The 68920-nt window shown below is 46.1% G+C and overlaps 2 protein-coding genes across 3 annotated transcripts in view; both read right to left on the reverse strand.

The window, feature by feature from the left end:
- Nucleotides 1-27570: 27570 nt before the first annotated feature.
- On the reverse strand, nucleotides 27571-47123 carry Oat (ornithine aminotransferase). 2 transcript variants are annotated; one of them, XM_036207497.1, is made up of 10 exons: nucleotides 47044-47123; nucleotides 40886-41118; nucleotides 37811-38035; nucleotides 37485-37580; nucleotides 34406-34533; nucleotides 32703-32825; nucleotides 31869-31997; nucleotides 30932-31045; nucleotides 29669-29813; nucleotides 27571-28460 (listed from the first exon to the last, which is right to left on the reverse strand). In XM_036207497.1, exons 2-10 carry the CDS (start codon nucleotides 41082-41084, stop codon nucleotides 28300-28302), a joined length of 1320 nt encoding a protein of 439 aa, XP_036063390.1. In that variant the 5' UTR covers nucleotides 41085-41118; nucleotides 47044-47123; the 3' UTR covers nucleotides 27571-28299. The 2 variants fall into 2 exon arrangements, with proteins under 2 accessions (XP_036063390.1, XP_036063391.1); XM_036207498.1 differs by lacking the exon at nucleotides 47044-47123 and adding an exon at nucleotides 46393-46461.
- Nucleotides 47124-65513: 18390 nt separating this feature from the next.
- The window catches only part of Nkx1-2 (NK1 homeobox 2), a 3548-nt gene continuing 141 nt past the window's right edge, over nucleotides 65514-68920 (reverse strand). The window contains exons 1-2 of the mRNA XM_036167035.1: nucleotides 68848-68920; nucleotides 65514-67388 (exon numbers count right to left, since the gene is read on the reverse strand). The exon at nucleotides 68848-68920 is cut by the window's right edge and continues 141 nt beyond it. Coding sequence (XP_036022928.1) covers nucleotides 66676-67388; nucleotides 68848-68920 — 786 coding nt within the window. The 3' untranslated portion in view covers nucleotides 65514-66675. The remainder of the gene's footprint in view (nucleotides 67389-68847) is intronic.

The following is a 68920-nucleotide window of genomic DNA, read 5'->3' on the forward strand; positions in this document are numbered from 1 at the left end:
GGCATGCTGTGTTGAATGTGTGTGCCCTGAGGGTGTTTGATGTCACAGCTGTGTGTGTATCGTAGGAGAGGATTTCATATCCATCGCACTCCTCCTGTGTGTAAGTTAATAAGGAGCCATGAGAAGGGTACTCAGCCACCCCTATTTAAGACAAAGAGCAGCAGGAAATGCAGGCCGTGGCTCAGGGATTTAGAAAACTTAACAGTTTCTTATTATTTTAAAGTATATTCACATACTAGAAATTGAAGCAGATTTACTTACATCTGTGAAGACCAATCTCAAAAATATAATAACAGGGCTGAAGATGTATGTTAGTTAATAGAATGTTTGCCTCGCTTGCAGGAAGCCCTGGGTTCGATTCCTAGCACCTCATAAATCAGCTGTTGTAGTGCATGCCTGTAATCCCAGCAGGAAGTGGAGACAGGGGGATCAGAACTGCAAAGTCATCCTCAGCTACACCTTAAATGCAAAGCCAGCCTGGGGCACAGGAGACACTGCCTTAAAAATAATAATAATAAAATAGTAATCATGTTCTGGAGAATAAAGGAAGAGCAGGATAAGATTACAGTCTGATCCTATTTATGCAGATTTTAAGCACATACAAAATAGCACTAGATCTTTTTTCCAAGGAGCTGCTTATTTTAAAATAAATGTATGATCTATTGAAAGGAGATTGGAAGAAAAAAGATTAATGTGCAAGACTGGGTGTAGAGTTATTCCGGAGAGGGAAAGGAGGAAGGAGATATTATGCAAGCACAAATGAAAACATCACCTGGTGCAGCTGCCCGGGAGTGAGCAGACCCTCACCTGGCTTGCTGACTCTGTTTGAGGCCTGAATGGGCCTCACAGATGGTGGTTCAGCACCGCCCATGCATATGAGAACCCAACCCGAGGCCATTTCCCACCATGGAAAACTGGGTTCTGGGAAGAGCAGAGGAAGTCTCAGACAGATCTAAAGGCCAGGTAAGCACAGCAGGGCCTCACCCAGCATAACTTCCTGCCCTCCCCTCCAGTCAGGTACCCACAGACTCCTTCACCTCTGCCCACCGTCATCCCTACACTGCCCCGTAGCCTGTACTCTCAGGCCCAGACACACACACACACACACACACACACACACACACACACACACACACACACTTACCCTCAGCAGAAGGGTCCTTCACCCAAGCAAGACGGTAGGAGCCCAGATGAGATCACATAAGGAGGAGAATGGTGGCAAGGTCTGGACTACATGATCTCAGCCATGTCCCACCCTTACCCTACCCCAGCCACTTCTCAGCAAAGCTCTTGAAAGGGCCTGGCATACACTCAGAGACCTCAGAGTCAAGAGTCTGGAGAAGAGTCCCGTATGTGGCCCAGGTGATATGACAGCCTCCATCTCAGTTGCTGTGTGTATCATTGCTGAGTGTTATTTCCTGCTCATGGATGTTCATCCTGAGGATCACTGGCCAATAGAAAGGAATGATGGATGGCCTTCTAGCCCAGGGGTTCCCTAGGGAAATTAATAGGGAGGGGAGGACATCTACCCTCCTTCCTGGCTGCAGTCATATGCCAGAAAACTAAGTGCTTCAGGACCTGAGGGACAGGGACACTAACAGGGGTGGCACTTGTTTACCTTCCCTGCAGTGACAGTCTGTACAGCGAAGACCCCAGACAGTGAGAGCACATTTCCAAGCTGAGGAAGACCCTGGGAAGTCTATGGAGGGAGGGAGAGAAGGAGAAGGGACTCGGGGGGAAGAAAGGAAGGACCATGAGCCGAGCAGCCAGATAGCCCAGGTCTCGCAGGCATGCCAGTCAGGCAAAGGAGCGGGAAAGCCGCTTCACGACGGTACACCGCGTTTCTTACAGTGTAAGCTTCATGAAAATACAGAGCCAAGCATCTCCAGGAATCTCCCAGGCAAATAAAGTGTATCCTTTTTAAACAGCACTCTTGTTTAACCATTTTAGGACAAAACCACATTGTGAAATGAGCTCATGCCCACTTTGGTTTTATTCCCACTTGGAATCCTGGTCATTTCTCGAAGGGTCCTCCTCTGTGATTGCAGAGGCTCCCCAAGGGCCTTTTCTACTCTAGAACTACTCCTCCTTCCGTGAACCCTGGCCTCCAAAACCTGTCTGCAGCCTGAGCCACTGTTCCCAAGCTCTATGCAGGGCTAATGCTCACCTGCTCCCAGGCACACCCAGCCATTGGGTCCCAGAGCAGCCCTGGACGGTCTTACTACAGAGGAGTGAATGGCTGAGTCCCTGGAGCCCATATGAGGCCCACGCTACTCTCTCTAGCTCTTACAATAGCTCTGAGGGGTGAACTCCTCAGGGCTTTGTTATTATTTACTCACTGCAGTAAGGAAATAGTCTCAGACAGGGACAAGGTCCCAAAGTCACCCAGATGGTCTCCTCTTCATTCAAGCCTAAGGTAACAGTTTATGCTCTTTCCCAGGTGTGTACCACCTTCTCATCGGGGCTAAGGTCTAACTCCAAGAGGAGGGCTGAGTACCAGCCCACCCACCACCCTGCCAGGCCTCCAGAACACACTCCTTCTGGCATACCCATCCTCTAGGCTGGGTGTGTCAGAAGTCCAACACATCCCCAGCTTCCCAGGCTCTGCTTTTATCAAAGTCACCTCTCACCCCAGGAATCAGGACCAGGATCTAAGGATGCCACAAGGAAGATAGCAACCAGAAAAGCAGCACCTGGTGGGAGAATCTAAGGGTGTTACCAGTAGACACGGGCATGGAGGAGACCAACGGAAGAGGGGTGGGGATATTAGACAACGTCAGTCAGAAGTCCTGGCCCACCCTAGGGATAGATAGACAGCTGCTCGACTCCAAGCAGAGCTAGCCCAGGCCAAGATGCATCCTCACACAGGCCAGAGCACAGAGTCCTCATGAGAAGCTTACTAAATGCTTACCCTGGGTCACAGGAAGTCTGTAAGCTGAGCCATATTAGGCCCTAGCTTGTATTGGGACAGACTTAATGGCCTGGGCCATAGTCGCCACCAACATAAAGTGTTCTTGTTCCCCAGTGACTTTAACAAGGTATTTATGGGCCGGAGACAACACTAGGCATATGGGGCTGGCTGCTCAGACAATCAAGGCAAAGAGCTGGGTCAGCACAAGGGCCCAGTGATAAAGGCTGTTAAGACAGGCAGGACTGAGGAGCCATTCACCTCACTGCACACTGTGCGGGGACACCCCTCCCTGGTCCTGCTAACCACAGCCAGACAGGCTCACCCTTGGGGGACCCTTCACCTTCCTGGGGGTGGGGGCATCCCCACCAGATACCTATTCCCAGGAAGCCCACCATCCACACCAGGGCCAACGGCTTCTTTGCTGTTTGTTGTTGGAGGCACGGTCTTCCTGTGCTGCCCAGACTGGCCTGGAACTCCCAGATTGTGGCAATCCTCCGCTACCTCCCAAGGAGCTGGGACTGCACATGTGCCTGACGCCATCACCAATTTCTAAAACAAAGACCTAAAACCTTTGGGACAGGGACTCTGCACCATTCCTCCAGAACCACCAAAGACCACAGGAACATCTTTAGCTCCCTGGACAACCCCACTACCCTGTCATCCCATGCCCTTCACTACATATAAAGTATTTTGTGGGCCACTCTTGCTAATCAAAATGGCCTGAGGACAATGTGGCTGAGATGAGGTCTCATGTTAACATGACCCCAGACAAAGCAGAGTCACCAGTGTGTGCATTCATCTGTCTCGGGTGGCTGTGAGATTTCCATGGTTTTCTTGTGTATAGAGATATTGCGGACTAACACAAATAATACCTCAGGGTAACAGACACACTTCAATAATTGCATCTGGGCCTCCCTCGCATGGGGTAAGGGGAGCAATTTATAGGTAAATGCCTTATCACCAACCCCATACCACAGCTAAAGAAGCAGGCTCTGAAAGACACCAAGGCCACACATGAAGAGCCCAAGATTGCAGCTGGGCAAAGGGAATTGCCAGACTCACTCCCACCACATACACTCACACACACACACACACACACACACACACACACACACACACACACCCCTCAGTTCAGCTGTACCTGGCACCATCAAAGAGGTCATCTTCAAAGTGGCAGTATGAGCCAGGCCTAGAACAATGAGTGGGGTTTGGCTAAGCAAGGGGAGCAAAGAGAACTTGGAACATGCATAGAGGCCGGAGCATGGCAGGGCCAGGGTACCAAGGTTATGGTCACATCTTTGGAGTCAACTGAAACAGCAACAAACCCCACATCCCTCACAAATACCTCTAACACGGTTATGTCCAGAATTCTGAGTCAGGCTGGTTAGGAATCTGGCAATAGTGTTATCTGAGGCTGCAGGGAGGGCCAGGTCTGAAGAATAGGTTCCATTTGTCACCAATGATCTTGGGTGGGAGCCTGAGGACAAATAAGCTTGCTTGAGCTGATAGAGACGGCTGTGGATTTCAAATGAAGACACATGGCACCATTCTCGGCTCAGACAACCACCTTGACACATGGAGCAATTGACCTTCCCTCTGAGGATCTGTGTAAAGTGGGTTCCCAAGCGCCTTTCTCTCTTCCTCATTGCAGGGGCAGGATTGGAGACGCCATGCCAGCAGACTGCTTTGCTGGCTGAGGGAACTGGGTTGTGGTCCATCATGATCCTGATCCCCAGAGCTGAGATTATGTCCTCTTGAGTGATGGACCCTTCATCTTCACAGATGTGATGAAGATAAGGATCTGGAATTAAGGAGGGGGGGGGCGAGCGGAGGGAACTTATCCTACATGATCCCAAGGACTCGATGGATCAGCTAAGGTCCTGTAGGAGGGTGGCAAGGAAACCAGAGGACAGAGGCAGAGGGAAGTGTAAGATGCCTTGAAGATAGAGGAGGGACCATCGATGAAGAGCTGTGCAGCCTCTGGGGTGGGAGAGCCAGGGAACAGGTTTTCCTCAAAGCCCCCAGGAGCAGAGACCCCTCAGGAGGAGGGGGTCAGTCTGCTAACACCTTGATGTTCACCTATTAGACCGACTTTGGAACTTTGACCTCTGGAGCTGTAAGATAGTAACCTGGGTTCTGTCAGGTCACCACATCCGTGGCAACTTGTCACAGCAGCCGCAGAAAACAGCGGTTCCAGCATCTGGCTCAGTGGGGAGCCTCCCAGCAAAAACTCTCAATTCTGCAGATCTCATAGAAGCGTTTCTTTTCATTAGAGAAAAATGAAGCTGAATTCTGCTCTTTGCATGTAGCAAACAAGTTTCAAATAACTCCATTTTACTTCTTGGGGAGGCTCTAAAAACAAGCAAATGACCTGAAAATACACAATTACTTAAACAGCACCAGGCTCTTCCTGGAGAAGAACTTGAGGGTGTGTTCTGACAAAGGCAGCCAGCAGCCCAGTCACCAGTCAGCCTGTCAGAGCCATCTCAGGATGGCACAGTTGAAGGAGCCTTGTAGCCAAGCCGAGTGGCCAAAGGCTTCAGGCTTCAAAGGGGTTAGGTGCTCAAAGCTTTGGGGCAGGCAGCATCTCAAAAGCTGTAAATGCATCAAAGCGTCTTTGCATAATAGGGTGTGGTCTTGTTTTATTAATTAGCCCCGTGTGAAGGTACAGGAGGTGAGAGGAGGTGAAACTGAGGGGGAGCAGCTGGCCAAACCTCCCCTCTCCCAGAGATGGACTGAGTTAACAATCCCTCACGGGAGAAGACATTGGTGCTAGAATAATACATGTGCTCCCTTCAGCTCTGGTTGGAGCAAACAGACTGACAAGCAGACCCTCTACAGACCCAACCCCCACAGCCCATCACATCCCTCCAGTGAAACCCCTCAGAGCCAAGGGAGATCCTGAACAGAAAGGCATGGTTCTATTCCCTGCTATGAGAAGACAAGAGAGTCATAGCCCATCTCTGGACCTCCATTCCGCAAGCCGTGGCCAGAGACAGTTGGAGTGGGGGACCAGCCTGAAGGTCTGTACTCCATGGTCCAGATGCCCCAGACTCAGCTCTGCCCCGATGTCTAGCTGCTGTCCCTTCCCACCTCTTCCTCTTCCTGGAGTTGTTAGGGTATGCACCTGAAGCCTTAACAAGCTAGGCTCATCCACCCATCCATCCTCAGTGGGCCAATTAAAGAGACAAGATACAGTGAAGAGAAACAAAGCAGTCCAACACCCACCAAGTCCATCTTTGAGGTACTGACTTGAGGTGAGGGTTTAATTAGAGGCCAAGAGGTGTGCAAAACTAAGCAGTCTTGGTCAAGATGGGGGCCTTGCCCATCGCTGACCCTTCATTATCTGGGCTCCAGTCTCTTCTGAAAGGTGGCCTGGCAGGTACCCATGTGAAACCTCTTACCAGGAGACAAGTTCCCCTCTGGCTGACTCCAGGCTTCGGTCCTTTCTTTCCTCCAGTATGGAACTCCTGGGCAAAGTCCAGTTCCTCAGGGCTCATTGTATCACTCCTCTGACAGCTGAAGTGGGGGCACAGGTGTTTCTCCTAGAACATCTTTGTGCCTGCCAGGACACTGACACCCCAAGATGAGACTCAGCGCAATTCAGAGCCCTTGCCAGCTCATTTCCTCAGCAGCTGAGCAAAGGAAGCTTGGTCCTCACCTGCCGGTGAGGCTTTTCATCTCAAAGCCCACCCCTCAGTGACATACTTCCTAAGGCTGCACTACCTAGAGCTTCCCAAACAGTGCCACCAACTGGGGAACAAGTATTTAAATGGCCAGTATTATGGGGACATTTCTCAAACTATCACACGTGTCTTGGAAAGCCAACAGCCTGTCCCATTACAGAAGACGAAGATGCCTCTCGGCCTTTCTTTCAGCCAGGGACACAGATGTTTGATAAAGGATCTGCCAATCAGATGCATTCAGGAGCCAGTGACAGAGTCTAGGCCTTTGTGAAGGCCAGGCAGGGGGAGACTAGGGGCAGCAAAGCTACCCATATGTCAGTTCTAGAAGCTTCCAGGGCTGAGTTCAGCCACGGTGTCCAATACCAAGTAAAGCCAATGCCACCATCCATGAGGTGCCAATACCCACCAAAGGCCCCAATGTGTCACCTCAGGTCCTGCAGCAACTTTGAACATCCTTGCTGCAGAGTCTCCAAAAGCTCACTCTCAATCTGTCCTGTGAGCCCGGGAACCAGCTGCCTTCCCTAATGCAGTTCTGTTCTGCTTTAATGAACAGAGTTAACCTCAGCGGCTCGCACCTGAGCTTCTTGATTGGCATGCAGTCTAGAGCACACAGTACCTTGGTCGCAGCCCCTCCGGCTCCAGGATTGTTAGGAGACTTTAGTGTAGGTCCTGAACAGACCTCTGAGAGTGACCCATTCCAGGCTAGCTCTCCTCCTGTCCATGAACAGAATAAAAGAGTGATTTAGAAGGTAAGTTTCGGTGGTCACACGCGGCTTGGGATCCTGGCTCCTCTCTACACTTGTGCTCTTGGGTGAATTGTTAACTCTTCTCCTTATTACAACTGAATACCTGACATAAGAAACTTAAGGAAGAAACGTGGAAAGGGTTGCCTCACAGTGTGAGGGGATTCAGTCTACCATGGTGGGGAAGGCATAGAAACAAGACTTTGAAGTGGCTGGTCACACTTCCTTAGCAGAAAGGAAGCAGAGAGATGCTTGCTAGTGCTCAGCTCAATGTCTTCTTTATATTCAGCCTGGGACTCCAGTTTATAGGATGGTGTCAGCCATATTAAGAGTGGGTCTTGCCAGGCATGATGGAACATGCCTTTAATCCCAGCACTCAGGAGGCAGAGACAGGTGGATCTCTGTGAGTCCAAGGCCATCCTGGTCTACAACATGAATTCCAGGACAGCCAGGGCTACACAGAGAAACTGTATCTGGGGGCTGGGGGGAGAGTAGGTCTTCCAGGCTGAAGAGATGGCTCAGTGGTAAAAAGCACTGGCTGCTCTTCTAGAAGACCTGAGTTCAACTCCCAGCAACCACATGGTGTTCACAATCATCTGTAATGCGATCTGATGTCCTTTTCTGGCATGTAGGCATACATGCAGACAGAGCACTCATATGCATAATAAATAAAGCTTTTTTTTAAAAAGAGTGGGTTTTCCTACTTCAATTAACCCCATTTATAAAACCCCTCACAGTCATGCCTAAAGGTTTGCTTCCTAAATTATCTCAGTCTCTGTCAAGCTGACAATCACTATTAACCATCATACCTAGCCTCTCTGAGCTCTATCCATTAAATCACCCACGGTGGTAAAGCCTGCCTTTCCTGGGTCAAGTTCACTTGTGACTTATTGAGAGATAGGCACAGGTCTCCAGGGGGCTTTTCAGCTTTCCCAGGTTCTTTCTAGATAAAAAGAACTGTCTAGGGCTGGTGAGGTGGCTCAGCAGGTAAAGGTGCTTGCCACCAAGCCTTACAACCCAAGTTTGACTCCAGGACCCACATGGTGGAAGAAGAAAAGGAATTCTTCAAAGTTAGACTCTGACTTTTACACACACATGTACACACACACACACACACACACACACACACACGCACAATAATTTTTTATCATTAAGACTGTCTGTTCTAGCTGGTTTTGCTAAGAAGGCTGAGATGCATGCCACTGTAGGCAGCATGTTGGCCATGGCATGAAGAATACCTCTCGCGATCGATCATGAAGAGAGGGACAAAGGATGTAGATCTCAATCTCCAAATGTCAACTAGGAAATGGGATTCAGACAACACTATCTGGCTCCTGGATCCATCTGGGCCTGAAACTAAGCCTACTACTGAACTTGTCTGCTATAGGAGCCAATCAGCCTTCTTTTCATCTAAAGCTGGTTGAAATTGGGCTTTTTCATCTCGATGAAGTCCCTGGGTTGGGTTAAATAATAAAGTGTAGAGAATGTGCTGAGCATGGATCCCGAGACAGCCTGCAGAATCTTTTTTCAGGATACTTAAGGATACAGTTAGGTTCCAGGGAGCTAGTCCCAACAGCCTGCTGAGACTGCATCCCAGTGCTGGAAGCTTAGGTGTGGTCTGGGGCCCTGACCACATACAATTTTTTATTCTGCTTAACATTCTGCTGTGGAAAATTTCCCATGTCATCAATAGTCTTTAAAAGCCTGATTTGTAATGTGCAATAAGTCCAAAAGGAGACTGACTCTTCAATTTTAAAAATTGCCATCTTCCGATCATTTGACATTGAAATTATTTTCCATTTTCCACTTCGCAAGTTATACCAGAAAAGCCTGTTTGCACCCAAACCCTGACTGCAGCACAGATTGTTTTCCTGGGGTAAGTTTCTACTTGTAGAATGGCTGACTGTGGACATTTGGAGCTTTGAAACCCGTTGAGATGGCCAGCCTTTGATTGGTGTGCCCTTTTCGCCACCCCCGTTCCTCACTAACAGATTCTCGGAGGCTGAAATTCTTCCACCGCCACCATCAATTCAGCACTATGAGCCCAGAGCTGTGGTAAGCATTCTATGCACCTTTCCTGGTTATAACAACCCAATCGCCCAGGTGGGATTATTGCCCAACTTTGGAGATGAAGAAATGAGCTCAAATGAGGCTTGCAGCTTGCCAAAAGCAACAAATATAGAGAAGGTAAGGCAAGATGTGCTTAGATTTGCCTGACTGGACCTTATACAATTATACCATGAAACCTATAAAGAAAAGAACAATCACAGGCCGGCAAGTTTGCTCAGGAGATAAATGCATTTGTGCACAGACCAGATGACCCGAGTTCACTCCCCTCCCTGCACCCCACAAGGTGGCAGGAAAATCTTGAGAGATGTCCTTGACTTGCACTCACACATCAGTCACACACACACACACACACACACACACACACACACACACACACACACACACCATAAAGAAAATCTTTTAAGAGGGAAAAAGAGCCAGCCAGATGACTCCGCAGGTAAAGGCACCTGCTGTCAAGCCTAATGACCTGAATTTGACCCTTGGGATTCACATGACCGAGAGAACTGACTCTAGCAAGCTGTCCCATGACTTCCACATGCAAATGCTGAGGTGCAAATACCCCCTGATAAAATAAATAAATGTGGGCTGGAGAGATGGCTCAGAGGTTAGAAGCACCGGTTGTTCTTCCAGAGGTCCTGAGTTCAAATCCCAGCAACCACATGGTGGCTCACAACCTTCAGTAATGAGATCTAGTGCCCTCTTGCAGCCTGCAGGGATACATGCAAGCAGAACACTGTATATGTAATAAATAAATCTTATAAATTAATAAATGTAATTTTAAATCTTTTTTAATGTAAAAATTAGAAAAGAACAATTGTTTCTTACTAGAAGTCTTACCTCAAAATATCGATTGCCCCAATCAATGTACAGCCTAAGTAATTTGGGTTAGAGATCATGCAGGTATCCCTTATGAACATCAGGGCTTAATTGCACCAGAACCCTTCCTAAGCAAAGTGCAGTTTCCTGTGTGGAGGAAGAAGCCCCATGAGCACAACATCGGGCGCTAGCCTGGGGCACTAACTTCTCACTTGGGAACTGACTTACTGTTGCCTCCAGAGGCCAGAGGCCAGGGTCTGCATCAGGTCTGCTCCTCAGTGAATTCGAGGGGGCACTAAACAACAAGGCAGAGTCGCCGAGCTCCCATCAGAACAGAAGGAGAGGGAAAGGGGCCACTGCGCATTTGGTAACTCTAGGAGTAGGAGCATTTCACAAACCTCAGATCAAGACATTGGTTCCACGGCCCCAGGGGGGTCTGGGAATTTAGCGGGCCTTGGCTTACTGTTCTGTAGCCTAGCATATTGGAATGCCACTCCCCTCACCTCCTGAGCAGACCCTCAAGGCACCTTCCAGCTGTATCCTTTGAGCACATCTCATGCACTGCTGTCCCTGGTCTGCTCTCCAGCTGTCCCCGGCAGGCATAATCTCCCAGAGGCCCCTTCCCCTACCCTACTGATACCCAGCAGTCAGCCAGGAAACAACTAGACACTAGACCAGGTATGTCCATGGCCAGTGCTAATAAATTCTAGGGAGCCTCTGAGGTGGGAGGAAGAGGCCGAGTAGCATGGCCCATGATCTTTAGTAAATGGAATGCCCCATCTTATTCGCCTATGACAATAGTGTGATCTAGAAACACTTTTTCTCCTGGTCCCATTGGAGACGCTGGGTTTCTAGAGTTCATCCCACCCTTCTTGACCTTGTCTTCTCCTGAAGACAATGTTGACAAAATCATCATATCTTTGTATCATTTCCTCCCAAATGACAACATGCAAGCCTGACAGTGAGGTAAGGATGAGGTTAAGGACTTGGGGAAAGGTTGGCATTTCCCAGCATTCATTGCTGCAGGATTTGGAACATAAACATTGCTTGCTACCAACCAGCCTACTTTCAGCAATTGGGGAGCAGAAGTCAAGGTCCATTTAAATCTCCTCCCCTCATGCCAGTGTAGACAAAACCCTGTGGAATCTCAGGGACTGGGGTTCCCCTTTCTGCCCTTCACCTTCTGTCCTTTATCCTGTGTGATATTACAGAGTCTTAAACTTTAAAAAAAAAAAAAAAAAGAACTTTTCTAAGCCGGGCGTTGGTGGCACACGCCTTTAATCCCAGCACTCAGGAGGCAGAGCCAGGCAGATCTCTGTGAATTCGAGGCCAGCCTGGGCTACCAAGTGAGTTCCAGGAAAGGCACAAAGCTATAAAGAGAAACCCTGTCTCGAAAAACCAAAAAAAAAAAAAAAAAAGGAACTTTTCTAAAATTCTACTTCAAAGAGCTGGTGAGTGTTTAACCAACCCCCAGGCATAGCTCCTTGGACAGAGGGGTGGCATTCCCAGCCCTCTGTAGAGATGGCCCCAAGAAGCTGACCTAAAATTTCTCTCATGCATGTAAATTTCCTAGAAAGGCTTTGAAAGGTGGCTCAGGCCAGCTCTTCGATGGCACATTCAGGGTCTCTGGGGGTCAGTGAAGGGGCTTTCCCTGCCAGCTGGACTCTCTCCCTCTCGGATTTCAGGCTTGTCTCTAAGGCAGCCTGGGCAGCGTCCCCAGTACTACGGCATGTTCAGGGATGGAGATCAGATGAGGCACTTCCGCCTCTAACCCCCACCATCGCTCCCTTGTCTTCCTCATTCTCTTGAATCAGATCCATGTTGCTGCCTGGAGGTCCACAGCTGCCTGAGAACCTGAGGTTGAGGACGTGGAGAAGAGTGGTGGTCTAAAAAGATGGGGTATACCACTTCCCTGGGGTGTTCCTTCCCTGAGTGATGAGGCAGTTCACAAGAGCAGGAGAGAATGGCCTCGCAGGAGGGGAGTTCCTTGAGGGTCCGGTCCTGTCTTGTGGCCTTTTTATGGATGGTGTTGGGCTGTTGCCACAGAGGCAGAACTACAGGTGTGGCCATGTGTACAAGCTGCCACAGGGCTGTGGTCCCTCCACACCCTCCCACATAGAAAAGAACTTTGCCATCATATGCCTGCTGCCTTCAAAATCTCACTTCAAACATCTCTCCTGGCCCAGACCACTGTCTCTCTCTCTCTCTCCTGGCCCATGCCACTCTGGAACCAAGAGAAGGAGAGGATTCTGCAAGATGTATCTGCTGCTCCTAGACTCCATTACTCTGGGAGTCTTAGACCATCTGGGACACTCCAGCATGGGCTGGTAGAGTAGGGCAACTTGAGCCCATGGATTGTCAACCAATGGCAGGCCTCCACTCTTCGCAAGAGGCTTCTTTAATCACATTTGTGTGTGTGTGTGTGTGTGTGTGTGTGTGTGTGTGTGTGTGTGTGTAAATCAGAAGACAACTTGTAAAAGCCAGTTTTCTCCTTCTATCACAGGGGTCCCAGTATGCACCAGGCCCTTTACCCTTTGGTCAGTCCCTTTCCCCCAGTTTTGAAGATATTACTACCCTGTGCTAACCCTAAGGCCAGACTGGGGTCTCCTTGGATCTTCAGTTCTGAGCTTGGAACCCTGGGCAGCCAGGATTCAGGTGCCCACCCTTCTCCCAGGTGCCCTGGCCTTCTAAGCCACCTCCAGGGACCACATGACTCCAGGTACACACTGAAGACACGCTGCCTTTGGCCACACCCTGTGCAGCCAACAGGCCCAGTTTCAGGAGCAGTTAAAGGAGGGTAGAGACAGACAGCCTGGAAGGAATGTGTGGATGTCATCAGGATTCTCTCTGGGCATCGGGACTGGTTTTCCTGGCTACCTATTTTCCTCTGTTTCAATGTTTTTCAATGAACATACATTACTGTTGTGATTAGGGTGAAAATATTTTCAGTCCAGTCTGGCTTCCATTCATTCCCTTGTGTACTGACAGCAGATCTACTCTGCAGAGTGGGCTAGGGGCAGAGAAAGGCCTGGCCAAGCTGAGGCCCATCATCCCACAGCCAAGCAATAAAGCCTTTTTTCTGGGCCTTTCTGGGGCATGAAACTTCCCAAAGATTCAGTCATCAATTTCTGTCCGCTGGAACGCTGACTGTCAGCAGATCTCAGGGTGGGGAGTTGGCAGCAAGCGTTCCTTATCCAGGACAATTTGCCCAGATCAGTAAGAGTGGTCGTGCTGCCCCCATTCGGCACTAGGACCCACAGGTGCGGGTGCACAGTGCCCAGCCCAGCCTTTTCCAGGATATGGAGAAGCCTTCCTGAGTGGGCAGACTTTCAGAGGAAGGAAGGTGCCTAGGAAAGCCTTGCAGGGGCGTGGCCTGCCTGTGGGCACCAGGAGAAGCCAAGGCTAGATCCAACACTCTCCCAAACTGTCCAGTCCTAAGCCACAGGCTTTAGAGGCCCGGCTTGCACCTTGCTCTGGAATGTAGAGTGAACAGCAGGTGAGGAGTTTCAGTTTGAGTGACCAAACCAGGTCCCAGGGCAGGTGCCTGACTAACAGCTGAGAAATATGGAGTTCCCACAAAGGCTGGTGATTTGGTCCCCTCTGATGAACAGTTGATGTATACAGATTCAAATTGATTCGGTGATTGCAGAGAAGAAACGGAGATCTCTACTCCACATGTGTGCAAAGTTAACCATTTACTGCCTGTGGTTTTTTTGTTTTTTTGTTTTTTTTTTCCCAGCCAGGCAGCAGCTCAGAGGCACCACACCAGAAGACTGGGTATCTCATCCCACCCCTAGATGAGAGCATGGGCAGGGCTGGGGCAGCTTCCCCAATTCCCCAGCTGCTGCTCCACCCATGCTGCTGATGCGCAGAAGCATGCCTCAGCCACACCATGCTGCTGGCCCCTTCCTTAGCCACTCAGACTCCTAACCCTGCTACAAGACACCACTTAAAAGGTTCCTCTGGCCCCTCGGTACTTTGGCCCCACCTCTATGAATATTCCTGTCTCTCTCTCTCTCTCTCTCTCTCTCTCTCTCTCTCTCTCTCTCTCTCTGACACTGAGGAACCATCTGTCTTTTCTTAGCTTTCACCCTCTGGCCCCTGGCATAGTTCTGGCATCGTCAGCACCCTATAAATGCCAGGTGAATTTTAAATTGCTCATCAATTTCTAAAATTAACCCACCTCCAGTTTTCTTGACAGCTGTCTATAAATTAATTCAAGATGCTTAGATGAGCAGGGGCAGGCATGCAAAGAAAATTGAGGAAGCCCACCTCCCTCACCCTCCAGGAAGACCTTCCACATATTCACTCTCTTGTTTTTCCTTCACACATGCATTTTGGGCGAGCAAACTTCTGCGCTTGAATAAATATGCAGTTCTTCGTGTTGGAAGTGCAATAAATCACTGCAAACAAGAGGCGCCCTCACAGTGGAGATGGAATGGCTCTTGCCAGCACTATCAGAAGGAGTCAGTGACATCAATAATGCTACCTGTCAGAGCAGAGGAAGGGAATCAAAGCACTTCCTGGGAAGGATCCTATTTAATTGATGTAGGTATTCACAGGAGCATGGGCCCTGATCAATACAGACTGGAGAGGACCTAGGCAAGGACAAGGTGGGGTGTGGAGACTAGGTAGTGTCCAGACCACCCAGCCACAGCCCTACACAGACATCAAAGCCTCCACCCTGCTCATGCTTTTCCATGGATGATACCTCTTAGAAGGTATGTCTCCTTTTTCTTTTCTGTTTGTTTGTTTGAGAGTTTCTTTTTTTTCCCTGCACTCTCCCAGTCTTCTTCAATTATATTTAATCTATGACATCTGAGGGCAGGCCTAATGTACCCCATGAATTCTATGCAAATGCTTCATGAAACTGCTGCCAACCGGAACAGTAAGTACCTGATATCCACTGATGGTATTGGGAGCAGGAGGAGCCGAGGGAAAGAAGGGACCGCTTCCTCCTTCCCTCCTGTGCCCTCTAGCTCTGCTGATGGGACCCGGGCATAGCTGGTCAAGGCTGAGTACAGCCATTGAGGCCTCCCCACCAGTCACAATTTAGAGGGGGGGCTCCCAAGGAGCTGGACAGCACAGGGTGAAGCTTCCAGTCCCTTGGCAGCTGTCCTGGGGCTTGCCCTACTCCTGGGGAGCTCAAACATGCAGAGGCTCTTGTACTCCTGTAGAAGCTCCTTCTAGGTCCTGACTTGCTCCCGGAGGCTGTGTAGCTGCCGCTGCTGCTGTTGCTGCTCAGGGCTCACGTGGACGCCGGGCATGGTGCCTATGAGCTTCCGCATCTCCTGGAACTTGGTTCTGAGAGCGTTCAGGTCCAGGTGGAGATCTGGGCTGTCCTTGTCCATGCTTTTTTCATGGAGACAATACCAGCTGACCTCTCTGAGAACACTGCTTTCTCTTGGGTCCTGTCTTTCTTTTTTATTTTCTTTCTTTCTTTTTTTTTCCTTTCCAGACAGGGTTTCTCTGTCTAACAGCCCTGGCTGTCCTAGAACTCTCTCTCTAGACCAGGCTGGCCTCACACTCATAGAGATCCACCTGCCTCTCCCTCTGAAGTGCTGAGATTAAAGGCATATACCACCATGCCTAGCACTTCTTTCTTAAGTTTTTTTAAAGATTTATTTTAATGTGTCTGAGTGTTTTGTCTGCAAGTATGGAAGAGCATCTTATGCATGTAGGCCCTGTGGGAGGCCAGAAGAGAGAGTCTAATTCCATGGAACTGGAGTTACAGATGGTTATGAGCCACCATGTGAGTGCTGAGAACCAAACCCAGGTCCCCTGGAAGAGTAGCCAATGCTCTTAAAACTACTGAACCATCTCTCCTGCCCTGTGATTCTTTGTTTCTAGTGCTACGTCAAAATAGCTAAGGCTAGACATCTTACAAAGAAAAAATGGTTTATGCAGCTCACATTTCTGGAGGCTAAACTTCAATGTCAGGTGACCTCATCTGTTTGGTCCCTGGGGAGAGCCTCTGGGCAGACAGCACAGCAATGGCAGGAGCATGTGCAGAAGAGAACCCAGCTGGGCAGACTCACCCATTTTATAATACCACACTCGGCTCTCTGGAGAACTAATCATGGCATCACAAGAATCATATCAACCCCTCCCAGTGACCTAACACTACCCACTAGGCTCCACTCATCACCACTACCACACTGGGGCCCAAGTTTCCAGGACATGAATCTGAGTGCAAACTAGAGCAAAGCTCAGCTCCGTGCCAGAGCAAATCAGCCCCAGGGGTACTCTCTGCAGGATCTAGTGAACAGGTCCTGCCTTGCAACACTACAAAACCCAAAACGTTGGCTGAATGGAAGACTCTGAGCTCCCATAGCTGGAGAAGGCTGGCATCAAATGCATACCCACAACTACATGTTCTGATTCTGTCCCAGGAAAACACATTGATCAGCAATTGCTCTTTAGTAAAACAATGCAGAGGAAGGGACTTGTTTTCATCAACTCACAGGCCAAACCTGCTTGATCATCAAAGCTTCGCTCCAAGGGTTTGTAAACCTGCTGTGCATTACAAGTGCTGGGGAAATCAGTTCACGGCAGCTCTACTGGAGGGCCATGTGAATGCCGGATGAGCACCCACAGGCCCTGGCACGTCCCAAACAGACATTGAAGATCACTAGAACCTGCAGAAGGGCAGAACAGTGGGACATTGTCCCAGCTCTACCTGTCCATCAAGGGAACTTGGTGCTGATGAGAACCTCAGCTTTTTTTGGAAGCTCAGCTTTTATAAACCATATATAATGAAGTCCTGTACACCACTGACCACAACAGCCCACTCAAGCCCACAAGTCCACTTCTCAGCTCCTACAAACCAGCTACCAGGGCATGGTGTTGTAGCTCAGTTAGTAGAGTGCTTACTTTACATGCGCAAAACCCTGGGCTGAATCCCCAGCACCTTGTGAACAAGGTGTGGCAGCTCACACTTGTAATCTCAGACTGTGGGAGGTGGAGGCAGGAGGATTAGAAATTCAATGTCATCTTCCGCTACACATCAAATTCAAGGCCAGCTGAGGATACACGAGACCCTATTTTTATTTGTGAAACAAGAATGGATTTGTTCGATGACATTCAGATTTAATAATTCACTCATTTTTCTAAATAAAATTAAACTTAGCTGAGGCCCCTGATAACCTTCACCTGGTACCTTCACTCCAGAACAGATCTGTCTGAAACATCACCATCCTGATTTGGGAATAGCTGGAGAGCTGGAGGGTACATGCCATGATCCCAAGTCAGGTCTTGCATGCAGGCAGGCAGGGAGCCAGCCCAGTCCAGCCAGACTCCTTGAGACCCTGAGCTAGAAAAGGCACAGCTCAAGGTCTCACCAATTCTCCTTTCTCAAACCTCATCCTCAGGGCCTGGTGTGATGATTAATCTTGACGGCCAACTTGATTGGATCTGAAATGGAATTAGAAACACACCTCTGGTTGGGTCTGTGAGGGTATCTTCAGGAAGGATTAACCAAGGGAGAAGGCCCTCCCCAAGACTGGTGGTACCTTCCCCCAAGATGGCACCAACAGAGAGAAGTCCAAGGGAAGTGGCATCCTGTGCCTGCTGCTGTCTTCCATGCTTCTTCAATCTTCTAACACAGACTAAAGACCAGCATCTCCCCAGGGATCCTCCCAGCCTTCAGCACCAGATTGGGACAGCTGCGGCGTCCAACTTCATGGACCAGTTCTCCAGACTTGAGAACACCTGGCAGCCCTCCTAGGCTCTGTCCACCCTCACGGGGCCACAGCTAAGACTTTTCTCCCACTTGAGCAGGACAGAAGGACATTACCAGGCCTCCAAGGTCTGGGTCTCTAGGGCCATTCTGTGAGCAACAAACTACTTTTTCCATTCCAATTGTGAATTACCTAGGGGACAATCTGCTGTGGAGCCAACCCCTTCCATTCATTCAGTACCTGCTCACGTACATTCTCCTAAGACCATGAAGAAGGATAATGGGAATCTACTCACCTTCCTCTAGTCCTCAGATAATTCCCATGGGAATACACTATGTGGATGGGTTGTCTATGTAGGTCCTATCTCCCCAAATCACCCTGCTTGATTCCAGTCAGCTGTAAGGCAGAAAGAGGCCTGTTCCTCCCAAAGTTGGTGTACTACAGCGCGGGTTGGGGATCGGCTGACCCACTGTGAGAGCAATGACACAAGGCAGCGATCCTACCCTGAATCCAGACATGAGTTGCTGTACCTCTGGTGCCAGAATACCAGGACTGCAGGTCCCAAATGCTTGGGAGGAAGGGGCCGAGAACTACTTGCTCAGGAACCCCCTCTCTCCTACATTTCCCAGTCACTCTGTCTCTGCCCTATGTAGGCCTGAGAAGCATTGCCCAACCCGTAACCCTACTTCCAGCAGCAGGCAGCTGGTCATCCCCTTTTCCCCAGCCTTTAGGATCCATTTACCAAATAAGCCCAGACAAAAGCTGAGGCTAGCCTCTGTGCCAGGCAGAGTGCAGATGACATCCAGTCCGGTGACCTCTCAAGAGCCCAGCACTTGCCATCAGGATTCATCCAGACCATTTTTAAATGAACAAGCGGATGCCGAGTGTAGATATAGTTTTTCACTGCCACATGAGATCATCTGGTTAGTTCTATGCATGCCTGTGTGTCCCGGCATAAAGTGTGTTCCTTTCCTAGCAAACCCTCACAGGGCCTGTCTTCCTACTGTCGTGCATCTGCAGTAGATGGGACCCTCCCTCACTTCCCACCCACAGCCAGGGGTATCCCAGAGAAGGGAAGGCCACATGGGTGGCAGCAAAAGGTTGTCAAGGAGCAACAAAGGCACAAAAACTTCGCACCTCTCCCTATAGAGAGGCCCACCTACCTCCAAGAGGTAGAACTGTGGCCAAAGACCCAGCCAATCATGGTATGAACTTGTCCAGTCAGTTAACCTCACACAGCCTGTGCAGGTGGGTATAGTAATAGTAATCATAATAGTAATAGTGAAGAGCCACAGATGCTTCAAAATGTTTGTCATCACCGGGCACAGGGAAGGCGATAACATATTAACACACACAGCACAGTGAACACGGGGAAGAAATGCCTGGGACTCCCATCCCAGGTGCTGAGGGGCAGGTGGGAAAGCCTGGCTGCCTGCAAAGCGCCCGAAGGGAGCCAGTGTGTGTAAGTCACCCCCTCCCCAAGTGCTGGGCTCTGTTATCTCCTCAGGGACTCCAGACTGGGCTGATGCATCTCCAATGTGAGGGGGCCCCCTTCCCCACGAAGGTTCCAGAGTGACAGCTCTGCAGAGCCAATGGACCTGCAGTTCCAGCCTGCTGGAAGCAGCAGGTCTCTCCTATTCCTTCCTACAGCTCTCACTCACACCACGGGGTCCCCCCCCCAACTAATTGGCAAGCCAGTCCCATCCTGGGAGAGCTGAATGGCCCCTTCTGCTCCAAGCACATCCCTCACAGTGTCCCTTTGTAGCCCTCTGGCAACCCAGCCAGGCCAGACCGGGTCCTCAGCTGTTTACTCTGGGTGTAAGTTTGACTTTTCCTCCTAGCTGCCACCTTCAAAGCACGGGCAAAGCTGTGGGTGGGGCCCCAGGTGGGGCTCTAGCCACAAAGCAGACTTGTCAGGATGTCCGTTTTTAGGGGTGTGGGAGTACACAGCCAGCCCTGCAGGAATGACATGACTTGGCCCTCATTGAGAAGTAACATACACAGCCACTCTACCGTCACCAGAGGAAGAGACCCGTGGGGCGTGGCACCAGCCCTGAGCAGGGCACCTGGGATTAGAACCCAAGCCTCCAGCAGGTGCAGCTGAAGTCAGACTCAGAGCGCAGGTGTCCTCGCTTCCCTGGGAATACCTGCTCCATTTTCCTAAAGGAAGAGATTAAGGCTTGTCCAAAGTTGATGACCAGACTCCTCTGCTATGGGATGGTCCTTCTGTACACTGTGAATATGTATTTCTCTCATTGGCCGATAATAAAGTTGTTTTGGCCCATGGCAAGACAGGATAAAGTTAGGTGGAAGAATCAAACTAGGACTCAGAGGAAGAGGAGCAGGGTCGAGACAGATGCTGTCAGCCGCCCAAGAAGCAGGATGCTGGAGGACCGGTAAGCCACGGACCATGCGGCAATAAATAGATTAATAGAAATGGGTTAATTGAAATGTAAGAGCTGGTTAATAATAAGACTGATTTACCTTATAATTAATCTAAGCTCTGTGTGATAATTTGGGAAGCATCTGCTGGGTGTTTGGGAGTTGCTGGTGGGACAGAAGCTCCCTCCGATCACACTCCTCCTTCCTCAGAAGCAACCTCTACTTGCTTGAGGTGGGGCAATAACTTGCACCCCCCTAGAATGGAAAGACCTTCCTCAGGACTCCCTCCAGGACTCTCCACCAAGTGCAGCAGGCCTTGAGGACTTCTTGGGGGGTGGGGGGGCTTTCCATCAGAAGCAAAGTCCTTGATGCCAACATCGGGGACATAAAAGAATCTGGACATGCAGACCTCCTGAGGTCCCCAGCTTATCAGCATTAGATCATCTACTTCTATCACTCTCCACTTTGTTTCTACAGGGCAAAAACACAGGCTAAAAATAGACAGGCTTACCATTTCTTCCAATCTCCATTTCCTTTGAAGGCTCCCGGGCCTCATAAAATCTATGTTAGACAAATGTGTATGCTTTTCTCTTTGTTAATCTGTCTTGTTGCAGAGGCCTCAGCCATGACCCCAGGGTGGATGAGAAAAAGGCATTTCTCTCCTCCTACAGCACTCACACATCCAGAGCCTCCCAGCCCTGGCTGTCTAGGTCATCACCATCTTAGTGGTAGATGGACAGTTGTCAGCAGAGCCACAAAGATAGGACATAGCCAGGTGGCAGAGCTGCAACCAATGGATACCTCTTCTTCCACTCACACCGCTATCAGCCTCAGCCTTCGCTTCCCAGGCTGCAGGCCCTTTCCATAGGGTTAGGGCGCCCTCTGTCACCTTCCAGCGAATGCACAAGTGATGGTCACCTCTGAGTAGTTTTCCCGGCTAGGGTACCAGCTCTTCTGCACCGGAAAAAAGATGGTGCACTGGGCGACAAGTGGGTGATTCATGATTCACACCCCTTAAGCAGTCAAAAGACCGGAGCCGCAGAGCACGTGCAGGCGAGAGAGGGGAGAACCCAGACCTGAACCTCCACAGCGCAGCAGAGGGAACTGTTTCCTCATTTTCTCAATTGTCTACAAGTGCATTCAGTCACTTTTATAAGCAACGTTTATAAAAAGTACACAAGTCTGAAGCCGAGAAGATGCTTAGCCAACGAACAGCAAAGGACCGCGGGCCCAGGAAGAAAACAGCCTGGCCCTGTCTGTCCCCACTCCATGCACCCATTGGCTCAGCCGGGGCAATCTCAGAGCCGGCTCCCAGCCCTGAGCGCATGCGCAGCACGGCTGAGCCCTAAGCAATGCTTTGGCGGCAGCGCCTCCTGCAGTCCTGATGCTCCTCGGCCTCCCCTACTAGTGTTTAGTGTTGTGTCTGACTCAAGACTCAAGGCTGAATCCACATCCCTGCCTGCTCGCCAGAACCCGGAGCTCCTTCCGCAGAAATGGACCGTCTTTTCCTAGCAAACTGACTTCAAAGGAAACTAAGTCATCGAGGGGATCTTAAAACCCAAGATGGGAAGTGGGAACGTCACTCAAGGTGGTCGGTGCTTTCTGGTAGGCTCCTCTAAGAAACCTACCAGAGTCTCAGACAGGATCCCTTGTGCTTTTGGTCGGGGCTAGCTGATCCTGATGCCCATTGGCTAGGAGCTCAGACTCACTGGACAGCCGACTCTACCACTAAAGACCCTTAGACTTTAAGAAATACCGGCCAGGCCTTGCGGTGGTGGCACATGCCTTTAAACCCAGCAGAGGCAGGCGAATCTCTTGAGCTTGAGGCTAGCCTGGTCTACAGAGGGAGTTCCAGGGCAGCCAGGGCTACACAGAAAAACCCTGTCTCTAAATTTAAAAAAAGAAAACAAATATTGGCCAACAGGGGTGAGGGAAAGCAGGCCTAATTAGTATTTGCATACACATCTTGAAGTTAGTTCCGTTGTGTTAATAGGTACAAGGATTCGACTTCAGAGTCCATAAATTAGTGATTAAGTCAAGCCAGATTAGGGGCTGTCCCATTGGCATCATTGACCTACCAATCTTAGGAAGGCAAGCTCACCTGCTGGAGAATCCTGCCATGGTCAGCAGGTCCCCAGATCTGACACTGCCAGTTTATAAGTCAACCTGAGCTGTCAATGCTTATTCTGAACTGCTTTAAGCCACATTCAGCTCTTAGGGTTCAGACAATGACACCCTGAAAATAGAGTGTTTAGGGCATGCCAAAAATAAAAGCCGTTGCTGCTCTGCAGAGGACCTGGATTCAGCTCCCAACAACCACCTGGGGCAGCTCACAACCTCCTGTAACTCCAGGGAGATCCAACACCTTCTTCTTGACTCCTGAGGCACCTGCATGCATGTGATATGCAAACATAAACTCAGGCATACACATATATACATAAAATAAAAATAGCTTTTCCTAAAATAAGCATGGCTGGTGTCTACCCAAGTGTAGGAAGGCTGAAACTCCCTTATCTGCATTAAGATCAGACTGTAAAAAGGTGCCTGCATCCCCACCTAGGAATGTCATAGTTCCTTTCATGACAGACAGCAGAGGAACATGGCAGCTAGACAGACTCCCATGGCAGGATATCTGTCCCTAGGCACTTCACATTCCTGCCTAGCTCTTTTCACAAGCTAGTTTCCATCTTAGGGCCTCCCACTACCTTCACAATCACACACAATCACACACAATCACACACACACAAATGTCCCGTTTCCCCTCTCCCCTCCCTCTGCAGGGAGGGAAAAAAACGTGAACATTTATGCAAGGCTGGGACAGAATCACAGCCCTGTGAGTTCCTGCACACACACACACACACACACACACACACACACACACACACACATCTAACCTCTTTTGTACATTTGCTCTTTTAATATCCTCTGGTTTCCCCCCAGGAAACCCTTTGCCCCTATGCTACCTTCCACCCAGGGTCTTATCCTTACCTACCCCATGATGCAAATTCCAAAGGCCATATTAGGTCAGATGTTTCACGAACAGTGGAAAGAAAGGGCTGGTGCAAAGGGGCAAGTCTCATTTGCAAGTTAATAAAAGTAAAAGCTGGGATGGGAAGCTAATAATACTCTGAACTAAGCTAATACATGCATGGAGCCATGGAGGAAGTTAGTCCTAGCATATATTTGAGTTTTTCCTAGCAGGAATATTTATTATTATTCATCACAGTGGCTCCCACTGGCATTTAAAGAATCTCTCCCCCAAATTAGAAATGAATTGAAATGCTTTTACATACTCGAAGGTCATCTCAGCCATGCTCCAGAGACAAGTGGTACTGCCAACCTCCAGCCCCAGAGACACCTAGAACCACCCCTCCCTCCCTCAGAGCCTAGTCCTACCCAGCCTGGACGCTGCCGCTCCCTATTTCAGTAAGTACGGCAAGTATGCTTCCCTAAGCCTTGGTGTTCCCATCTGTAATTGGAGGTCACTGCACCTCTGACAAGAATTAACATCTTTGGAATAGTGCCTGGTACAGACTGCTTGATGAATGCCGTTTCTTTTAACGACTGCCAATCCTTAGGGCCAGGCAAGCAGAACTCAATAAACATTTTGTCCAATAAATATACCTATCTACTAAAAAGCCCCCTAAGGTCAGGTTCTGTGAGCCTCATTCACCAGTGGCCCCTTAATGGCAGCTCAGAGCCTGACGTGGCTGAATGGATGGTACCTTGAATTTTATACTTAAACACCCACCTCGCAAGGGCTGCTTCAATCCCCTGGGAACACATGCTATCCTGATACCAAGACTCCAGCCTTAGATATTGCAATGTAACTGACAGGTGGGGAAGAAGCCCATTGACTAATGTACGGCCAACATTGAGAAGCACAGATCTGGGCCCACATGGAACATCCCAAATGTGTATGCATACACTTCAGACAGGAACTCCAACTTCCTGGCCCTTGACACACAATGCTGGCTTCATCTGGTTGGTCTAGGTAAATCAGAGGTCCTCATTCAACCTGTTTTATCACTTGAGCAGTGACTGCTTTTGATAAGGTACTCTGGGAGGTGACACTCCAAAGCCCAAGTCCTCAGTGACAGAATAAAGGGGGTGGTGTGCTACGTGGACACCCCTACCTTGTAGATGGACATTTCTTTTCCACCTGCAGTGATTTATATGAGAAATGACTTTTGGACACTAGGTCCTCAGTTGATGGCACTGTTTGGAGACGTTATGGGGAAGTATGGCCTTGGTGAAGGAAGTACATTCTGGGGTATGTCACTTCAGTTCATGCTCTGCTTGATGCTTGTAGTTAAAGATGTGCTCTCTCGCCGGGCGGTGGTGGCACACGCCTTTAATCTCAGCACTCGGGAGGCAGAGGCAGGCTGATCTCTGAGTTCAAGGCCAGCCTGGGCTACAGAATGAGTTCCAGTACAGCCAGGGCTACACAGCAAAATCCTGTCTTGAAAAGCACAACAAAACAACAACAACAAAAATGTGCTCTTTCTGCTCCCTGCCCCAGCTGCTGGCTGCTTTGCCTCCCTGCCATGATGGCTCTTATGTCTCTGGAACTGTAAACCAAAATAAACTTTCTTCCATGAGTTGCTCTTGGTTATTGCAGTCTTCAGTGAGGGGGTAAAGAGGTAATGGGGTTCTAAGGAACATCCCCAACTAGCTAGAAGTCAGCAGGTTTGAGGATTATTGAGGATGGAGCCTGCTGTCCTTTTTTGGCAGCTTGCAAAAGCACAAAGTGGAACTATAGGACTCTGGTTAATACTCAGAAGATCTGAGTCATATCTGGCCAAATGGAGACATACATAACATTCTGAACTACCAAGAAGGAGGCCGTAAGATTTCTATTAGTGGTAAAGAACAGGACATACCAATGTCCTTTCCTGAGTAGCAATCCAAAATGTTCCTGCAAATCACCTAGACAGGAAAATGCTCCCTCAGGCAAAGTTGTCTGTCCTAAAGACTTTAGACATAGTATAAAGCCTACCTAAAATGTAGATTGAGAGCTCAGTCAGTAGTGTTTACCTAACATGCACAAAGGCCCAGGGTTTGATCCCCAGAACTACACTCAGGAGGTAGAGACAGAAGGGTCATTCAAGATCATTTTGGGGTACATAGCAAGTTTGAGGCCAGCCTGGGCTACATAAAACTGTCTTAGTCAATCAATCAATAATTTTTTAAATGTAGGTCAATACAATGAATTTTTCTGGACATTGCCCTTAAAACTTCTTTACTCTGTATTAAACTATCTTCTACACTAAGTTTCATTGTCTCCTCCAAATTCTTGCAGCAGAGACCACAGGACCAGGACTGGTCTGCTGTCCTGGTCATCAGGCCTGGACTGCCCCTCCCCATCATGGTGCAATCAGCTCTATCTTCCTCCTCCCTCCCCCATCTCTCCCTCATCTGAGTTACTTGGCTTTCTTATCAATTCCTGCAATCACAAAAGAGGGAATCTTGCAAATTTCCATACCTACAGTGCTGTTCCAGACAGAAGGAAGTGCATTCTGAGGCCACATCTCTGAAGAGCCACTGACTGACCTTGGGGGCTGTGCTAATAAGATCTGGATGTTGCAGACAAAGAGCTGAAGCTGCCATTGATCTCTGAAGTAGCCCTCCAGCTCCAATGCCTGCATCTACCTAACACCCTCTTGACAACTAGGTGCAATTTACAGAATGGACTGCTAAACCCGACAGGCCTCAAATCTCAACTAAAGCAAGGAATGTCATCCCAAGCAACCTACCTGTTGAGCCATCTACATATAGGTGTGGTATACGTGTGTGTGTGTGTGTGTGTGTGTGTGTGTGTGTGTTGGGTATTTTGATTTTTTTTCTTTTGGTTGTTTTTTGGTTTTTGGAGAGTTTCTCTATATAGCTTTGGTTTGGAATCTGTCCTAGAACTCATTCTGTAGACAAGGCTGACCTCGAACTCAGAGATTCACCTGCCTCTGCTCATCTATTATGTAAATTACGTTTATGACTTCGTGTGACCTCTTCAACAGTGGCACATGTCTTTCAGGGTATCCTAGATCGTGGTTACTTTATCTCAGAGTAAATTGTTTTCCTCTTTAGAAGAGCTATTCTTTAGTCAAGCATGCCTGGGTCTTTACCAATATCATCCTTTATTCATCTTGCTCCCAAAAGGCGGGTCCCACTGCATCTCATGAGAAACATTGGACTCTAGACACAACAGTTTTGACAGGCCAAACCACTAAGCAGATAGATCCCTTTCCTAGAACTGCCTAGCACCTGGCTCCCCACTGCAGCTGGCTGCCCTATGCATGTGAGTGGCACTGAAGTGTAAGTATGCTGCGTTACTAACTTCTCAGGACTCAGCCTGGCAGGTTTTCTATGGTGGTAAAAGCTGCCCTTCCCTGGTTCCTCCTTTCAGCTATCCCAGGGATCTTCCGACCAAGGTTGTGTCTGCCTGGAATTCGAAGCTTTCTACCTCCTGAGCCTCTTACACTAAGTCTTCTCACACAACCAGGCTTTCCTCTCTGCTATCCGAAGACTATGATGCCTCCAAGGAATTTGGCCAGGAGCTTCATTTGCCAAGTCTACCTAAGTCTTCAGGCTTCCTCTGGAGAATCTCTGGATGCATGATCCCAGGTCCTAAGGCAGCCTTTGCATCTCAGAGAGCACCTGCAGGAAATGCAGAATCTCAGGTATACACATTATACACACACACACACACACACACACACACACACACACACACACACACACGGTTCAGTCAGGCTATTGAACTTAGCTTTTTTTTAATGTGTGTATGTGTCATGTGTGCAAGTACTGAGAGCAGGGGATCAGGTTCCCTAGAGCTGGAGAAACAGGAGGTTGTAAGCCACCCGATGCAGGTACTGGGAACCAAACTTGGGTCCTTTGGAGGAGCAGCAAGCTCTCTTAACCGCTAAGCATCTCTCCAGCCCCAGGCTGTACTGCACTTAAAAGTTCATCCCCTTTGCAGGAGCACAGTGATGTAAGCCTATAGTCCCAGTTATTTGGGAGGCTGAGACTGAGAAAGGGGGTCACTTGAGTTGGGTCTGGGCTGTCGTGCTCTGTGCTGATCAGGTGTCCACACTAAGTTCAGCATCTATATGGTGACCTCCTCAGGAACAGGGAACACCAGGTTGCCTAAGGAGGAGAGAAATGGTTGGAAAGTCCATCCCCTTGGAACAGCAAGCACCTTATAGGAAATTATTCCACAAAACACACTAGAGAAAAATGAAACAAAATTTAAAGAAAAAAAAAACAAAACAAAACTCACATCATTATACAGATATGAACTAATCATAGCTTTATTTAGAATAAAAAAGCCTGAAACACACCCAGTGAGTAGTCTCAAGAGGATGAAATACACTGATTATTACCAATATGGAAATACAAAATACTCTGTTGGGGTAAAAAGAAAAATCAAGCTTTATTCAAAGAAATACTGAAAATAAATGTTTTTCAAATTGCAGTCGAGCACTTTAAGTGAAATTTTATGAATGAATTCTCAGAATCTATACAGTACATTCTAGTATTGGCCGATGCAAAGTTTACTTGAAACTAGTATTTTAACATATGCTTAACCTCCAATCATTTTAACATTCATTGATTAGAACAATTCAACTGCATGATGTTAAGCAAGTCTCTGATGTAGTATCTCAGAAATAACTTTCAAATACAAAACATTCACACCAGCAAGGAAATTATAAAAACGTGTGTCAATGACTGCAGGACTGGATCTGAAGGCTGTGTACAGATGGCGGTGCTTCCTTTTAGATAGTTCCCACAGTCAACACTTGAGAGAGACGCCACTCACTCTCGTTCCTCTGGTACACAACCACTGCAGTTCCTAAGTATCACTCCACTATGCATCAACTGAAAAATATATATATATATATGTATCCAAAAAAATGTCTTTAAGGAGACAGACAAGGGGTCTGGCCGCTGTGAGCGGAGGTCACAAGAAGCCCATCTGAAAATGACTCCCAGGGGCCACTGTGCAGTTCCTAATCTCAGAAGGACAGGATGGTCTTGTTAATGATTTCCACCGACTCCCGGATCTCGTCCTCCTTGATCACAAGTGGAGGGGCTAACCTGATGATATCGCCATGGGTTGGCTTGGCCAGGAGCCCATTATCTCGGAGCCGCAGACACACCTTCCAAGCGTCACAATCTACAGAAAAATGGTCACAATGTATACACAGAGATTAATGTATGAATACCCTTGTCATAGGCAAAGGCAGTGAGTGAGACTCTGCAGAAAGTATCCCAGTGTCTGCTCCAGAGAAGAAGCTCTAAGTCGCCGCTTTGCTCAAGAGGCTGCATTAATGACTTTTTGGCAAGCACACAACTAGGTCTGAACAACAGAGCACCCCTTGTCTGCAGTGCTTGGGGCCAGATTCAGGAATGCTGGCATACACAGAAGGAGAGGACCTATCTTGGAAAAGGGGCCCATGTAAACATGAAACTCGTATTTCACACTCACACAGCCTAAGGTAATCTCACACAAGACTCTTAGTATACCTGCATTTTGATTAGGGCCTGTCTCCTGGGATCAAGTATGGGATTTTCCTCCTTTGGTGTGATGGTGGTAGTCAAAACATTTCAGATTTGGGGCCATTTCAACTTCTCAGATCAGGGATGCCTAATGCAATCATAGGAGCTAATAATGTGAAAGGACTTGAGTAGGAGACGTATAAACGAAATAATGGAATAGTTATCCCCAAATCCAGGAACACTACACATTGCTGATATGGACACACTTCCTGGCCATCCAGAACTAAGCTTCATTTCCCAGCAGTATTTCTCAGCCTGGCTGCAGGCAGAACTGTCTAGAACTGCCCGAGTCCACCCTATCTCATCCCATCCATCACATACTCTCAGGTCGGATGGGCTCCCTTCCTTTCTCTGCTGGAATCTCTGCTTTAAAAAGGAGGAGTTAGCCCAAGAAGACCCAGCAGGGTGCCCTGGAGGGTGATAACTGGTATCGGGCAGAGGAAGCCTCAAACCTTCCTTATCTATTATCCACATCGAAGTCACTCATTCTTTTCCTACTGCTGCTTCTACAGCCTTGCTAGATGGCCAAAGCGTTCAGCTGAGGGGAAGATTGACAGAGACTCATCAGGGATCGCCAAGTGCTGCCTGACTACAGGCAGCAAGGAACTGTCTGCAAGGAACAAACATGGGCAAATGAGTGAAATATGCCTTCCCATTGGAAAGTCCTACGTTTAGGACAATATTAATGCAGTCACACTTGACCTAAATGGATGAAGCTATTCCACTTCCCTCCATACTTCATGTTGTCCGCCAGTCTAGTCCACTATCAGAGAGGACTGCTGTGTCTCTGATAGGACTATCTGCACAATGTGCTGTGGACAGTACCTTTGGTTTCTCTGATGACGATGGCATTTAGCAAGCCTTTCCCTCTTACACAAGTCACAACATCAGAGGGCAGCTTCATGAGCTCCTTTCTCAAGATGGCGCCCATCTTGTCCGCGTTTTCAGCAAGATTCTCTTCTTCTAAAACCTGTTTTAAAAAAAAAAAAAACCACATACACACACAAATATTAAGAGTGTCCTGGAGCAATCCACATAAGGCTGGGAACAAACCACCTGTAATGAGACAAAGACCAGAGCGACACCTCCTGCACTTGCTTTTCAGGGCCTGCATCAATTTCTAGCTAAACAGACAACCTCAGAGCCTTGCTTTAATCACAAATCCATTGTCAACCAGTCTTCGTGGCAAAATAAAGATTAAAATTTGTTTAATGCAAGCCAGGCGATGGTGGTGGTGCATGCCCTGAATCCCAGCACTCAGGAGTTAGAGGCAGGCAGATCTTTGAGTTTGAAGCCAGCCTGGTCTACAGAGCGAAATCCAGGACAGCCAGGGCTACACAGTCAAAACCTGTCTCGAGGAAAAAAAAAAAATCTTTAGTGCAGTATGCTGTTATTATCAGAACAGCTCAATGGAGTAAGTCTAATTTAACTTGAAACTGCTACTGTATCTTACATCTACTTTCCTGGGCTGGCTTCAAACTTGTGACTGCCCTGCCTTTCAGTTTCCCTAGTGCTGGGATCACAGTGGCGTACCACCATCCCTGATTTCGTTTTTTACCTGTGATACATTCTTATCTATGTTAGAATCAAACCCAAGGCTTTCCTCTTCCACTGAACTAAGACCACCAGCCCTCAAACCCGAGTTTGAAAAGGATAAAAGGGAAAAAGAGCTTTGTGATCACCTGTAATCCTAGCACTTGGGCAGCTAAGGCAGGGAGATTTCAAGCTGTCTAGCTGGGGCTACATGGTAAATTCCAGGTCAGTGTGAACTACAGAGTGAGACCTTGATTTGAATAAAACAGACAAACAAGAAAAAGAGATCTTGCTTTGCTAAACCAAAGGGTGGTCAGCGTACAGAGGTTCTGCCACTGCCAGGTGACTGACTACAGACTCGAGCAGCCCAGGAGTCCAGTCCTAATATTAGGGGAGGCAAAAAGCTACCTTCCTTTTTGAGAACGCCTTGCTCCTCAAACCTTCCCTCCGTACTTCATGTTGTCTAACCAAACTTCTGATCACACCAGGACTCAAATTAAAAATCATTTCAACACTACTTAAAAGCAGGGATCATTCAGCCATATCAGTTTTCACCTCAAGAGCTGCAATGGCAATTCGGCAGCCTAGTGGGTTGCCACCGTAGGTGGAGCCATGTTCTCCTGGTTTAATAGTCAGCATTATCTCGTCATCACACAGCACCGCAGACACCTGAAAGACAGAACCCATCATGTGACATTCCTCATATTCTCAGCATGCCAGGGACAGATATTTCTATAATGCTGACAAATTCTATCAACCAGCAGTTTACATCTGCCCTGACTCTCAGTAATAACCCAAGACAGGCCTTCTTAGAACTAAAAGAAATAAACCTTTTTATTATTATTTTATGTGTATGAAGTGTTTTGTCCACATGTATGTCTATGCAACAATGTCCATGGGAACCAGAAGAGGGTGTTGGATCCCTTGGAACTGGAGTTACAGATGGTTGTGAGCTGCCAGGTGGGAGCTGGGAACTAAACCCAGGTTCTCTGGAAGAGCAGCCAGTGCTCTTAACCACTTAGCCATCCCTGCAACCCAAGCAGAGCTGTTTTTGCAATGAGATAATTTATAGTCCTTTCCAAAATGCTATGCTTAGAAAACAAACTTCTCTGCAAGAAGACAATTCAGTCTACTCAGCAGGAACATCTACTCTTCAAAGCCCTTTTATCCCACATCAATTACTGGCTCTGGATGCAAACCCAAAAAAAGAACAAATGTTCCCATCTTATGTTCATTGTTCGCAGTCTTGAACAATTAGTAGTACCAGTTTCTGAAAAATGGGACGAGGAACTTCTGAGAGAAATGCTTCTGTCCAAATCAAATGCCACAACACATCCCAAAGCACACACTCCACATGGTCAAAACTGACCATGTGGACCACACAATGGAACTCTAAAATGTTCCAAGTGGCCTTTACCACACTTGCTCAAATCAAATGACTTGAAAGGCATCCCAATCAAGGTCAGAAGAAATAGAGGGACACTGAACTTACAGGGTATAAGCCACCAGAAAGGGCCTTCCCGAGAAGAACTATGTCAGGTCTGACATTCTCATGATCCACAGCCAGCCATCTACCAGTTCTGGACAATCCCGTCTGTATTTCATCAGCGATGAACAGGACCTGGGAGGAACAACAGACAACATAACCGTCATTCTCCCTTCAGAGGGAGATAAAGACCACTATCATGTCAACCCTCTCACTGAGTGTCTCTCTAGCACACCTGCAATCTGTGCAGATGTTCTCAGCACCGACACCATTTCAGTGGTGTCCTGTGGACATCTGTTTGCCGTGTCAGGCTAACACCTCCCAGAGGCCCGTGTAGCATTCACTGCTTTGCATGGCAGAAAGACACTTACTCAAACATCAAGAGTTTGGAGGGCTTCACTGTCCCTAATTTCCCTCTAAGAACAAACTCAGATAATTATATAATTATCCTATATAATTATCCAACATTTTCTGGAATTCTCAATACTAAGCAAAATCTCTATTAGCTTTGGTGAAGGAAAGGGAAGAAGGGTCGTAACATTTAGAGCCAAGGAACACAAGACAGGGCTTGGGAGTGATTAAGAGTGCAAGGCTCCTAGAGATGAGAGAAGAAAATCCCAGGAAGAGCCTGGAGGTCTGCAGCGGCAGCAGCCCTCAGCACAGTGTCTCAGCAGTGTTCTAGAGACTGAAAAGTTAGCTTCCACAGAGGGTTCTGAGCATTAGAATGTTCCTTAACTCTCAGAACTCATCTAGTGGAAAGTGCGATAATCATTTATCCTATCAGCAGAATCCAAACAAGTGCAAGCAAGTCTGGCCTCACTACAGAGTCAACGGGACCACCTGGTGCCTGGTGCAGAGTTCTCGAACTCCCGTCAGGTATCCTGGATCTGGAACAATAACACCTGCTTCACCCTGGATGGGCTCCACCATGAAGGCGGCAACATTTGGATCCTGAAGAGCACGCTACAAAAGAAACAGAAGGGAGTTCTAATAGCTTCCATTCTACCATATTTGGTAACTGAAGTCAAATACTATACATACTTCCTGTTAAGAATAAGAGTGAGACTTAGCGGTTTACAACACTTGTTGCTTTTCCAGAGGATCTGAGTTTGACTCCCAGCACTCATATGGTGGTTCACAACCATCCATAACTCCAGTTTCAGGAGCACCAGACATACATACATGCAGGCAAAACACTCAAATTAATTAATTAAGTGTGTGTGTGGGGGGGGGTGATGATGATGAATCCCAGCATGGTGGTTCATGCTTATAATTGTAGGACTCTAGCATGCTAGGTTTATAGGCACATACCACTATCCAGATTATCCCCACATTTTGCTACATCATAGATGTATTATAACTAAAAGCTAAGGCAGGAGCTGGAAAGATCACTCGGCCATTAAGAGCACTCACTGGCTACTCTTGCCAAGAACCCCGGTTCCATTTTTAGCACCCACATGAGGGCTCACAACTGTCTTTAGGTCCAGTTCCAGAGGATCCAATGCTGTTTTCTGGCCTCCTTGCGGCTGCATACACATGGTGCATTTATATGCAGGCAAACACTCACATAATTTTTCTTAAAAAAAACTAAGTGTCCTGTTAAAGCCATCTTATGACTTTTTTGTTTGTATTTTACAAAAGTACTCCACTTTGGAGATGGGATATACCTCAATGGTAGAACAACTGCCTAGAATCCACAAGGCCTTGGGTTCCTTCTCTAGCACCACAAATAAAGTACTGCAATTTACAAGTCTTAAAAACATTTTATCTAGGCCAAGAGTGATGGTACATGCCTTTAATCTCAGCACTTGGGAGGCAGCAGAGGCAGGCGGATCTCTACGAGTTCAAGACTGGCCTGGTCTATATACTGTTCCAGGCCAGTCAAGGCTTCAAAATGAGAGTCTATCTCAAAAGAAAGAATGAAAGGAAGGAATGGAGAGAAAGAAATTAATTTGATACAGTAATTACCTGGGTAGTATTCAAGTTGTTAATGATGTGAACTGGTGCGCTGGCCTAAGTACTGGACTACAAAAGCAGATCTCCCTGGGTTGGGCCCTGATTGCCCACTACTGAGAATGAGTGTCACATTTCAGCCTACCTTACAATAGATTTTCAGACTCACATAACTTTGTCTGTTCTGAGGTACTGGGGTCAAGCCCAGGCTGTCACACAAGCTGTTTGACCTTGCAAGGAGCAACCTCCCCTATCCTCATTAATGATTTTAATTTTTGAAGGTGAGCATTTGTCTGTAATGTAAGAATGGTAAGTATGTATCTGCACCACAGGCATGCCTTTTACCCAAGATGGTCAATGTTAATGTTAAGAGTCCTCTGAACTAGAATTAGAAAAGGTTGTGAGCTTCTAAACTGGCATACGGAACTGAACCTAAGTCCTCTGCAAGAGCAAGTATATGATCTTAATCACTGAGACATCTGTCCAGCCCCTCATTAACGTGTTTTTAATCCACATACTGAACAAGTCATAATTGATTCAAAATAGTTTCCAGTTGCTGTGAGCCAAGTACCATACCCCCCATGATGTACCTCCAGTGCAGGCAGATCGTTATATGGGATAGTTTCAAAGCCTGGCATGAAAGGTCCAAAGCCTTCATAACTGGTCGGGTCTGTGGAACTGGAGATTGCAGACAATGTTCGACCCCAAAAGTTTCCATCTAAAAGGAAAAACAAATAGTAACTATTCCAAAGAAACCTACAAGTTCAGTAATACTACTCTACAAGCACCTCGGGAAGCCTGACTACAAATAAAGGGTTATTTAGAGAACCTCTGTGAGCTTTCAATTACTCAAACAAAATCTGATACTAATTCCAATGGTTCCCCTGCCGGCAGCCAACAGGTCTTCTAATTACTGTTTTAGACCCTTCTCTACGGCGCTTTTCTCAGACCCATTCTAACCAAAGCCGCACAACTGAGGCATCAAAGCACGGTTTCTGGACAAAGAAGGAACATTTACAACAGGGATGTGAGAAGAGAAGGGTCTGCATAATGATCAGCAGTTCCTTTTTTTTGTTTGTTTGTTTTTGTTTTTAGATTTTCGAGTCAGAGTTTCTCTGTCCTGGAACTCACTCTGTAGACCAGGCTAGCCTTGAACTCCACCTGCCTCTGCCTCTTAAGTGCTGGGATTAAAGGTGTGTGCCATCACTTTTGATAGCCCAATACTGCAAGCTACCTACTGAATGGAATGCATTTTCAAATTCACTTACAGCAAAGGTCCTCAGACAATCCAAATACTTTCCGTGTTGCCTGCCTTGACATTATAATCCTCCATAATGCTAAATGGAACAGACGTCTGCCTTTCCTCAGGATCAAGTTTTTTTCTATTAATAAGTGTGCCTGGGGCCACTGGAGGCCAGGCACTACTCCAGGACAGGGGATGGACAGGTAATTAGCCTGGGAGCTGCCTATCCTCAGAGCCTCCACTCTAGAAAAAAGCAAACATCCTAATATCAGCCAGCAAAGCAAACAGCGGCATCATTTCAGCTGGGGTTAAACTCAACCATGAACAATACAGTAAACAGAATGGGAATTCATCTCACTAACGATGTTTTGACATCTCCACCACCTATGCCAGCTGCAACTCAATGAACTCAGTCCTGGGTGGTTGTATCTTAGCTTCTTGGCATCTCTACGAAGACTCTTGCAAAAGCATGTGTCACCAGGGTCTCTGACTCATGCGTCAGCCCATCTTTTTCTCACCCACATGCAAAAGCATATTCGTTAAGATAACAAGCACCAATGAGACCAGGAGCCAACTTGTTCTCCTCTCCCTAGCCTCGGGGATCTCATCCTGTGGCTCGCTCTGCAGGAACAGACCATCTTTCATTGTCATTTCAGCCCACTGACTCATCAGCCTCTTTTAATACAACGTAAAAATATCTTTGCACCCTTCACTAGTATGAAAGAGACTGTACAGTCTATACCAGAAAGGACATTTTGTTTAGAATAGCCAACAAGGATACCCACAACTAAAACACAAGATTTTACAATGGTAAATTACAGGCAGTTGCTTATGAAGCCACAACTAGGCTGCTGGGTTAAGCCATCCTTTTTCTGAATTACTCAGAAAAATGCCACCGTTCCCATTTCTTCTTTTGTCTCTTTTGGATGCTGGCAAGAGCCTGACTATACTTTCTCTTGTACATGAGGCTTTTTCATGTTTGGGTGAAGCCCTCCCTTCTGTCTGCCACGTCGCTGCTCATCTGCCCTTGGCGTCCCTCCTCTGGGCAGCGTCAGGATTTACAGCTTGTCTCTACAGCTGTTCTTTTAACCCCGAATAAAACTGTCTTTGAGTTTTAAAAAACAAAAAAAATGGAGCCAGGGAGTGGCACACACCTTGAATCCCAGCACTTGGGAGGCAGAAGCAGGTAGATCTCTGTGAGTTCTAGGCTAGCCTGGTCTAAAAAGTGAGTTTCAGGACAGCCAGGGCTGCACAAAGAAACCCTGTCTAGAAACGCCACACACAATCCCCACCCCACCTACCCCACCTCAAAAAACAGTGGTAAGAGCCCAGTGTTGGTGGCGCACGCCTTTAATCCCAGCACTGGGGAGGCAAAGACAGGCGGATCTTTGTGAGTTCGAGGCCAGACTGGTCTACAGAGTGAGATCCAGGAAAGGCGCAAAGCTACAAAGAGAAACTCTGTCTCGAAAAAACAAAAACAAAAACAAACAAAAAAAAAAAAAAAACCACAGTGGTAAGTTACAGAATCATGGTAACATTTCATCAGATCATAATATGTCACCTCCAATATTAATTGACTCTGGTCATAATTTTATTATGCTATAGGATTTATAATTTAACTGTATGTATTCACCAGAAAAAGCAAAAATGGATTTGACCACAAAAATCAGCACATACTTCTTTTTTAACTAAAATCAAAATTTTAAAAAGCCAGAATCTACCATTTGAATATACCACAAAGATTATCATCTCAAATTACATAATCCCAAAAATCTGTAAGTCTCTTAACAAGAATTCAAAGTATTCCTTCTCAACCATTCTCCAAAGTGTAACAGGGCAGCTTCAGCCTCCTGGTCCTGACAGTTTCTTAGAACACAAGGGCATATTCACTATTAGAACTAAAATCCTGACCACAAGCCAACATGGTGAGGCATGCCTTTAATTCCAGCACTTGAGAGGTAGTAGCAGGCAGATCTCTGTGAATTTGAGGCCAGTCTAGTCTACAAAATGAGTTCCAGGAAAGCCATGGCTATATAATAAAACCCTGTCTCAAAAACCAACAAAAAATGTTGGCTGCAGATGCTCAGTGACAGAATGCTTGTATAGAAAACACAAGGCCCTGCACCAAGAAAGAAAAAAGCAACTAGGAAATAGCTGTGAGGAAAATGTGGTAAGATGAGAAACGAAATCAAAGTCACTTACTTCAAGAGAGGACTGAGGAGTTAAGAAAGAAAAATCTTGAACTAGGGATGTGGCTCAGGAGTAGAGCATTAACCTGGCATCCGTTAGATCTTGAATTCATTCCACAACATCACAAAAAGAAGATCTCATACATCAAGAAGTAATGTAGAAATCCAAGAAGGAATCCCCCCACCAACCTTTATAAAACTGTCCAGAAATATTATGTAACAATTAAATTCACATACCAGCAAAAACAATCTTTGCTTTGTATTTCTGGATGCCCTTCACGGTGTAGCCCCAGCGACGAGCAAGCTTACAGGCAGTCTCTCCAGCCTCCACTCCTATTGTGGGGAAAATGCTCACATTTAACTAATGCTGCAAATTACCAAAGAAATCAGCTTAGCATGGGGTGCACAGCTAAATCCCAGTCACTTGAGAGGTTAGTTCAGGAAGACTGTAAATTCAGGACCAGCCTTGGCAATCTAGTGAGATGCTAAATAAATACAAATAAAGAAAGAATTGATTGACTGATTGATTGACTGGGAACTTAACAAGAATGGAACTGTTTTACCTGTATTCATAGGAAGAACTTTGTGGTAGTTGAAAAGCTTGGTAATGTACTCCTCATATTCACCAAGGACATTGTTATAGAAAGCACGAGACGTTAAGGTCAGTTTGTCCACCTGACTCTTCATAGCATTTATGATCTTGGGGTGGCAGTGTCCTTGGCTGACAGCACCATAAGCACTCAGGAAATCAAAGTACTGCCTGCCTTCCACATCCCACAAATAGATGCCTAAAATACACAGGGAAGAAAAAAGAACTTGAGTCTCTGTATGACATAGACCCCCAAACTGAAGACTGATTTTTTAAGCCCTCTCCACACCTACACATGAAATTCTATTTAATATATTTTTATGCTTAAAACTTGGTTTAGTTGCTGGAGGGTGGCGGCTCACACCGTTAATCCCAGCACTCAGGAGGCAGAGGTAGGTGGATCTCTGAGTTTAAAGCCAGCCTGTTCAACAGAGAGAGTTCCAGGACAGCTACAGAGAAACCCTGTCTTGAAACTTCAGCCCCCACACCCACTCACCCACCCCCAAAAAAACTTGGCTTAGTGCAAGCCTATTAAACTTTGATTGAGAAAGAAGTATTAAAGCTATATTTTATCTGTCTACCTCTGACACATATATTTAACAGAACAGTAAAAGAAGAATGTAATTCTGTCATGAATTTTGTATTTTAGTGGTGAATAAGCACTTAAAAATATACTCGATTAGTGAAAGTGTAAAATCCAGTGTGAAGGTCCACAGCTTCCATTCCAAATGGTTAGTATAGGAGTTTACTGAAATATAGACTTTGGGTCTGGTTAATTTCAGTGTGCGATGTTATTTTTTTTTTTTTTTTTTGAAGCTGAGGATCGAGCAATGTTATTTTTATTTGCAAGTTTTTTATAATAAAGTTTGTTTAAAAAAGAAACAAAAAAGAAAGAAAGGAGGGAGGGAAGGAGGGAAGGGAGGGAGGAAGGGAAGGAGGGGAGGAAGGAAGGAAGGAAGGAAGGGGTTGTAACCTCTTTACCAATTTTCATTTCAGGAGCCAAAATTTTGAATTTATGAAGAAGTTACACACAACAGACAAACACCTTGTAAAGTAGAGATGACAACCGACCATATAACAGGGCATTTGCAAACCATATGCCTGGTAAGGACTCAATGATGTCAACAAAAATGATTAGGCGTGGTGGCACACACCTCCAATGCCACCACTGAGAGAATAGAGGCAGGGGGATCAGGAGTTCAAGGCCAGCCTGAACTAAGCAAGACCCTGTTTTTAAAAATGGTAAAAACAACTTGCTAGCACTTCTTCAAACACATGCGGATGTTAACATGAGTGTAAAAAGATGTATACTACATCACCAGCCACTAGAGAAGTGCAAATCTAAACAAGGAGATGCTATTCCGTACTAGCCTGGTTAGAGTGTGTAAAAAGGAAAAAAGGGGCAAAGATACAAATAACTTAGAACTCACGTACAATGCTGGTGGAGTTGTAAATGGTGCAAGTGCAGCTGGGTGTGGTGGCGAACAGCTGTAATCCCAGCACTTGGCTAGCTGAGGCTGGACAAATGCAAGTCTGAACTACATAGTGAGAGCCTGTCTCTCCACCAATACCCAAAGTTAACAAAAACGGTACAGCTGCTCTGAAAATAAGGTAGCCATTCCCAGCTGGGAAGATGGCTCAGTGAGTAGGAGCTCTTGCTATGCAGGCATGACATGAGGACCTGAGTTTGAGTCCCCATATCCCACATTTAAATGAAGCTGGGTATGGCCACACATTCCTATAACCCTAGCATTAAGCACAGATATGGCAGGTCCCAGGAGTTCGCTAGCCAGCTTCATGTTCAGCAAGAAACCCCGCCACGAGGAAATAAAGCAGAACCTCAGAGAGGAGACACCTGACTTCCTCTTTTGCTTCTGCTCAGGCACAGATATCTCACATATATACATGGTTATTTTAAAAGGTTGGCAGTTCCTCTACAAGCCAAGCACAGAGTTACTGCATGACCTAGCAATTCCATTCCAGAGATCAATTCAGGCAGTGCCAAATTTTTAAGAAACATTAGCTTACAGGGCTGAAATAACTTAGTTGGGAAAGTGTTACAATGAAGAAATACTGGCCCAGGGAAGAAGGAGGAGGAAGAATGTGGGGAGCCCCAAAACAGCTTGACCACACACAGCTGCCATGACAGACTTAGAGGCCCAGACATAGCTTCCCGCAGGCAACATGTGGACCCAGGAAAAGCCATAAGCTGACTCCATCCAGTGGGTCCTGCATCTAAGGGGGAAATACCTGACATTCCAAACATTCCCTATACCCCTAGACAAATGTCAGCCAATTGGGGTCCTGAACCCTGGAAATCCCCTCACCCTAACCTCTGCTATGATAAAAACCCCACCCTGCCTGGGCTCTGGGCTCTCTGCTCTCACCCCTGCATTGGACAGACACAAAGACCAAGCCCCAGAGCTTGAAATAAAGGCTCTTTGCTTTTACATACGGGATTCGGTCTCCATGGTGGTCTTTGGGGGGTCCCCACGATCTGGGCATAACAAACCCAACAAGAATTAGAGCCCTGGTCTAAAGTTCCTTTTGTAATTCAGGACATAAAAGAAAAGTGGACTCCTGCTAGGTTGTTGACTTCCTGATTCTGATGATCACATGTGCACATAAAAGATAAAGTCCCCGCAGACCTTAGAAAGGACACGCTGACTATCTAGGAGTGAGAAGCTAGAAAACAGGGTGATCATGGGGCCAGGGGAGGAGAGAACACAACAAATAAAAGCCCTCAGCGATCCGCACGAAGAGGAAAGAACATTTTACTACCATCATAACTTTTCCCTAGAGTCATGTCAAAATAAAAACTAATAGTTAAAAAGAAAAATTGGTGGTGATGTCACATTCCTATTTCTTCTGCATGTCCCCTAGGTGAGGCCACCATGGGGAAGACCCACTGGCACGGGTACCCTAGACACTCAGTAAAGTCAAAGGAATACTATCTACAACACACATTCAGTGAGGGATGGACCTGAGAAAATACTAAACTACTAATTCTTAGAACAGCAAATATGGGGGTGGATTAATTAGAGCATACCTTTTCCTCTCTCCAGGGCTACAGGTAAAGGATGGTAATTATGTGCACCATACTTAGATTCCCGTTCAAAAATGTACTCAGAGGATGGTGGGCCTTGGACTGTCTTCTTAGTGGCAACAGATGCAGTAGAGGCGACTGAGGCATGGACTCCTCGCCTCAGAGCAGCAACAGACTGCAAACTTGCTAGTTTGGAAAACATTGTGTGGGTCCTTCAGGAATGGAAGTACAGAGACCTGTCCAAAGTAACGAGAAGGCGCTGAGTGAGAACCTTTCCAGGGTCAACACATGTCTGTTTACTAAGTAACTGCTGAGCATCTACCACAGTCACTATCCAGCCTTTTCCTATCAGGTGTGCAGAGCACAAGGCAGACATCAGGGCACCAAGTCAGAGGCCAGAGCTGCTGGGTGCCCATGAGTCATGGGGTAGGAAGCAGGGGCTATGAACCATTTACACTTCTTTAAAGCCCAGGCTGGTCTTCAGCTCTGGGTTCAAATGACCATCTGGAACTAGCGCTATAAGCAGCACATGCCTCATCCTCCCTCAGCCCCACTCCTGCCCTGCAGGACCACCACCACCTCTATCCTCTGTTTTGCATTTTTTCTCTGTCCCGGGTTTACAAGTAGTGAAACAATAACAAATGTGTTTAATCTAGATGAGGTGACCCCAGCATTTAGGAAGCAAGGTGATCAACACAAGTTCCAGGCTAGCCTGACCTACACAGTAAGTTCCAGACCAGCCTGGGCTACAAGTAACCTCTGTGTCAAAATAGAAAGGCTGGGGGAGAAGAGACAGAGGGACAGAGCTAGAGAACTGCTCAGCAGTTCACAGGATCTGCTGCTTTTACAGAAAACCTGGGTTCAGCTGTCAGCACCCACATGGTGACTCACAACTGTCTGTAACTCCAGGGGATCCAGCACCCTCTTCTGACCTCTGCAGGCACCAGGCACCCACATGGTGCACATACATACAAGCAGACAAACATTTAATACATATAAAATTTAAAAATATATAAATCTAAGAGAAAAATGGAGACAGGAAAAAGTAACTTTTAGAGGCTGAAAAAAGTTTAGCACCCAAACGACAAAAGGTAGAATCTGTAAAACCCCTGGAAGTCAAAGTGAGCACAAACAAAGGCAAGAAGACTTGTTCTGGGATTCGTTAGGAGTCTTGAGCTTTGACAGTAACAAACACAAATATATATATAGATGAATGTTTCTATAACCCCAGCCAACACACACACACACACACACACACACACACACACACACACACACTATAAAGAGATATCAAAAAATCAACTGTTCAAAGAAGAAAAAAGTAGTGTTGACCAAGAGAATATCAAAACCAGCCTCCACCAGTGCCCCCTGACTTCTGTGCACACTGCTCACCATTCAGATAAAGAGCCTGAAACAGAGACGAGCAAGGAAGGGTACAGTGAGGGAAATAAGAGCGTGCAGAGGTACCACATCTGGAGGCAGGGGGGAAACGGTTGAAGACAAATTCTAGATTAGGGGAAAGTTACCAAAGGCCAGGCACGTTTAGGATGTCTCTATCTCCTTACTTTTTAAAAAAGACAAATAGCTAATTCATGTTTCAACAAAATTCTCTAGCAAGTCAAACCATGCATAATCCTAGCCTTCTTGACTGAGCTGCCAAGTCAGCCGATCACAGGGCTTGGCTAGCTTTCACCTTGGCTCTCCCTCTACACCAAAAGTCCAGTACAGTTCAAGAATCTGCAGTCACTAATCAAACCCAACAACTCTGTCTTGTTTGCCAGAAACTTGCTGTTATTCTTTCTTCCCACGGTCAGAGCAGAGTACAGATCTGAAACTCAAGCTCTAGGGACTGGCTTGAGAGGATCCCCATGATCCTAAAGTAAAGCACACAATTATACACAAAAGTACATTTTCCCAAGGAAAAGGTCTGTAACGTCCACAGTATTTTCTCTCACACGAACAAAAAACGATGCAAGAATCACTAGACTGGAAATGGCGGCTAATGAAAATGTCTAACTGTACTACAAAGAAGTGGTCCCCATCACCACCACTAAGTTAAAACACCTATTTATCATTTCTTTCTAGGCTCTTTACAGTCTATACAGTATATGCTGTTTGAACTACTAAAAACTTAAACCAGTATTAATTTTTACCTAGCAAATAAGCATAAAACATGCTTTCTCAGCCAGGCAGTGGTGGTACTATGCCTTTAATCCCAGCACTAGGGAGGCAGAGGCAGGCAGATCTCTGTGAGTTCGAGGACAGCCTAGTCTACAAAGTGAGTTCCAGAACAACCAGAGGTACACAAAGAAACCCTGTCTCAGTAAAGAAAAATATGCTTTCTCAGATACTTCTTAGCAGTGCACTTACATACACACAGGCAAAACACTCATACATACAGAAATAAATAAATCTTTAAAATCATTTTCTAATGACATGGCAAGGTATTTTAGGATATGTTTAAGTAAAAATAAAATTATACATACAGGATGTGTTCAATTATGCAAAGAATATTAGAAAAAAAACTATTAAGGAAAGAAACAAAAAACTCACTGTGACTATCTTTAACTATTCTCTATTTTCTACAATGACCATAAATTGTATTTATGGTACTGGGCAGTGGTGGTGCACACCTTTAATCCCAGCACACAGGAGGCAGAGCCAGACCGATCTCTGTGAGTTTGAGGCCAGCCTGGTCTACAGAGTGAGATCCAGGACAGGACTACACAGAGAAACCGTGTCTCGAAAAACCAAATTAAAAAAAAAAAAAAAAAAGAAAAGAAAGAAAACAATGTTGTTTAAAGAAAAGTACATTCAATACTCTGAGGAAGTGCAGTCTTGGGTCCACTGGGTCACCTGTTTATAGGTCAAACTTGGAAATAAGAATGACTGTTATACTTTTGCTACCGAAGTCTATAGCCCTGGTTTTTCAATAGGCAGAAATATACTCAAAAGCCTGGTTATTGAAAAAAATCCTAAAAATGCTTCAACAGTGTATTTTTACAGGTTAAGATAAAACTGCTGAAGGGGGCTGGGGGAAGACTGTAATCCCAGCACTTGGAGGCGCCAAGAAGAGGGTTTCCAGGCCAAGGCTAGACTCAGCTGACTCAAAACAAAGCTTCAAGGAGAAAGAACCTAAAGAAGGCTACCTAAACTCAACTTACCTCAATTTACACAAGAATTACCAGCTCAGCTACAATCTATTTATCTGCTGGGTCCCCTCCATTTTATACAGCATGATTATGATCAGTAGCCTAACAAAAACATCCAAAACATAAGTGATACCCTCCAAGTTCTCAAAGTAGATCTCTGGATATTTTCCTTAACTGGGAAAGATCAGAGGTGCACAGACCATGATATATCAGAATCTACTATGCACATTTCCATTAAAGAGCCTCTGTGTTCAAGTTACTCAGTTTGTACTGTATGAGAAATGTTAGAACAAAATACTAATTAAAGTGGCCTTTAAAATGCCATCAATAATCTTCTCTAGGCTTGGGAAATGGTTAAGAAATCCACAGTGGTAGGAGATGGTAGAAAACCCACAGCGTTTCACAATTTAAATTTGTCAACTGCAGCTGAAGCCATTCATGGGCATCTTGAGGAGTTCATGTTATAGCTCCAGGTTCAGCACAAAGGAGCCATTCATTCAGTTCTCTTCGGCTCTAAGTTCACAGGAACGCCAGCCAATTTCTACCAAAAAAACAAAAACCACTGCCATGGTGTCCTTTTTAAACTGGACTATTTTCTTTAAAAAAATAAAATCCTATATATAGGCCTGAGGATCAGTTAGTAGAGTACTCGCCTAACATGGCTGAAGCCTTAGATTCCATCTCCAACACCAAATACACTGGAGAAGCAGATGTAGCAAGATCATGAGTTCAAGATCATCCTTGGCTACCTAAGAAGTTAGAGGTGATCAGATACTCTGGCATCCACCATTAATCTCTGCACTCTGAAGGCAGAGCCAGATGGATCCAGACAACCTGGTCTACATAGTGAGTTCCAGACCAACCAGGGCTACAGAGTGAGACCCTGCCTTAAAATTAAATTAATAGAAATCAGACAAGAAAGTAAAAAGGAGTGACCAGCCATGTCTCAAGAAAATCACCTAGCCTGGGCTTCTGCTGACACTCTCTTGTCTGCCAAGTGAACAAGGTCCTTACTGAACCCAAATCCTAAAGGAGGCAAGGAAGCAACAGAAAGCGACCCAGACTAGAGAAGGAATGAGGCCACCCCACCCCGCATCAGGGTACGTTAACTCTGAGAGGTCGCCTCTGTCCTCCTGTGCAGAAGTTCAAAGGTTCACTCTTAGACCTAATAGCTTTCAGTCTTCAAAGGGCAAAACAGTGTGTTGCTACACACATTATTATTCACTTATTATTTATATTTACTATTTTTATATTATTTTCTTGTTATTTACATTAAACAGATATAAGGGCCTAGAAATGAGAACAAGTTCTAATGATAGGTCGAGAATTCTGAACACCTAACGTTTCATTTCAAGCTGTCCTTGTTCACTGCCTTCTGTCAGCCCACAGCAATGTTTCCACAGTACAGTGTCCATCAAGGGCTGCACTTGGGAGAATTTGTTTAGTCTGCCTTATTAAATAACATTTTCTTAAATTACTCGAAAAGAATCACCAGTGTAAAGTCATCCAAAAGTCATTGAAAATGTTCAGCTTGAGAAGTAAATTTGGTTTGGCTATTGTCAAATATTTACTTTTCTGAGGTAACCATTCACAAACACAGGCCTTATTTTTTGAAGTTCTGCCAACAAAAGCTTTGCTTTACGTAACCAATATTCTGGCTAAAATTCACCTCAAGTGCGTCACAAGCAAACAACTAATACTACTGAAAAAGGATTGGACCAGCTACACCGCACCCTCCACACACCTCCAAATCACTGCCCATTCATTACTGTTTTTAAAATTATGGACTCTGACTCATCCTCAAGAACTCAGCAAAGGGCATAAAATAAAAACCCAAATAACTATAATAAAAATAGACTGTAGAAGAAAAATATATAAAACAGGGGGGGAAATACCTTTAAAAATAAATCCTAAATAAAGTTTCAGGGGCTGGAGAGAAGGCTCAGCAGTTAAGATCACATACTATTCTTCCAGAAGACCAGAGTTTGGTTCCCAGCACCCACATTACATGGCACAACTACCGAGAACTCCTGTTCCAGAGGGATTGGACCTCTCTGGCCTCAGAGAGCATCTGCATTCAGGTACACATGCCCACAAACACACACACAACACACACAACACACACACACACACACACACACACACACACACACACACACAATTTTTTTTTTAAATCATAAATACAGTTTCAGGTTACATGCAACTAATTTACCCACAGACACTCTGACAATCTTGATTGAAGAGATATAGGATGGAGAAATTGGAGATTATTCAGTTGGAAAGGACACTTCCTTCCAAAATCACTTTCTCCTCTTTCAATATATCCTGACACATCTACAAGGTAAATAAATGCACTACCAGGCATGATGTAGGCCCGAGGCAAGGTTTGTTGGCATCAGAAGTTCCGCGCAATTAGACTGGAATTTTTTGAGGTTCAGCATCGTTTGCGAAAGGTCTAGGGGAGTGACAGGGGTGGGGGGGGGGGTCTTTGCACCGAAAGCCCTGTGGGCCAATCCCTAGCCAACATCTCAATAATGTACACGTCACTTCCTCAATCCTCTTAATTTGGTTTAGGGCTGCAGAGAAAGTGGGGAGCGATGGGCAGGGGCAGGAGCAGTCGCGGGACACAAGCGGCTGCCCGAAGAACTCGGGCTCGGTCCTCATCAGCGTCCCCCACGCCCCGCCCGGTGACGGGGCCACGCGTTCACTGCTGTCCCCAGGGATCCGATCCCCGGCAGCCAGGAAGCTCGAGCCTCCACCTTCTCCAAAGCCGAGACCTCGGAAGGCCCTAGGCGAGTGCCCCGAGGGCGACGAGCCCGAGCTGGGTCTGGCAGGCGGCCGCGCCACGTCTCCGGCCTCCGGTTCCCTGCTCGTCCCCTCGCCGAGCCCGCCCCGCCCCGGAGAAGTGCCGCACCCAAGACCAGTACAGCCGTGCGCTTCCCCGGCTGAGACTCTGGGACACCTAGCAGGTCCCGAGCAGCTCCTGCCCAGTCCCCGCGCCCTGGATACCTGACAGCGTCCGTCCGCTAGCAGTGAGCCACCGCGCTGGAGTCGCCAAGCCCGATGTGGCCGCCCGGCGCGTCACGTCGTTTAAGACGCCGTGTCTGCCCCGCCCCACCTGTGCTTGCAGGTCATTGGCTGAGGCGGAGGGCCGCACACCAATCACACGAGGCCCTCCCTCGCCCCACCCACTCGGCCTTGAGCCGCGGGGCGCCAAGCTCGTGCTCTCGGTAAATGTGCAGTCTGTTTGTGTGTGCGGCGCTTCCTGGATTCAGGAGCAGTTCGCTGTCTTTTACAGGCAGGGAGACAGAGACTCGAAGGGATGCTGGCATCCCACTGCATTTCTCTGGCCGATGGACCCTCCAAAGCCTTTCCTGGAAGAGCCTCATAGGAACAACATCATCTCCTCTTAGATGCTGAAATCACATGAACCCTCACGTGCCAGAATGGTGGAACAGATTACTGACACTTCTAGAATCATCTCTGCAGCTATTAACTGTTGTTAATAGTCGTTGTAAATGACAGCAACCCAACACGGACTGGCCTGCTCTGCCCTCCACCACCATGGTTAAAACTCAAAACCCAAAAAGGATATCTATCGTAGGATAAACAGAATCAAAAAGCGTTTGAGTATCATTTTGTCTATAACAGTCGTTATAAATCAGGAAACATGCAGATAATAGAAGAGACCCAGAGTTACCCAATACAGTGCCATGAGCCACAGGCAACAAAGGACTGTCTGCCAGCACAGTGATTCACTACCCTATGCATCAGGGTCAGCCAGAACATTTCACACTCCACTTTGGAATGACTGTGTGTGAGTGAGAAACCACAAGGATGGAGGGACCAGTGCACCAGGGAGAGCCATTATCAGTCTAGGTATCAAGGTCGAGAAGTATGGTTTCTAGAACCAGAAAAGAATTTGAGAAGAGACCACTTGAGGGAGGTGGGGGCGGTAGTGCACACTGTTAATCCCAGCACTGGGGAGGCAAGAGACAGGTGGACCACTGAGTTCGAAGCCAGCCTAGTCTATAGAGCAGTTTCAGGACAACCAGAGCTACACAGGGAAACCCCATCTTGAAAAAACCAGAAGAAAAAAAAAAAATTGGATCTCCCTCCTGCCAGCGTTTCTCATGGACTGAAGCACTCAGAGGCCAGAGGCCTAAGGTGTCTGTTAAGACAGTCCCTACAGAGCAGCCTCCCAAGACAGAAAGTAAGACAGAAACGAGGAGGGAAAACAAAGCAGGATGGGAAAGAGCTGGGGAAATGGTTCAGTAGGTAAAGTGATTATTGAGCAAGCATAAAGAGACCAGAGTTCAGATCCTCAGCACCCATATAAATGCTGGGTGGCATAGAGGCCCCTCTGGAATCCCAGAGCTCAGGGAGGTGGAGACAGGAATATTCCTAAAGCTCTGGGTTCAAATGAGAGACCCTGGCTCAATAAAATGTGTAAGGAGGTGAGCAATTGTGGAAGACACCAGACTTTGTGTACCCACACCCATGCAACACTGGTGCACATACACACCAAAGAGGGAGAGAGAGAGAGAGAGAGAGAGAGAGAGAGAGAGAGAGAGAGAAGAAGGAGGAGGAGGAGGAGGAGGAGGAGGAGGAGGAGGAGAAGAAGAAGAAGAAGAAGAAGAAGAAGAAGAAGAAGGAGAAGAAGAAGAAGAAGAAGAAGGTGGTAGAGGGTCAAATGGCAGCCATTCAACAGCCATAACAGGCAAAGTCTTAGCTGGCCTGGCTAGGAGGGGCAAGAAAGTAGTGTGGGCTCAGAGACAGAGCTGTGAAGGGCAGAGCCTACATCTGCAGGGGCACTGAGCAAGTCTCAGACGGCACTTGGCCCTCCTGGGCTCATCCTGTCCTTGGCCAAGGCCATTTGCCCAGATCATTACCAAAGTGATCATTACCCTTCTAGGGCTCATTATGATCATAACTTTGTCTTTCAAATCCTGATTCCCTTGACACCACCTACTTTAGTATGCTCAACCTCCTTGAGGTTTGACCCTTCTTCCCCTGGGGTCAGAAAGGAACTGTTTCTCTGTGGTCCTGCTCTGCAAACCTGGACAAGTGCTTGGGGCTAGAACCCAGGAACCCTGTCGTGCCTTGGCACGAAGGAGCAGATGAGCTCATCAGAAGAGCTAAGTGTAACACCAAAACATATGGTCTCACAAGTAGGATACTCTTTGATGAAAAGGTTTTCATAAGCAAGTAATTTCTGACACTGTCTGGGTTTTATCACTTCTCACTTATCAGAGAAGGGCACTGGGTACAAGGAGCATGATAAAAATTTATGGTTTCCCTCCTAACCGTTTTTTTTTTTTCCCCATCATTAACTGTAGCCAAGAAAGAACAGCCTGTACCTCAAAGTTGGCTTTTCGCACCGGAGAAACAGAGCAACTCTGATTACATTTGCACAATCTAAAAACATGTACTCAAGGCACACAGGGCAGGGATTGTTGGAATTTGACTGTACCAACAGATTAAAGCAAGTAATTCTACAGAAACTCGAAAACCTAGTGAGGAACAACACTGTGAGCAGGTAGCCAAGACCCAAGTTAAGTCCACAAGTTAATCTGACAAATGTCCCTTAAGTGGCATGAGTGTCTGACCCTGTGTGGAGTTTCCTATCAAGTGAACCAGTGTGAACAGGAAGAGAAACAGACAACTGGGAAGTCTTCCTTCAATAACCGTGAACAGAAATCTTGTAAGTTTGACTTCATCTCACGTGGGAAGGGAATGAATACTTTGTCTTCTTAAGCAGACAATTTTCAACAGTTACTGACTAGAAAAACCACTACGGTTGCCAGGCATGGTGGTACATTCCTGCAATCCCAGCACTGGGGAAGCAGAGGAAGAAGGATCATTGCAAGTCTGAAGCCAGCCAGAGCTACACAGAAAGATTGTTGCAAAAGGTGGGAGTGGGGTGTAAAGTGGAGACACAGCTCGACGATTAAGAGTGTGCGCTGCTCTTGCAGAAAATTGGTGTTCAGTTCCCAGAGAACCCACTTTAGGGGAGCTCACAACTGCCTATAACTCCAGCTCCAGGGGATCTGATGCCTCTGGCCCCCATGCACTCCTACCCACACACATATACACATAATTAAAAAAAAAATCATGAAAATAAGTTTTTTTAAAAAGAAACAAGTGAGAGAATATGGGTTATGGAGGCTTCCCCCCACCAATACTTCATCGTCTACCTTATTATTTGTTATTAGTATAGGCTACATTGACTTAGGCTTCAAATTTTTTTTTTCCCCTTGGTTTTTTTAAGACAAGGTTTCTCTGTATAGTCTTGGCTGTCCTAGAACTCACTCTGTAGATCAGGATGGCCTCAAATTCACAAAAATCTGTCTGCCTCCACCTCCCAGTGGGCCACCACTGGTGGGCTTCAAACTTTTAATCATTTGAAAAATCCACACTAGTTCCAAGAAGGAAGTCTATGAAGAGACCTCAGGAATATTAGTGGAAACAAAACAAAATAAAATAAAAACAACAACAAAAACAGCAAGAGAAAAAGTAAAGTGGCAAATTATATTCTTGCTAAAAAGATGTCTTCCTAGGGCCAGAGAGATGGCTCGTCGGCATTTAAGCGCACTTGCTGCATGACCTGAGTTCAGATCTCAGCACCTATATCAAGCCACTCCCAAACATCTGTCACCCCAGCTCCCGGGGACCCAACATCCTCTTCTGGCCCCTGAGGGCATTGCAAACACTTGGTGGACATACATACGTGCAAGCAAACACTCCCTGAGTTGGGGGAGGTATTTGTGTCTGGATGTGAGTGAGCATGCTCAAATCCACGACACCAGAGATCCAGCAGTGTAACACAAATCTCAAAAGGTCTTATAATAAAAAACCATGAGCCAGACATTGGGGTGAATGCTGAAAGATCAGAGAAGCAGAGCAAGCCACAGCCAACCTCACCTCACCAACTTCTCAGCTGATCTTGTTTCCTCAGACTGAAAGCCTCTGAGTCCTCACCCGAATGGATCTTAGCTGAACTGCCTTAACCACCAGCTTACCTCTACGAAATCCTCAGTCTAAAGAGAGGGACTTCCTGTTTCCTTATGCCTTATATACTTTTTTCTGCCCTGCCATCTTACTTCCTGGGATTAAAGGCATGTGTGCTTCCCAAGCAAAGGCATAAGATCTCAAGTGTTGAGATTAAAGATGTGTGCCACCACACCTGGCTCTATTCCCAGTGTGGCCTTGAACTCACAGAGATCCAGATAGATCTCCCACTGATAGGATTAAGGGTGTGTGTCAACACTGTTTGGCCTCTATGTCTAATCTAGTGGCCTGTCCTCTGATGCCCAGGTAAGTTTTATTGGGGTGCACAGTATACCACCACACAACAGGAGCAAGGACAGCCAGAAAGGAGCAGCTAGAAAAAGCTGTTCTGAGCCTAAGTCTGAAGTAGAAGCTATGGGCAGACTGAGAAATTTTGCAATTCAAATGTCAGTCTTGATGTGAGGTTGTGCCTGTCTGAAGTATCTATCTCATTACCCCATAGCAGAACCTAGAAGTCTACCTACAACACCAGTCCTTCCCTGGAATGAATCTTTTTCTGTCCTTGCCAGCCAGCTCCCAACTAAACGATATGGAGAATTCTTATTAATTATGATAGCTCGGCCAATAGCTTAGGCTTATTTTTAACTAGCTCTAATAACTTAAGTTAACCCATTTCTATTCATCTATGTGCTGTCCCAAGGCTCATTTACCTCATCTATGTACTATCCATCCTGCTTTCCTGCATCTTTCAGAGTCTCCCTTCTTCTTCCTAGCATCCTCTCTGCCCTGAAAATCCTACTAGCTATTGGCTGTTCAGCTTTTTATTAAACTAATCAGAGTGACACATATTCACAGTATACAAAAAGATTGTTCCACATTTCCCCATTTTTGTCTAGATAAGAAGAAAAAGTTTGAATTCTAACACAGCAAAACTATATACAATAAAAATAATTATCAGGTAAGAATTACACTCACAATGTCCAGTCCATTTGTATTTGGCAAATTCAGAAAAAATACTCCATTAACTATCCTCTCTTGATGAGTCCAGAGTTTCGTACCTAATTTACTTTTTAATCATGACTAAGGAAAGCTGCAACTATAACTACCTAGTTTTCAACTCTATCAAAGACCTCAGAAGGATATAGTATTACCTGGATAAAGAGAAAGTGCAATGCAAACCACTTCCAAAATGACAGAGATATCTGGCTGCCTGGACAGTCACCCAAGATTTCTTTGCAATGTTGAGGCATTCATCTTCAGGCCTAGAAGATCTAGCAGAATTTTCTGTGAAGCAGGAATTTGTTGTTGTTGTTGTTGTTGTTTGTTTTGTTTTGTTTTGTTTTGTTTTTCAAGACACAGTTTCTCTGTCTGTAGCCCAGGCTGGCCTCAAACTCACAGAGATCTGCCTGGCTTTGCCTCTTGAGTGCTGGACTAAAGGTGTGCTCCACCACTGCCCGGCAAAGCAAGAATTTTTGAAGGACTTTCCTACCCTGTCTTGGCAAAGTTTGGCAGTCACTTTCTTTTGTGTCCTGCTTGTCTAGTTTGGACAGCATACTGTCCGTTGTGGCAAGGGCAGTTTCTTGCCCAAGTGGCTAGCCACAAAGAAAGTAAACTCTATATGGAGTTTTTTCAATACCTATCATCTTTTGTGAAGTAAATTGGTGCTGCCAGGAGTAGATGTGTCTCATTGTCATGAAAAGCCCTATGTTAACAAAACATTTTAACAGCCATATTCTATACGTCTTTGAAGTGTTTGAAAAGCATCTATCTAAAATGTAACTCTGTTTGACCTTGAAAGCATACCTAACATGTCTACAAGTTTGATTGTTATAGGTGACTAACTACTAACCTGCATTTCCTTACTATCCTAAATAGTTTGTAATAATAACTTTCAAGGACTAGAAATTTACATTACATTGGTAAATGAACTGCATAGGTACAATACCTTAAACAAGAGTAAAAACATATGTACAGTATTTTCTAACAAAAATAACCTCAAATTTGTATCAGTATTCAAAAAGTCATACCAATGCAAAATATTTGAGAATAGTAGTTGTTCAAAAGTACACTCAACAATCTACCTTTTTATCTCATCATTTTTATACTATATCCCTGCTTTTTCTCTTCACTTCCCCTTGTAAGACCCTCCCCAACTTCCCAGCCTGCAAGGGTCTCCTCCTCCTCTCCCTCCTCTTCTTCTCCCTCCTGCTCTTCTTCCTCTTCCTCCTTCTTCCTCTTTGTGTCCACTCTTACTGCCATTATGCTCCTAATTGTCTCCAGTTCACTGTCTAGATCTTATCTTCCCAGACTAGATTACTTTGTTTTGTTTGGTATTTGATTTATTTATTTGGCTTCATTTGGAGACACAGGATCTCACTGTGTAGCCCTAGCCAGCCTTGAACTCTTCCCTCTACCTCCCTAATGTGGGGATTATAGTGTGCACCACCACTCACAGCTCTGTGCTGTTTTTCATAGGAATTATTTATTCTTTTATACGTATCACTGCTCATCTTTATGGCCTTGGGCAGCAACTACAGACAAAGCAGGTGGCCATTTATAAAGGGGTGGGTCCTGAGGGCCAAAGCTTTCCCCAGGGTAGAAGAGTAACAGCCACTCGGACCAAAGTCCTAGAAGCCTTGGGTTGAAGAAAAAGCATATCAAGTGCTTTTTACCCACATCTCAATGCTGGTCTTGCCAAAGGACAGTCATGTGCTGAAGAAATGTCACATGAGCCTAATAAGTAATAAGTAAAATGAAAAGAGAGAGAGAGAGACAGAGAGAGAGAGAGAGAGAGATTCAACTTATAGACTTTTGAAAAAAAATCAGATAATTTTCCATGTTGAAAAATTGATATGCCAGCTGGGTATGGTGGTACATGCCTTTAATCCCAGCACTCGGGAGACAGAGGCAGAAGAATCTCTGAGTTTGAGGCCAATCTGATCTACAGAGTGAGTTCCAGAACAGCCAGGTCTACACAGAAAAACCCTGACTCAATCAGAAAAGAGAAAGAGAGAAGAAGGAGGAGGAGGAGGAGGAGGAGGGAGGGAAGGAGGGAGGGAGGGAGGGAGGGAGGGAGGAAAGAATTGACATGCTGTTAGTATTTAAGAGGTGGTAGGAACACGTCCCGAACACGACAAGACCACAGAAGAGTTTTATTAAAGAGGGTAGAGGTGACAGGCCTGCGTGAAACACACATGAGGGGAGAGACAGACAGAGAGAGACTGAAAAGACTCATGCAAGATGGCACCGGCTTTTTAAAGGTTGGACTGTGCATGCGTACAGGAACTCCTGTGGGTACTCCACGCATGCGCGTAAATTACATGGCTGCATGCGCTTTACGAAACCACGTAGAGCCACAGAGTCCCGGGTCCTGCGAGATGTCTGACCCGGAGATGGCTATTCTGAACTGGAAATAGTTAGGCGGTCCACCGGGCAAGCCCAACCGTGTGGACATGTAATTATCTATCACATGCCATTGTGAATATGTAAGTCAGAAATGTAACTACATTAGAACTAATGAGCTTTAGAACTAACGAGAAGCTTATGGTTTTAATACTTGGATCTTTTGTTTGGTTAGTAGTTTGGTTGTTTGGTTTATGTGGTGGTGGCCGTGCTGGTGCTGGCGAGAATGCCCAGATGCTCTGCCACTGAGCTACATGTCCAATTTTTCAAACAGTTAAATTGCTCCATGCTTTTTTTGGGGGGTCAGGGGTGTTGAGACAGGGATTCTCTGTGTAGCCCTGGCTGTCCTGGAACTCACTCTGTAGAACAGGCTGTCCTTGAACTCACAGAGTCCTACCTGCCTCTGCCTCCTGAGTGTCTGGCTGCCCAATGCCTTTTTAAATGTTAGTTTGAAATTTGGCACTGGACATCAAACCCATGGATTCATGGTGTTAAGCATGGGCTCTACTAGTGTGTTACACCCGTTGCCCCAGCAAGTACTTTCAGTACAGGGCAATTCAAGTTGCTGAGACAAAGATGTCAGCCAGGTCCAGGCCATTTGGTAAAGCTCCTTCATTTTGGTTGAATTGTGACAATTCCTGTAAGTACAGTAATTTGGCTTTCAAAACTAAAGTAACTTGTTTCTGTAGATTTTTTGCCTTCCCTGCCCTGTGGACCCCAAGTAACAGTCAGCCCAGAAATGTGTTTATCCATCACCTAACATTCTGAACTGCCAACTTAGGGCCAAAAAAGGCTGACTTCCCACTCTCCTTCCCTGCCCCAGCAACTTTTGCCCTGTAACTAACTACCCCAGCCCGAAAGCAACCAGTGGGCTCCACCTCTTAGGGCCCCTGTAGCTTTTCACCCAAATAAATGTGTGCCCTGTTGACACATCGCTCCTTCCCCTTTCTGTCTCACTGACCTTGCAAAAGGGACCCAGCCAATGACACGAAAAAGCCAGACACCCCACTCAAGACTCCATTCTGGCGGCACCATCAGAAGATTTTGAGACAGAGGCTAACTGGTCTACATAGCAAGTTGCAAGCCTACCAGACGAGGTATGGAGATCCTGTCCCCAAAAAAGAAAGAGGAGGGGAGGGAGGGAATTATTATTTAGATTAAGAATGAAAACAAAAACATTTGGGGGAATTTTAAGAACACATTGGCTTTGAAAATACTGCGTTGTTTATAAGTCTAAAAAGAAGATAAGCCTCAAATACTAGTTAAATATTTACATCCTTATCAACTTTGATACTAAGACACTCAGTGAATTTTGCAATAACTTTTTATGGGTTTCACAAAGGCTGGTTCTGAACATTAAAGTCTGGGATAACCTTTATGGCTTTTCTTTTAAGGACTTTAACTCCGTCTCTCTGTAGCTGAGACTCTCATAAGAACAAAACAAGTTTAAAAAGTCATGATTTATTGATTTTTTTCTTGACGTTATTGACTTGATTATAGTTTTGAATCCTTCTGCCCAGCATTATTACAGTGTAATTGACAAATAATAGTTGCAATTTGTACTTGATAAACATATGCATTGTAAAAAGATTACCATAGTTAAACTGAAGCCAGATACAATGTGGTCAGTTTTCAGGTCCTTGTTTTGTCATGTTCGACACGGAGTTTTTGGTTGCTGGTTTTTTTTTTTAATTTATTTTTCCATTTATTGTGGGTGGGGACAAATTGTGAGTATCAGTTCTCTCCTTCCACCACATGGGTTCCAGGAATCAAAATCAGGTCTTCAGACTCTGCTGAGAGCTGTGCACCCACCAACTTGGAAGGTCACCTCACAAATAGCAATGCCAGTCCTGACACTGAGTCCCTGAGAAGCATTACAGTAATGGCTGTCCTTGCCATGGTAGTGACATGTTCTTCTCTTTTCACTTGAACTGGATTTTTCCCAAGAGTATTTAAGTGATAATCATGACTTAAACCCTTGCATTAGAGATGAGAAGTTACACCCTGCCTGCCACACAGTTTGACTTGTTCTTTTGATTAAGGAAATTAACTTTTGCTTCCTGATTTCTACACCCATTTAAACAGGTATTATAGAAACAGAGGAGTTCAAGGCCATTGGTCACCCCATTTCTAATTCAGAAAAACTCAAGACATGGCACATTACTGTCCTTCTGGTTGCCACTGCAAAACACCTGACAAAAGTCACATAAGGAAGGAAGGCTCATGGTTCGAGGGTCCAGTCCATCATAGTTACCCCAGCATGAGACAGCTGCTCATGTTGCATCCACCGCCAGGAAGCAGAGAGTGGTGAATGTTGGCTGTCAATGAGCTTTCTCCGTTGCAGTTTCTATGCAGTCTGGGATCCCTGGCCAAGGGATGGTACCATCCACATGTCAGGGGACAGTCCTCCCTCAGTTAACCTAATCTAAAAACTCCTTGACTGACATGCCTGGAGATTTCGCTCTAAGGTGATTCTAGATCCTATAAAGTGTGCAATCAATATAAATCATCACACATGGTCTTACTGTGTGTTCTCATTTGGCCTTGAACTCACAGCAATCCTCTTGCCTCACACTCCTGAATGCTGAGGTTATAGGCATGCACCACACACCCAGATTTTACACTTTTAAGCTATGTCTTCAGCACCTCCTAATTCACAAAGCCTTGCACAGGGCTCACAGATGGCTCTAAGGGACTGAGTCAAGTCTGAGTTGAGGTAGGTAAATGTTGTGATCGGCCATGCTGCTGTGTCTTTATGAGGTCGGTACCCTGAAAAGAATATGACCTGGAGGCAGGGCTCCCACTCTCTGTACTGTACAGTGGATAAGCCAAGCGGCTTTGAAGTCAGACAACTTGTAAGACAAGTCTTAACTTCCGCTCAACTAGGTATCTTGAGACCCCAAGGATCATTTATCCCATTAGACAAAATGAGTTGTTTTGAGGGCCAGGCATGGTGTTCTATGCCTTTAATCTCAGCACTTGGGAGGCAGAGACAAAAGGCTCTCTGTGACTTCAAGGCTAGTCTGGTCAACATAGCACATTCCAAACCAGCCAGGGATATATAGCAAGACCCTGTCTCAAAAAATAAACAAACATCTCAAAATGGTTTGTTCTGAAATCACCAACAGAGCACTTTGAAAACACTGTTGCTTTCCAAGCCACTCAGAGTTTCCACGAATGGTGATGTTCTGAAGATCCCTTCCAGGGAAGAATGTTCTTTTCCATTTTCTCAGATGCATCGCCTAGCCAGAAGCTTTCTTCTAATACAGACATTCCTATTGAAATCTAAATAAGTCACATACATAGAAAGCTACATGTGTACTCTTACTTTACAAGGCTCCCATATAGCATGGGGATCTGTCTGCTTGAATAATGTGGAAAGGCAACTTTCATCTACTAGAAGCCTGTACCACTCTACCCCACACTTCTCGCTGCTGCCCCTTGCAGTTTGCAATGGGAACTCCATTGCAGATTTCACAGGGCTTGCTTTCCTTGGCCGCTACCCATGCGCCCATGTTATTTTCCCAAAGGAAACTTGTGATCCACCCAGGGAAGTGGCCCAGTGCCTCACTGGACAGATCACCAAAATATAATTTCAGTCCTTCCCAATTTTCTGAAGACTGATACTAGAAGGAGCTTTGGAAACCTATAAATTCTGTAAATTGGAGGATCTGACTCTTTTGTAAAAATGAAATATTTAAAATTCTAATTATGAATCTGTGTCTGTGTGGGGGTGTGCACATAAGTGCAGATGCAGTGGAAGCCACCAGAAGCATCTGATCCCCTGGTGCTGGAGTTACAGATGCTTGCCAGCTTGCCTGATTAGGTGCTAAAAGCCAAACTCTGGTCCTTTGCTGGAGGAGTATGCTCTCTAACTGCTGAACCATCATGCTGAACCTGGCCTGTCATTTTTGTTAGTAAGTAGTTTTTTTTTTTTTTTTTTTTTTTTTTTTTGTTTTGTTTTGTTTATTTCATGTATGTAGGTGCTTTAGCCTTCACTGGAGTTACAGAAAGTTGTAAGCTGCCATGTGGGTGCTGGGAATTGAACCCGGGTCCTCTGGAAGATCAATCCTCTGGAAAACCAATCAGTGCTCTTAACCACTGAGCCATCTCTCCAGCTCCCTGGCCTGTCATTTTTAAGATTTTTTTTTCTTTTAATTCTTCTATGGGAGTTTTCTCCCTGCAGCCAGCCAATTCTTTTAGTTTGGTAGATAACATATTTACTTCATTTACAAATCAAGGCAAAGTGCACATGTGCACACACGCATGTGCATAAACACACACACACCACTCCATCCAGTCATTCTCTGGTCAACCCTTGGTGTAAATTCCATGGGGATTCTTCCAGTGAGTCTTCATGTAAATAGAAACAAATATGATCCATTATTTTCTTAACCGCAAAACACCTGAGATAGCAGGTAACATGTGTCCTGTGTACTTCACCTTTTATAATTTCTCTCCTTTGGGCAGGGGTTAAGAGTAATCCACAGGGCATCATGCATGCTAAGCACTTGCTTTACTACTTACTGATCATCATATGCTCATGAATATGCCTGACTACATCCCAACCCTTGCACCTTGCCTTTTGATATGCCCAGAGTTCTCCCTGGGACAGTGTGGGAAGAACACCTTCATTCTTTTGTTTATTAGCCCGTGATTGTTGGACACTTGGATACTTTCCAATCTTTGCTCAAACCACGACAAACCATGTCATAAGAGATAACCTTGTCTCTGACATTGCCTGCAGGTTATCTGCAAGATAAAACCCTTAAATGCAATTGCAGGGTCAAAGAACCTGTCTGCGGTCCCAGTTCAAGGCTTTAACATTTCAATCCAGGGTTGGGAGGAGAACAAAGCCAGGCCATTCAATAAACAGTTTGTGAACTGGGGCCAGCCGATCAGTGAGAACACAAACTGCTGGGACTTAGAAATGTTGAGCTACCAATCTAGTTATGGTTATCATCTCCCTAAGTAATTCATTTGTATTGATTTTAGTTGTGATGACCAAAAAGGGGGAAAAAAATCTTTTTTTGAAACAGGTTTTCTCCGTGTAGCCCTGACTGTCCTGGAACTCACAGGCTGGCCTTAAACGAAGAAAGCCACCTGCCTTTGACTCTCAAGTGTTGGCATTAAAGGTATACACCATCATACCTGACAAAACAATGATTTCTTATGGCTGTGTACGATCCATTAAAATTTACTAGAAAAATAAAAGAAGTTAGAATTACTCGTAAAAAATATTAATACTTCCATTATCTGTAAACTCAGCATTTGGGAAGAAAAGGTAGGGAAATCAGGAGTTTCCAGCTACCCTGGGCTACATTAGAGGCACTGTCTCAAAAAAACAAAAAAAACAAAAAAAGAAAGAAAGAAAAAACTTGTAAGAAAGAATTTTAATATGTGAAGTTATAAACTGCTTCTTTATGAATGTGAGGTGTACATTCAAATTATTTTAAAATTTTTAAATTTTATTTGGTGTGTGTATGTGTGTGTGTGTGTGTTCATGTCTGTGTGTGGGAGGGGCGTGTGCTACAGCATGTGTGTAAAGATCGGATGACAACTTTGTGGAGTCCGTTTTCCCCTCCACCTTTACATGTATTACGGGAATGCAGCTCAGGTCCTTGGGCTCACACAGCAAGCATGTTTACCTGCTGAGCCATCTCACTGGTCCTCAAATAAATTTTGAATTCTGTAAAAGTTTATCTTCCAGATTTAAAAAAAAAAAAATGGAAAACAGATTCATCTGTAACTATTAAGGAACAAAACAGACAGAACCAGACAACCCCAGTAAGGGAAAGCATATTTCAATTAACAGTGATTGCCTGACTACCAACATATACTGGGTTAGGAGAGATGAAAGGCTGACCAAACTCACGGATGAACTCTTGAGGACAAGAAAACTTTATCTCTGGTGGAACAAGGAGAGTGTGACTATCCAAACCAACCCACATATGTGCTAAATGAGGTGGTAAGATCTCACCTGCTGAAGAGGTGGAGCCCCGAAAGTGAAGTGTCAGTGATTAACCTGCCTGCCAGGTAAGAGGATGATGCTGAGATGTGGACACACAGGAAGAACATGTGAGACATCCTGCTTCTGTTTCACCATCCGACTTTGAGAAAGAAATACATACATATCATTTTTAAAATTCTAGGTGAGACAGCCCATGTTTGTTATCCCAGCCCTGGGAAGGTAGAGGACAAAGGATCCCTGACTGGTGAGATCCTGTCTACATGGAAGGGACAATATTCCTGGGGACAACACCCGGGCTTGTCCTCTGCCCTCTATATGTATCTACACAAACACAAACACACATGCACATTCACAAACACATACACATGGATAAAAAGAGTGTGAGTTAAGGACCAACAAAACACCCCTTAGCTGTTCTGTCGTGGAATCCTGTTCTAGAATGGTATTTTTAGAAAATCTTTTGGGGACCTGGAGAGATAGCTCAGTGGTTGAGGGCACTTGTTGCTCTTGCAAAGGACTGGGTTTGATTCCCAGCACCCACATGGTAGCTCACAACCATCCGTAACTCCAGTTCCAGGGGATCCAACAGGCATGTATGTGATGCATAAATATCCATGCAGGGCAAAACACTGACACACATAATGTAAAAATAAATAAAGACTTTTTAAAAGTCTTTTGGAGGTAAAAGAGTTTCAAAGTCAGCCGGGCGCAGTGGTGGCACATGCCTGTAATCCCAGCACTGGGGAGGCAAAGCCAGGTGGATCTCTGTGAGTTCAAGACCAGCCTGGTCTACCAAGTGAATCCCAGGAAAGGTGCAAAGCTACAAAGAGAAACCCTGTCTCGAAAAACCATTAAAAAAAAAAAAGAGTTTCAAAGTCGGGCTGGAGAGACTGTTCAACAGTTAAATTGCTGCTCTTACCCAGGACCCAAGTGTGGTTTCCAGTACCAACATTCCAGTACTCACAACTATCCATAACTCCAGTTCCAGAGGATATGATGCCTTCTTCTGGTCTTCTTGGGCTCTAGGTATGCACATGGTACTCATACATACATGCAGGCAAAATATTCATATCCATAAAATAAAAATAAATCCTTTTTTTTTAAAAAAAGAGTTTCAGCCAGGCATTGGTGGTACACACCTTTAATCCCAGCACTCGGGAGACAGAGGCAGGCGGATCTCTGTGAGTTCAAGGCCAACCTGAGCTACAGAGTGAGTTCCAGGAAAGACGCAAAGCTATACAAAGAAACCCTGTCTCAGAAAACCAAAAAAAAAAAAAAAAAAAGTTTCAAAATCAGCCACAGGTCCAATCACATGAACTTATGAATCTTATTATCAAGAATAAAGATTTTTCTATATTTCTACATTTATCTGTTTATCTATCTATCTATTTATTCTGGGTCAGAGAGAACGGGTGTCACAGTATGCATAACTGTGTCAGAAGAAAGATCAGAAGAAAACTTATGAGAGCCAATTCTCTCCTTCCATTATGTGGGTCCTGAGGATTAAACTCAGATTATCAGGCTTAGCAGCAAGTGCCTTTATCCACTGAGCCAAATCTCTGGCCCAAAATGGAGATTTCTCTAGATCACTACATGTAGTTCCACCTGAATTTAATTTAGAAATCCCTAATAGAAGCTAATGGCCTGATAAGAGGAAGACATGACTCAACTCAGAGACGCAGGACCTCAGGTTGGCAATATCATGTGCTTGGGCTGTTTCTGCCACGCTCCATGTGTTTTTTAATCTCTGGCTGGGCGGTGGTGGCACACGCCTTTAATCCCAGCACTCAGGAGGCAGAGGCAGACAGATGGATCTCTGTGAGTTTGAGGCCAGCCTGGGCTACCAAGTGAGTTCCAGGAAAGGCGCAAAGCTACACAGAGAAACCCTGCCTCGAAAAACAACAACAACAACAACAAAATCTCTGGCATTGTCTTAGCAAACACAAGCCAGATATGTAGAGAACAAACCTGGCAAAGGTAGAATTCATAGAATTATTGATTTCTAGCCAGAAGTCCAAATGTTATCAGTGCTAAAGACACTGCTTCTTTGTACAGGAACAGCTGACAAGGAAGCTGTGACATTTGCTGCTTGTCCTAGCACAACTGCTCACCTGTTTGTGACCTTCTCATACCTCATCTTCCCCAGTGTCAAGGTGGAGTCTTCCCATTGTATTCCCAGAGTTGAGGGCAGCACCTGGCACACACTGGGCACCCAAGAAACATTTGCACTATGTGTTTGTTTTACTATACAAAGGAAGTGGGGGAGGGGTAGAGGCACTTTGAATAAATAAAGACACTCTAAAGTAAAAAGAGAGCAAGAGGCAAGGGAGCGAGGGACAAACAAGGCATCCTTTATCTGTCCTGTCCTGGGACTCTAGTCCAGGGTGATTTTTTTTTTATAAAGTCTTTTAGAGGCAAAAGAGTTTTAACATCGCGGGCTGGAGAGATGGCTCTGTAGTTAAGATCACTTACTGCTCTTTCAGAGGACCTGGTTTCAGTTCCCAGAACTCACATGACAAGGGTGCGTCTAATGCCTTCTTCTGGCCTCCAGGGCTAAGTCATGCCTATGATTTACATATGTACATGCAGGCAAACACATAAAATAAAAATAAATATTTTAAGAAGAGCTCTGAACACTCTATAACCACTAATATCATGACAAAAAGTTTATATATATATATATATATATATATATATATATATATATATATATATATATAGATAGAGAGAGAGAGAGAGAGATAATATTTATACCTTAGGAAAAGTTTTAAACAGTCAAAATAGAACCAAAGGATTATGAGATTAGTGACAATACAATAGTCCCTTAATTTTGATTTTTCTTCTGTCCCATATCAAGTGGCTCTTCTGACACGATACAAAGGTTTTGAATTTCCCTTTTAACAAGTATGCTTGGGTTTAGAGAAGGAGAGAGCCATGCTCCAACTCCAAAGCCAGCTTTAATTTTTAATTGAACTGGGACTACAAAAAGATCATCTGCATTATGTGTCTATAGAGAATGTCAGAAACAAACATTTGGGAAGATTTGTGAAAATTTATCCTGTTGGAAATGTGATATACCAATAGGCCAATTTATTCTCTTCTTGGGACACTTTCTCTGGATGATTCATCCTTTTTCTTCAGATGTCTCATTTGTCCAGTGGTCTTCAGATTCCTTAGCTGAATGGCTTCATTCTCATGGCAAGACAAGAACAACCCTGCCCCAATCCTAACTTTGGTGAGGTTCCCTTTTGGCAAGTTATGTCTGATCAAATGAAAAGCATTTGTGAGTCTTATAAGTTAGTTTTCTAATCCATTCCTCCATGGGTGCAGATCTTGCCTTTAAAAGCCTAATCACCATTTTGCATTCTGAATTAGCACTTTCAAAAGCCAAAGATTCAATTAAAATTTGCCTAGCTTCTGAATTTTCCATCATTCTATTTACAGCTGAAGTCAATCTTTGTAAAAAAAAAATCAGTAAAAGTTTCTTTTGGGTCCTGTATGACTTTACTAAATGACTCTGTTCTCTTTCTGACTTCTTCAATTCTGTCCCAAGCATTCAAAGCGGCTGTACAGCTTAAAGCCAGGGTGTGGTCATCATATAGAGACTGCCTTTGTACGTCAGCATAATCTCCCTCTCCAAGAAGTTGGCCTTGGGAGATTTCAATACTTCTGTCCCTATTTTGTTGTTCAATGGTCCTAGCCTCATCTTTCCACCATGTCCTCCACTGTAATTGAGGACCGGCTTCCAATACTGCTGTAACCAAGTCTCTCCAGTCTTGTGGGACAATTCTGCTACTAGTCGACCATGAATTTAATTAACACCTGCTTCACAAAAGGTGAATGCATACCATATAAGACTATCGCTTCCCTACATCTCCTCAAATCTAACACATCCACAGGAATCCAGTCAGCTCTTCCACAGCCTTGGAGACACCGGTCATTTGACATTTGTTCCTGTATGGGAACCGGATAAATTAAGGTTGGTTTTTTGATAACCATGGGCTGTTCCTCTCTCTTTTCTGAATATCTCTATTACCCGTTTTAGTACGTATTTCTAAAGCTTGTAACTTAACAGTCAACATGGCAATATTTTCTCTAGTAATTTTTTCTAAGTTTTTGTATCTTGACACTCATATCAATCAACTTTTTTAGGGATAAAACTAGAATTATCAAAATGATAATTAACATTATGTCATTCCCAGCTAAGCTGATTACCCCTTCATTTAATTGTTCCATTTTTAAGCCATCCATTATGGAATCATACAGAGACCTAACTCCCTCCATTGTAATAGTGTTTTCCTTTTTTTTTTTTTTTAATGTGGGGGGAAAAAAACCCTCCTTTTAAAAAAAAAAGTAATTGCTCCCTTTAAGAATTCCCAATTTTCTCACCAAATTTGCTGACAATGACAGTGAAGTGAAACTTAGCATGTCTGAGCGGAGAACAGGGATGATGCACGGCCTGGCTGAGGACAACTGCCACTGACTGTGTGTCAGCAGCCTGAGGAGGGGCTCTGGGGAAAGCCACAACCCACAGGGAAAAGGAGCCAAAGAGCCAGCCACCTGAAAGGCAGGCATAGGAACGCTCGAAAGTAGCATATGTGACCTGCGGGAAGTGAAAGTACAGAGCTGCCTGAAGGCAGAGATGTCCAGTGGAGTTCGGAGCCCATGCGACTGTGGAGTTTGGGGCTTGTGGAGATTGCTATAGAGAGGCTGCAACAGGAAAACCCCAGACTTGCTCAGAGGGCCTGGAGAAGTAAGGGAAAGCCAGCCATCTAGGTGGGTGCTGACGGCTGCAAAGCCATGGGCAAGCAGCTATTTCATGAATTAGTGCCCCAAATGCTGGACGACAGATGATGCATAATTCTAATTAATCTTATCAATAAAAACCAGGAGTCAGATGTTGGGGTTAAAAACTTGAAAGATCAGAGAAGTAGGGGAGCAGCCACCAGTGACTTCCTACCTCTTCTGTTCCTCTGACCAAAAGGGCTGAGATCCTGTTTCAGCCCCACCTTACCACTTCCTGTCCCTCTCTCTACAGTCCTCCAAACCTCTGTGGTTAACTAGTGGCTAGCTCCGCCTCTGATTCCAAGCAAGCTTTATTTGTCAGAACACAAACAAAATATCACACAACACAAAGAAAGCAGCAATTAAAGCATATGTATCCTGGAGCCTATTCCCAACAAGGTTTTGGCCTTCACAGCTCTTTATATTTGGGAAGTATTTCTTTCCCAGCCTCTTACAACTTTTGCTTGTTCATCATCATGAGGAGGGGGAGAAAACTATTTAAAACAAGAATTGTCTCAGGTATTCTAAATGTTACATTGTGCTTCCAAAAAATGTAGTCAAATGCCTGACTGCAATGCCTGTGGGTGGAGCTTGCTCTGCTCCAACTTGTCAGTTCTGAAGTCCATGAAGGTGTAGGCTAGACAAAGGAGCATATCACAACAGCTCACACACAGACTTCACCATAGCCTATGGGTCATCACTCCCTTTACTGTCATTTTTATGCATTTAGGGCACTGATGTAGACTATCCAAGCTGCTCTCAAAACCTGTGAGGCAACGAAGTTGTGTCTTTTCGAGGTTAGTCTAGGCACAAAGCTGAACAACTTCCTGGTACATACATGTGGCATCTGCACACAGAAAATAAGGTAGTCTGTTAGCATCAGTTACTGGCTCAAGCCTGAATCTCATAAGAAGATCTAGAAATGCTGAGTTATGCATCTTGAAAACAGTGCTGCATCTGCTTTGGGTCCAACTTGCCCCAGCTCTGTTCAGGATTTGAGAGGAAGTACTGTGTTGAGACAATTCCACCACCAGGAAGGAAAGTTCTTCCTCTCGGAATGTACCGGAACCTTTAAATATTCAGTCTTTGGCGCTAGCAGCTGGTGCCCAGGGCATCTTGGCTCCCTCTGGTCTATCCTGGGAACCCTCATTAGCCTGGTATTGAATACCAAGACCCTTAAAAAAACAAAACAAAACAGAGCCCTGGAAGTGAATGAAAGTGAAGAGCAACGTCCAGAAGCTGGAAAATTTTAAGTCAGCTTGGTCTGGATACTTTCTGGACCCCTTAGTGGCCTGTATGGAGTCCAGCAGGTGGCTTCTCCTCGCCCTCTGGTGGCGTCACCAGCAGCTAGAGAGGAGGGGCACACAGACACCAGCACACCAGGAGGGGGCGGTCAGTGCCCCTCTGTGAAGCAGGGGTCCACACCAACATACTGGTCACTCGCGAATCCCAACTCGGCTGGAGTACCGGGTTTATAGGTGTGGGACATAGAAAGGGGTCAAGTAAGAGGGCCCAAGGAAAGGAGTAAAGGGACTCCCTGTGGCGGCTGTCGTCAGAGGGAAGGAGGACGAGGGAAAGAGGACGTTGGTCGCAGGATAGGTGGGGAAAGTCTGGAAGGGCAGAGCGCCCGGAACCGGTGGGCCAGGACTGCTCCCGGTGCCACTGCCACAGGCCCCCGCCACGGAGCCGGGTGTCCCAGGCTGCGGCGTATTACATCCTGCCTGCACGGTGCCGTCGGCCCCCGGGTTCTGCTTCTTCCACTTGGTCCTGCGGTTCTGGAACCAGATTTTGACCTGCGTCTCGGTGAGGCTGAGCGACAGCGCCAGGTTCAGGCGTTCGCACACCGACAGGTAGCGCGTGGCTCGGAACTTGTTCTCCAGGGCCACCAGCTGCTCGTAGGTGAAGGCGGTGCGCGCGCGCCGTGGCTTGGCACAGCTAGGCTCGGATCGCCGGCGCCGCGGCCGCGGAGAGCCGGGGGAGCCGGGGGACGCTGGGAGCCCGTCCACACCGCTCTCCCCTGCTCCCGCAGCCATCACCCGGGCCTCTGGAGATCCCTCGTGAACCCGGTGCCAGTGCTCCGGCCGCTCCGGCCGCTGCGCGCGCCTCTCATCCTCTGCTTCCTCCTCCTCTTCCGCTTCGGAACCTTCCAGGGGGGACGCGAGACCAGTGCCTCCGCCCGCGGCATCTGAGAGAGAAGGGCAGGGTGACTAGAAGCCTGTAACAACTCTACCCACCTGCATCCCCAAAGCTTCTAGTCCTCTCCTAGAACACTCAGCGGAATTTCCCCTTGATTCCAACTCCACTCTCCCCACTTTGTCCTCTTCCATCCCCAATGCGCACATCTTAGGGGGCAGATTGAGGAGTGCGGTGTCCTCTTGCCCTTTACAGATCTACCATTCAGTAGGCACCCAAAAAATACATGTTGGACGGCACCCCATATCAAGAAAGTATAGTGACTTTATCGAGCTGAGAAGAGAGGAGACTGGTATTACGATATGGGAATGTCAAGTGCGTTTACTATTGAATCTCCCCAGTCCCCAGAAGCCTATTTTGGTGTGCGACTCCTAGCAATTAAAAAAGAAGTTATTAAGTCCTCCTCCCCCCAAAAAGAGAAATTCCCCCTTTCCCATCTTCTCTCTCCGGCCGTGTTAATAGAGTTTCAGATTTGTCCGGGGCCTGATCGATAGATGTCATCTATTAAAGGTAAGTTTTAATCGAACAATATTAGGATCAGACAGGGAAAGGGGGTTTGAAGTCAGTACCTGCAAGCTGCGGGCAGGAGATATGCAGTCGCCAGTAATAGAATATCGATCAAGGAGTTAGGGGGAGGGGAAGGCAGCCCCACAGAGAGACCATCCAAACAATTAATCCAAGCCCACGGCCGGGCCCCAAGGCAGGCCACCAGAGGCTTCCGGGCCCCAGACAATCACTGCCGAACTTAGAAACGAGGAGCAGGGGGATGTGCTGCATACAGCCTATCCCAGGACCAGAGTCCCTACCTACACCTTCGGCTTCCTTCCAAGGAATCCCATGCCCGTGTCCCATTCGTCATGAATCTTTCTGTCTTAGGTCCTTCCATCCACAAACTTTCCTGACCCCTTCCTTTGGCGTCCACCAACTTCAGGGACAAAGTGGAATGGTCTAAAAGAGAAACTACCCAAAGCTTCCTGTCTGCCCACCCCCAGTCCCCTGTCAGGTCCCGGAAAGGTGAAGGCATGGGCTCTGCAGGTGTTTCCGAGTGGCTGAAAATAAGCACCTAATCCTGGCCTCGATGGCCTCAGCCATAAAATAGGAGTGGTGTTAATGATACTATATACTTGGAAGGCGTTTTCATAACCTTTATCCCAGCTCCTAGCCCAGGTTCTAGCACGTGGACAGAGTAATACATTTCCGTTAGATATGCGAGCCAGTCAGAGCTGTGGCGCTCATCCACTGAGCAGGTGTTCAGAAATGAGGCACATACCTGCCCTGGAATCACAGCCTCATCCCTGCCTCTTTCCTCTTCCAAGGAGCAGAGCTTCACTACGCACCTGCGTGGGTGCGCCTTCTCTCTAGCTCCCAGGCCACCAACAGCCTTTCATCAGACCTTGGCTGCTCCACACACACGGATACCATCTTAGATTGAAACCGCCTCGCATTCTTACCAGGGGTCTCCTGAGACCCTATCGTAGACTCGGGGCTGGCGTCCTCCCCTGCTTCCACCTCCGCTAAACTTTT

This window comes from Onychomys torridus, chromosome 1 (assembly GCF_903995425.1).
Source record: "Onychomys torridus chromosome 1, mOncTor1.1, whole genome shotgun sequence".
Classification (NCBI taxonomy): Eukaryota; Metazoa; Chordata; class Mammalia; order Rodentia; family Cricetidae; genus Onychomys; species Onychomys torridus.

What these genes read in the sequence shown, in the direction of transcription:
- Oat (XM_036207497.1), bottom strand. Translation starts at nt 41,084, where the DNA reads ATGTTTTCCAAACTAGCAAGTTTGCAGTCTGTTGCTGCTCTGAGGCGA. An exon ending in TTTCTGGTGGCTTATACCCT is followed by an intron (nt 31,046 to 31,868) that starts GTAAGTTCAGTG and finishes TCTGTCTTTCAG; the next exon opens with GTGTCTGCGGTGCTGTGTGA. An exon ending in TTGCCATTGCAGCTCTTGAG is followed by an intron (nt 29,814 to 30,931) that starts GTGAAAACTGAT and finishes TTTTTAAAACAG; the next exon opens with GTTTTAGAAGAAGAGAATCT.